We start from the raw sequence: 71,274 nt of genomic DNA on the forward strand, positions 1-71,274 counted from the left end.
AACAGACTTATTTCATGTGGGCTCAATGAGGGTTTCAGGGGAAGCAATAAGGATCACCAGGTAGATGCTCTAGGGGGACAAATTCTCAGTTCAAAGGAGGAAGAACTTTCTGGCCCTTTCAATGCACTTGAACCCCAGTTTACTGAGAGCTCCCGGCCTGCCCCCGGCACAGGGATGCCAGTCATGGATGTAGACAGTTCCTGCCCTCATGGAGCTCCTATGAAATGGGGGAAGAGACTCCTTGAACAGAAGGACCCCAGAAAGGACTGTTAGAGCCAGAGCCGGCTAGTGAGGGTATGCGCTGCTTGGAGAGGGGCAAGTTCTCCACCACTGGAGTTTTCAAGAGAAATTTGTCAGAAAAGGTGATCCTTGGGCTTGAAGAAAGCCTGGGTTGATGCCATTGCATAAGATTCTGTGTCTCTCCACAGGTTGCAAAACTCCAGCAGCTCTAAATCCCTTAATTGGAGGGAGGAAAAAGGCAAATGATTAATTAACATTGCCTTTTAAAATTTTTTTAAATTTTTTAATTTAAATTCAATTAGCCAAGGTATAGTACATCATTAGTTTTTGATATAATGTTCAATGATTCATTAGTTGAATATAACATCCAGTGCTCATAATACCATGTGCCCTCTTTAATTCCCGTCACCCAACGTTGTCTTTTTTTAAAAAGCCCATATTTGGAGGTGCCTGGGTGGCACAATCAGTTAAGCATCTGATTCTTGGTTTTGGCTCAGGTCATGATCTCAGGGTCGTGAGATGGAGCCCCATGCCCAGCTCCGTGCTTAGTGCAGAGTCTGCTTGAGATTCTCGCTCTCGCCCTCCCCCCTCCCCCCCAAATAAATAAATAAATCTTAAAAAAAAAAAGGCCCATATATGCATGTTCCATCTTAACTGGAGTTCAAGGTGCAGAGTGTGGCCAAGCAGGAATTTCATCCTGCATGTAGCTGGGTGACTCCACCTATGAATTGAAAGTCATTTAGCTAAAATTGTGACATAAGCATGCAAATTATTGGGGCTGTGGCTACAGCCATGGTGCAATCCTCCAGCAGCTAACATCAGGCCAACTCAGGGCAGACTCTGGGGTGGCACAGGCAGGGCCCTGCTGTGTATCGGTCAGCAGGTTGTAGGGGAGCTGGCCAGGGCAGCAGGGAGAGGTGGAAGAAGCCCAGCCCTGATGTCTGTGCAACACCACCTTATCTACAGAGGAGTGTCATACCCAGGATTTCGTAGCGTTGAGCCTTGCTACAGCCCTGGGAGGGAACTGAGGCTCAGAGAAGTAAAAGATTTCCATGCAGGTCCCACGGTGGGCATGCCACAGAGCTCAGCTTTTCATTGGGTCTTCTGAATCCAACCTGGACCTCTTTCTATCACACTGGGGTTAAGACTGATCAGCCACAGACCTTTCCAAGGGAAGACCAAGTGGGCAGGCACCACTGTCCATGCTTGTGGGTCCTGGGGCAAAATCCGCACCACTCAGGACTGGAAGGTTCTATAAGGGTAATAAGAAGACTAATGACGCCCACACTAACGGATTGCACTGGGCTCTGCCAGGCAGACAGTGTGCTAAGCACTTTCTATTCATTGTCTGTTTTGATTCTTGCTGCACCTCAACCTCAACTTTACAGATGAGGAAACAGAGGCTCTAAGAAGTGAGATGACTTGGCAGAACCAGAATTTGGACCCACGTCTGTGTGACCTCCACAGCACCACCTTCCCATCACCTATGCAAGAGGCCTCGCCAGGTCACTGAAACTGTTGGGGAAGAAAAAGTCCTCTGGCCCCCGAGGTTCCTCTAGCTGCTCTATGAATTAAATTGAGATGAGACCGATTAAGAGAAGAAAATCAAATTTGATTACATCCATGCAGAGAACCCACATAAATGTGAGTGATTCCAAAGACAGTCAGGCAAAATGAGGCATCAATGTCATTCTGGACTAAGGACTAAAGGGGCTGGGGCTTCAGAGGGAAGGAAGGCCAGGCATGGGAAGAATGGGAAGGGTAAAAGTTTGCTGAGCAGATCTTTGCTGGGCCATCCAGGAACAATGGAGCAAAAGAAGAACTCGGATCAGGCCAACTTGCTGGGCTCCTCCCTGTCCACCAAACCTAATTCATGTCATACTGCCATCATCTATGGTGATAGTTCCCTTCCTGGAGCAGGTCCTCTCTAAAAAAAGAAACATTTTAGGCAGTTGGGGAAGATGGGAGGTCCATGTGTCTTCCTGAGTCTTATGGGCATTGACTGTTTTCAGTTCGAAACGATCCACATGCTAAAGTAGCACATCTTAGGGCAATGCGTTCTGAACCTCCAGGGTTCCCTCCTCTGAAGCTTCCTGGAAATTTCACATCTTAAAAGCTGAGCCTGTGACTATGGAGAGAGAAACAAGTTAGTCACCAAGTGGCGAGGGAGCCATCGTCATGGAAGGGAAGGCACAGATTAGAATGAGGACAAACAGGGAAGAACAAGTGGAAACACATGTCCTCACGGCTCCTTAGAGCAGCTCCCAGTCCCAGGAGCGGGGCCATCCAGTAATGGGGCTGGGTGCGGCCACCTGGCGCAGGGGATATGCACTCTGCACGCGACCCATTGAAAAGGAGTGCTAATAAGGGTAAGACACAGATTGAAAAGGCGCCCAGAGTAGAAACTTAGAGATAGGAAGCAGAACAGATCAAGACCCGTGGTCTCCAGCCAAATTTGTGATTCATGAATATGGAAAAGTCTTAATAAGAAAAGGAGTGTTTGATTTTGTTGTTGTGGCTGGGTTGTAGTGTGGAGGTAGGGTGTTTCTGTTTGTTCACTTGCTCATTTGTTTTAAAGGAGAGACAGGTGAAAGGAAAGTTGCCTACTCCATGATCTTGGGAAAAGTTGTCTACTTTGTGATGCTGACCACTTCTGGTGCCTGGGAATTGGCCCCAGAAATCCTCATTTTAAGGTTACCTGTAAGGCTTGTCTCCAATGGTCTTGAGACCAGTGACCTGGGTCTGCTTTCGTGTGGTTTGCATGAACCCAGGAGGATTTTTCTTTTATTTTGATAACAGTGTGAGTGATTAGCAGTAACTCATAACGTCTGTCCCAGGGAGAAAACAGCACATGTTTGCTTCTAAAGACTTTGATGCATGCCCAGTCTCCTGGTTGGAAGAGGTGGCAAGGCTAGCCCGTCAGTGGGGGCCATGTCTCTTTTACCTGTTGGTGATACGCTTCAAGTATACTAGTTATGCTCACAGATAGCTAGTCATGGCATTAACTTGTTCACTTCAGTCCTGTAATGTTCACTTAACCCACAGGAGTTTGAGAGATGCCCATAGGCATTGGGTACTCACATGCTACTTCCAAGGGAGTTGATCCATGTCCCCTATTTGGAGCATTCTGGATCTTATTTAAGAGCCAAGGATAATGCTTCTGGACATTTAAGTCTGATTGCTTGATAGATGTTTCCTAAAGTCCTTTTTCTGTCCAGATTGTTATGTTCCACTTGCCCTGATGATCAAGGATGATACAGGGTATGAAATCTTAATGAGTACCCCAGAGTTTTTGCAAGGAAGTGGTTTATCTCTGCTGTAAAATGAGTTCCTTGATCTGATTCAGTCCCTAAATGGATGCCAAAATGAGAAACAATCTCAGTTATTAACTTCTTTACCACCCTTGCGGCATGAGCTGGTCTGGTCGGATGGCATCGGTCCACCACTGAATACGCAGACAATAACCAAACAGTGAGAACAGCCCAAAGCTGAGGGCAAACGTACAAAGTCCATCAGAAGTACAGCAAAGGGTAGCATGGGCCTAGGAGGACTTCCTGGGGCATATCTATTTCTTCCAGAAATTTGGTGAGATTCACAACTAGTTACACAGGAAAATAATTTGGTCAGGAATTTTGTGGATGCCAAGGCAAAACCAACTGACTTTTTGTTCTTTAACTATTCCCTGTCTGCCCATATGTCCCATTTGGTGGAAGAAAAGCACAAGCCAAAGGGTTAAAAAAAAAAAAAAAAGAGGAGAGGAATATATAATCCATTTGATAATTGTTTGGCATCCTTTTGTATGTTACTGTCTTTTTCAGATTATGGGGCATGTGCCTGCAAGTTGATAATATTTGTCAAGGACAAAGGCAGGTTTGCAAATTGGGTGGAGAGTGGATAAAGGGGTCCATTTAGGGCTGCATAGTTAGAAGCTCTGTTAGTCCTATCATTTCCTAAAGATATAGCATCGGTTTCCTTAATTTGGGAACAATGAACAAATGAACCATGGTGACTTTAGAAGAGAGGTGAATAGCTTGTAATAGGCCAGCAATTATATGCCCATTAGCAACTGGAGTACCAGCAGAGGGGAAGAATCCAGAGGATTTCCAAATTGTACCAACAGCATGACAGCCTCCAAAAGCGTATTTGTAGCTTGCCTCAATAGTGGCAGTTTTCCCTGCTGCCAACATGCAAGCTCTAGTAAGAGCCAGGAGTTCAGCAGTATGGGCTGACTTTAACGGGCGAAGAAGATGTCTCCATGTTCATGGCAGGGGAAACTGTGGCATAGCCACAGAAAGATCATTTCTAGGAGCCATCACAAAATAGAAGTCAGTCTGGGTGTTTTAACCCACTGAGCCACCCAGGCACCCCGTGAGTCTGGGTGTTTTAAAGGGATGTCTGAGAGATCCTCTTGGGAATTTGAGACCACGTCTATACCTGAAAGGCAATCATGGGAGTAGAGTGGGCTCTCCATCATCAGGGGTGGGGGGCCAGGAAGGTAGCTGGATTTCAAGTATGAAAACCATCTAAGATGATGGAAGGGTTAGTCAAGAGCTTGTTCGCAAGTGGTCGTCACAGTGTAGAGGGGCACTGGGTTTTATGAACATGAGAGAGCAGACACCGCATGGGGAATACAGAGATGAATGTGGAAACTTAATGTAAGTGCGTTGGCTTTGTCATTCAAGCTGGCAGAAGCCACTACTGCATGTGAGCATGAGATCATACCTGATACCGCAAGGTCGAACTGGCACGAGAAATATACCCATAAGACATATCCGAGAGACACAAGATTGCCCTAAGAAGCCAGTAGGAATCCCACGATTTTTATGGCAGTATACATGAAAAGATTTGTTAAAATTCAGCAAGCCAAGAGCTGGGGGTGCTGACGTGTTAGTTCCAAGGCTTCGAAGGAGGCTCCTGTCTGTGAGGGCTGGGATATATGGTATCTAGGAGAAGGGCATACAGACGTTTAGCAAGGGTTGCAAAATTAAGGATCCACAGGCAGCCATAGCCCGCGGCCCCTAAAGATTTATGTAACTGCTTTCTCGTTTGGGGGAAAGAAACAGACAAAATTGACTCAACGCATTTTAGGGTGAGCTTTCGAATGTCCTGACATGAACTCATATCCTAAGAAGGTAATAGTTGTTTGCGCCCATTGAAATTAGGTCTGGGAGCTCTCTGGCCTGGGTCAGCTAGTGCCTTGAGCAGGATGAGGGTCTGTAAGAGTTTAGTTTGATCACAAAGTAAAAGACCATCAACAGAGTGAACAAGTATGGAGCCCTGGGTAAAGGCTATGGAATCCAAGTCTGCTTTAAGTGCTTGGAAAATACTGAGGGAGGCTCAACATAATTCTGAAGTTTGCGAGTCTGTGTTAATTGTCCCCCTCTGAATGCAGATGCAGAAAGAAATTTGCAAGTCAGGGTGCAATGGGATAGAAAAGAAAGCTGAGCAGAGATCAATTACGATAAACCAGACTGTCTCAGCAGGAACGGAGCTAAGAATAATGGCCTGACCTGGGACGGCAGGATGCAGAGGAAGAGGGAAGGTTTATGGCCCTGAGGTCTGGTACGAATAGATAGATCTCATTCCAGTCTCAGTCAAATTTACCTTCTTTCTTTGCTGGCAAGATTAGAGTGTTCCAGGGTGAAGAAGTATGGAAAAGTACATCCTGCTAACCAGAGAAAGTCTATTACAGATTCAACTCCTCACTCGGCCAGGCTGGAGAGAGGATCCAGGGGTCTCCCGCTTTTCAAAAGTTTGCGTTATACCACTTGGCATTTACGAAAGATCTACATGAGTCCCTGCTTTCGCTAACTGAAATGCCAAGGGATTTTCATTTTTACGGGGAGAAAGGGCAAAAAGCAAAAACAGCACTCAGTGTTTGTTCTACAGTGAGCCCTTATGGAGGCCGCACGTGCCGCCGGCGCTGAGGGCTGCCCCGCCGAGCTCCTTCCCTGGGACCTACGCTCAGCATCTCAGCATCTCAGCATCAAGACACCATAGCTTCGAAGTGGGCCTGTCAGCATTTATGCTTTGTCTCAATTTATTCTGTGCATCTGTTAGCAAGATGTGTCGTAAGGTATCAGCAAAGCCGAAGAGAGGTTAATTTGGGGTCTGAGAACACCCCAAAAATTTTTTTTCCATATAAATTGATAGCAATTACTTTCCTCATTTTCTGCCACTTTGGCTTTCGAAAGATTTCATGGGCACACTCTGCTTATCTATAGTGGGGGAAACCTGTATGGAACTACTGATGGAATCCATTTTTTCCTTCTCCAGCTTAATGCAATGCACACAGGCTTGGCCCTCAATCCAGCTGTTTGTGTGTGTAGCCCAGGGACTAATCAGGACATCTTTTAAAGACATTCTCTTGAGGGGCTCCTGGTGGCTCAGTCAGTTAAGCATCTGACTTCAGCTCAGGTCATGATCTCAGGGTCCTGGGATGGAGCCCTGTTGACTCTGCACTCAGCGGGAAGTCTGCTTCTCCCTCTGGTCCCCTTCCCCCTGCTCATCTTTCTCTCTCTCAAATAAATAAATAAAATCTTTAAAAAAAAAAAAAAAAGACATCCCTTTCAGGGGAATTAAATTCTGAATGAGTTCTAGCAAAGGAAGTAGGAGATTTGGGACTTGGTCTGAAGGAAGGGAGATAAAAATGGCTTTTTCACTACATTTTATAGTGCCATTAAATTCATGTAACACATCTCTCTACTGAAAAGGCTTGCTGGTGAGCAGTTTGAAACTCAAAAGGCATGGGACGCCTGGGTGGCTCAGTCAGTTAAGCATCTACCTTCAGTTCAGGTCATGATCTCAGGGTCCTGGGATCCAACCTGAGTCCGGCTCCCTGCTCAGCAGGGAGTCTGCTTCTCCCTCTCCCTCTGTCCCTCCCCCTGCTTGTGCTTTCTCTCTTTCTACCTCTCTCTCTTTCTCTCTCTGTCAAATAAATAAAATCTTAAAATAAAAAGAAACTAGAAAGTCATGAATGGTGTTAAGAGAGCCAAAGATATCGGGGTGGGCTGGGACGTGGGCTGCCTGGAGACTCAGACAAGCTGGATGGAATCAGAGGGGACGGGGGAGGGAAATCCTCTGAGCAGATGGTGGAGAAAATCACAATGGTGTCAATTAAGAAATCCAGCTCCCCATCCTCTATTTTAGGTTTAATGGTGGGCTCTGGGGAGTGGCCAAAGTTCAGCTGACCCATCATTTGAAGGGAAGTTGTGCCTCAGGAGAAGAAAAACGAACTTTCTGAGTATGATGGGGTTTGGGGAAATGGCTTCTTAAGCTTTCCCTTTTTCTTAAGTCCAGCACAATTTTTCTTTTAATGTTTTAGGTTCTTGCAACCTCTGCCATTGTCTGGAGGCAGATAGGGAACGGGCTTTGCATTCTCTCAGTCATGCTTTTGCCCTTTCAAAGAGTCACGTGGCAAAAACCAAGAATTGTAGCTTTAAAGTCTCTGTCTCTCTTTTTTTAAGATTTTATTTTTAAATCATCTCTACACCCAACATGGGGCTTGAACTCATAACACCGAGATCAAGAGTCAGGCGCTCTACCAATGGAGCAAGCCAGGTGTCCCTAAAGGCTTTTTCCCCCCCCCACAAGAGCTGGCACAGCTGGGCAAAGAACTCTTGGAGTGCAAGCCTCTTGCACTTCCAGTAAGCGCTCCTCCCAGTGGTGGAGACCAGAGAGTATCCTCACGGGTCCTAAATGGAGGTCTCAGAACCCAAAACAAGACGAAAGGAAAAACCTCACCCAGTATTTTTTATATGCACATGGACAGCTTTAGCTGAGCCTTGGGTCCCTCAGAGCATGAGCTGTGGGGTGGGGGACTGTGTGTTGTCTTACAGAGCTCCTGGTCCCACAGAAGTGTCCTTGAGGTTGTCAGGTGACCTAGTATCCCCCTAACCCATTCTGTGGCCCACTTCTCCTAACAAGGGGGTCTCGGGGTTAGGTGGCCAGTGCTCTAAGTGCTCCTAAATGCTCCACCTGTGCCCACCCATTTGTGACTTTGGCTTCTAAGATGTTGCTTAGCAACAGCCTTTACTTCCCTTTCATGTGGACCCACAGCACATTTGTCTAAACAGGTGCTGATCTGGTGAGAACCATGAGCTCCCGGGTCTGTGAGGCTGCTCCAGGCACAGGCTTATAGGACCTATGCCTGTGTTTGTACCCTGTGGCTTTTCCTTCTCATGACAAATGACACGAGAGACACAGATGGAGAAAGGCAGTGACTCTCTCTGAGGGGAAATGGATCCGTAAAACCCATATTTACCAGAGTCACTAAACCCAAGGAACTACTTCCACAAACATTTTTCCTGCTAACCTCAATTCAGAGAGAGACAAAGGACTCTCCCCACTTTGGCTCCACCAGACCCCGCAGACAGAGAGTCCGGACTGCTGTCAGGGTAAGAATTCTTACCTCTGCTGGTGGTTCATCCTAGGATCTGTCCTCTGCAGCTTCTCTGGCCAGGGAAGTCTATTCTGCCAGTTAGGCCAACTACTGGGGAGGAAAAAATCTTCCTCTGCCCCTCAAGGTTCCTCTGGCTGCTCTATGAATTAAATTGAGATGAGACCGATTAAGAGAAGAAAATCAAATTTGATTACATCCATGCAGAGAACCCACATAAATGTGAGCGATTCCAAAGACAGTCAGGCAAAATGAGGCATCTATGTCATTCTGGACTAAGGACTAAAGGGGCTGGGGCTTCAGAGGGAAGGAAGGCCAGGCATGGGAAGAATGGGAAGGGTAAAGGTTTGCTGAGCAGATCTTTGCTGGGCCATCCAGGAACAATGGGACAAAAGAAGAACTTGGATCAGACCAACTTGCTGGGCTCCTCCCTGTCCACCAAACCTAATTCATGTCATACTGCCATCATCTATGGTGATAGCTCCCTTCCTGGAGCAGATCTTCTCTAAAAAACAAAAAACAAACAAACAAACAAGAAAAAACATTTTAGGCAGTTGGAGAAGGGGGAAGTCAACGTTTCTTCCTGCGTCTTGTGGGCCTTGATCATTTTCAGTTTGAAACCAACCACAGGACAAAGCAGCATATCTTAGGGCAATGCGTTCTGAAAGGAGTGCCCAGGATCCAATTATCAGCTCCCAGCCGACGACAATGGGAGTCGTAATAAACAAACCCCTCTTGATGCCACACTCAAGAGTGTATAATGGACTTTCAGACCCTCAGCTAAAACAATGCACACGGTTCTCAGGGTTTCCGCAGGACTGACTCAGCCAGCATAAGGAGGGCTTTGCTCAGGGTCACGGCCAGTGCCACAGCGGGGGCCAAGACTCAAACCTCCTAACTGGAGTCCAGCACTCCATGCCATACCCTCTGCCCTCCGCTCTCTTCTCCGTCATCTGCCGGAGCCAAGAGGGGCCTGTGTTCTGCCTGGTGTGGGTGCAATGTCACCCTACTTGGACCCACCAGAGAACTCAGTCTTTCCCACCTCACTTGGCCAGCCAATTTCAAATAGGCTCTGGAGCCGCTCACATATGGGTGTGAATCTCCAGCTTGCAAACACTCAAGTTCACCCATTTCTCCCGGCTGCAAGATAGCAATAATAGTACCATGGGATTGCTCTAAAGATGAGAAAATGTAATAGATGTGAAGTGTTTGACCTGCCCACAGTGAGCACCAAATTAATGGTAGTTCATATTTCCATGTATATGGTGACGGATTGATTCACTTACTCAAAAATACGTGTACTCCTGCCGTGCACCAAGCCCTCCACTCAGCTCAGAAAAGATGCAAATAGTACACAAACTATATTTTCAAGAGCTCAGTCCCAGGATGGGGGCAGACCTAAGCATAGGAACCAGCGCAGTGAGGAGCATATGATCATCAGGGTCCCAAGGTATGCCAGGTACGAGATGCTGCAGGAGCCAAGAGGACAGATGGAGGATGCCGATTCCTCTTTTCCATCCCGCTGGTCTGTCCAGTCTCACCTTCCTGGAGGCTCAGTCTTCCCACCTTCTCCCTAGAGACCTAATCTTGTCATTGTGGTGCTCGGTCTTCCTTCCCACTCCATCCCTGGGGGAGACCTTGACCAATCTCTGCTTTGTCCTGGCTCCTTTGAAGCATTAGGATGTTTTTTTAAACTCCTTTGTCCATCACAGGAAACCCCGGTACTTGTAAACATCCACACTAAGATTTCCTGAAAAATGTGTAAATGACAAACCAGCAAATGCAAAATGCAGATGGCAAGGGTCATCCCCCTACCCTGATCCTTTTCAAACCATTGTAGAATCTGGACCGAGAGAGAGACGGTAACCTACGCCCACCCCCCTGCAGAGACCGTGAGGCTGAACCGGGATGAAACCGTGTCACCATAACTAACTGTGGCTGTCCCTGCTGCCTCTTTAGAAAGAACAGACTCCCCTGGGTCTGGATTTACTCCACTGCAGTCCACATCCGTGCACTTCACACAGGTAGCACCTCATTTGATTGTTCTCAGCACTTAGGGAGCGGAGAAGGGTGGACACAATGCCCTGGTCTCAGACAGGGCTTCCAAGGCTTTGAGGTTCAGTGATGGTCCAGGGCCCTGCTTGCATCAGAACCCACTGCTTCAAGCTCCAACCAACTGCAGCCTCAACAAGCCAGCCATGATGTCTCCTACCTCTTGTACAAGCAGAAAACACCAACACTGTGCACATGGAGAAAGGACCATGCCATTTTCTGCTCCTGGGTTCTGTAGACACACCCTTTTGACCTCCCAGAGGACTCCTTAGCATCAGCTCTGGACAAGGTACTTTGAGAAAAAGCATGACATCATTTCCTAAACTCTACAATCCAAGAATTTCATCTTAAAAAAAAATCACAAAGGCGAACTGCTGGCATTTCTTATCTCCCTTCTTCTGCCCAGGCTGGTCTTGCACAAGCAGGATGACCTTCCATTGGGTGACAAGTATGTCGTAAGGGAAACGTTTACAGGCACTACAGGCCTGACCTGGTGCCTCGCCCACCTCATTAGAATTCTAATTAGATGTGTAGGAGAGGCTGCTATAAATGGGAAGGACATCCCCAGCCGTCTCCCCACACCTTCCATCCGTCTGTCCGTGCCATTTCCACAGAAGAGGCAGAGGAAGGCGAACATGACGGGTGAGTGCCTGGCATCTTCCCTCCAGGTCCTTGCTGGAAGCCCGAGCTTCCCCCGGGGCCAGCCTGGGAGGCCTCATGTCCGGCTCAGGACACCTGGCCTGTGGGCTCTGAAGGCAAAATCTTAGTACTGAAGGATGGCATTCATGGGTGCCTCTTTCTCAGGGACTGCCTCGTCCCTCCAGGTGATCGCAGGGGTAGAACATGTTTGGAATGTAGTCCTGAGTGATGGGCAGGGATTCCACCCAGCTGGATGTCACGTCCCTTAGACAGGTGGACACGTCTGGCCTTTTCAAGCCGGCTGAGCCCTGCTTCCCCTATTTCTCAGTGCAATTGTTCCAGTTGTCAGTAATGTAAGCAAAGAAAAGCACATCTCAGCGCTACAGGGAGAACAAGAGTGACAGCGTGTAAGTTGATTTAAAAAAAAAATCATTAGCACAGCTGGAATGCTCCTAGGTAAACCACACATCCGGAAGTACCGCAGGCTCTTTGAAAGTGACTCCATGAGCTGAAAGCTCCCGTGTGGCGTGGCGGAAGGAGCCGGTGTGCCTTGAGGCTGTCCCTTTGAGCCTCGCTGGGGTAGGGGGCCAGAAGGAGCTACGGGGGAGTGCAGGTTCTTTGGCCCTGTGGTCACTGCTAGGGATCCAGGCTCTCCTTAGTCCGTGCCCCTGCTGGGCAGCATGCTAATTATTGCCTGTCGGGGTGCTCAGGCTCGTGGGTTGACAGCGACGCCAAACCCAAACAGGGCATGAGTCAAACCTGTAAAATATCGTGAATGGTAGTTTGGAGCTCGGGAGGGTTTGCCAAAGAAACCCTTCAGCACGATGCAAACAGGGGAATGCTGGTAATCCCAAAGCCCAGGGCAGGGCGGATGCAAACACAAGCCCCTCCCCCATCCCGTTTCCTCCTATGAACATGCATTCGCTCCAGGTTGTTCGCAAGAGCTCCGGACCCTACAGACTTTAGCATGAGGGGATGTCAGTGTCACCCAGGCCATCTCCCTCCCTCCAGGTGGACAGGCTTGCCGGAGTCACACAGGAAGTTAGGAGCAGAGCCCAGACAAGGTCCCAGCAGTGCCCTTTCCGCTCTGTCCTGTTACCAGAACTCAGAGAAGAGCACGTGTGGCATCTGGGATGCCAGAAAACAGTACTGACCTTGGTTTCTCGGTTGAGCTCTCTGCCCACCTGCCTTTGTGTCCCTTGACATCACCATACCCCAGGTTCCTGTTTGCAAGAGGCAAGGCCTGGAGTAGACAGACTCCGTCTGGGCTCCTTCCAGTACTGACCGCTCTCACCATGGGAGGAAACCAGGGCCAAGGAGCCTGGGCCCTGGCATGTGCTCAGCCCAAGGGCGAGAGCACAACCATCATTCTGCAGGCCCTGTGGGGACCCCCTGAATAGCCTGGATGCAGTGAGACCACGGCACGGCCGCAGGCCAACGAGTCAGTGCCCGTGACTTGTGGAGCCGCTGAACTCTAAGAGCTCAACATCTAAATCAACTGGAGATGTCCTTAGGTCAGGACAGAATGTAGATGCGAGCCAGTTAGGAAAAAAATCAATTTTCAGAAAGGCAGGAGAGAGACAGGTGGATACGTTCTCTCCCCTGGATTTGTCACATTGTCACGCATGCAGTTCCTAGCTCAGCACGAAGTCACTCGGGCGGTGCTCGGAAGATGTTTCTTGAATGAATGAATTTTACGGGTAGGACACCTAGGGAAAGGAGCCACGGCAGGAGCAGTAGGGGACACAGACCCAGGAACTATAGTCTCTGCCCTTGGTGAGCTCACAGCCTGATCGTGCTAGGAAACAGCAGTTCATAGGCAAGTGACCCGCAAGGTGGACGGTCATTAGGGGTGCATTGCGAATCCAAACTCCACACTGTGGGGGCTAAGGGGAGGAGGACATGAAGCTCAGCCAGGGTCTGGGCTAGTGGAGGCCCCAGGAAGCAGATGGCATTTGGTCATAGGCAATGAGTTAGACGTGGTCAGGGGCCCAGGGTGGGGGGTGAGGAGTGTTTTGAGCACAGAGAACAGAAAAATAAGTGTGGGTGGGTTGGCAGGTGTGAGCCAGAGACCAGCAGCATCACATGAGTGCTGGTTTGAGAGCACTCCATGTCCCGGTCCTAACTTAAGGTTCTAGTTAGAATCAGCAGGGACTCAGGTACTCCACTCCTGGTGGAGAAAGCAGCCAGGCGGTGGCGGGGATGACGGTGGCAGTGTTCTGCACAACGGGACGCAGGGTCCTGGGGCCCACCTTCATGGGAGGGGGCCTCATTTCCCACCCCCAAAGCCACATGGGAGCCCTGGGTCAGAGGCAGAGTCCTCAGGGTCCAAACCTGCAAGAGGCCAGGACCTCTGTTCTGGGGACACCCTGAGGCGGTGAGCTTTTCTTGCCAACTGCTTTACTGGGCAGAGCCCATACCTTCCCGGGACTCATGCCCGATGTGCAGAGGACCTGTGCTGTTCTGGGCTGTGGGTCAGCCACAACACCTTTTTCGCTAGAGCTGGGACACCGGCGGCTCTTTATGCAGTGCAGCAACCAGGACTTCCTCCTGGGATCCTGCCCCGCGTCTGCAGACCCAGGAGTGTGCAGGGCTCTCTTCACGGGGGCACTGGCTTCCTGTCTCAGCCCCCTGGACAAGGGCAACCCCTAGACTCCCTCTGCAGGCCAATCACCCCTGTGGGCACAGGGGCTCAGGGCTATAGGTGCTCAGTGGGTGAATGAGGGTAGCTGTCCCTTCTCTGCCTCAGTCCCCCTCCCCAGTTTCCTGTCACCTGGGGCAGCCCCTGCTCCCCGTCCTCCCAGACCCAGACCTGCCAGCGGCTGCACCCCGCCGTGAGGGCTGCCCCAGGTTGCACCTTCACCACCCAGGATTCCATGCAGAGGTAGCACGGGGTTAGAAGTGCACGTCCACAGATGTGCCCTGGGGGGCTGAATCTCCGCTGGTCTTGACCAGCTGAGTGACCTTGGGTGGGCTGCTTAACCTCATGTCTCAGGTTCCTCATCTCTGAAATGGGGCTGTTTTAGGCCCACCTGGCTGGTTCCAGCGTTTAAGTGTCCGACTCTTCATTTCAGCTCAGGTTATGATCTCAGGGTCATGGGATCGGGGTCCACACTCAGTGAAATGGGGAGCCTACTTGAAGATTCTTGCTCTCCCTCTGCCTCTCCCCCCCATTCATGCTATTTCTCGCTCTCTCTAAAATAAATAAATAAATCTAAATAAAATAAAATGGGGCTCTTCTAGTATCCACTTCATAGGCACTCAGGCCCCAAAGCTTATTATGACTTGGAAACTTCTTTCCGGAGCCTTTCCGTGCCTTGGGGTCTGAAAAAAAAACAAAAAACAAAAAACACCCATGAGACGAAGTCCATTTTCTAATCAGGGAGGAGCTCCCAGGACCCTCTCCCCCTTCAGCCCCCTCTCAAGTCCTCTGTTCTTGTCTGTGTGTTGTTTTTCTTCACCTCCCACAATCGTCTGTCTCTGCCCTGCTGGGCTGCGCTCCACACATGGGACAATCGTGCTCCCCGGGCCGCATGCCAGCCTGGGGTGTGAGTCGAAGGAGGAAATTCTTTTCCCTATCGCTTAGGAGTGGAGGAAACAAGGCCCCAGGGTTTCTGGTAGGGGCTGAGGGATGGGTTCGGAAGGCGTCTGCCTTCGCTGCTCTTAGCTGAGTTTCCTCCTCTGTGAGCAGGAGCCAGTGACTTCCCCGACTTGCCTCCCAGAGCGGCCGTGTGGCTCAGGCCAGACCATTGGCGGGCGAGGGTGCTGATCGGTGTGAAATGAGGAAGGGATTCTCAGTCCTGCCTGACTATTAGAATCACTGGGGTGGGTTAAAACAACTGAAAAAACCAAACCAAAACAAAACAAAATGAAAAACCACCAGGGCTCACCCTATATGCCTGAGACTATTTAATAGAGTCGGTCTGGGAAGGGGCTCAAGCCAAGAGACTCTCCCGGCGATTGTTCTGTGCAGCCAGGGTGGAGAACCCCTGGTTCAGGAGCTTCTGACCTCTCTTTGGAAGTGAACAGGTCAAGGAGTCCTTCTTCCTTCCCCTCCCCCCAACCACATAATGTCAAGGCAGGGAGTCAGCTATGGATGGCCCTTTCTCTGTGACAGCTTCCTGGTGGCAGCTTAGAGTCACGTGAAGTCAGGCAAGGCCGGCCTCCAGTCTGGGCTTGGGTCCAGGCTCGGCCTGAGCACGTGCTATTTGGCAAGTGGCATCACCCGAATGAACTCTCAGATCTCTCCTCGAGACGTGGGGATAACGACATCATAGGGTTTTTGTCACTATTGAGGGACAAAATGCAGGGAAGTCACAGCATGCCTGGTGTGTCTGAGGTCCTCAAGGACAGCCCTTGGAGAAGCTCCAACCCCCTATCCTTTGTTGCTATTGGCATGATGTGCGGGATCCCAAGGGATTTGTTCCCATCACCCCCACCTCTGGGGGCCCAGGCATTAGTGATGGGATCCCAATAATAACCCTACCAGGGAGGCTGTTCTGGTCTCACTGTCTCCTTCTACAGATGGAGAAAGCAGCACCCAGAGAGGTGGCGACCTCACCCAAGACCACTCACCCCTTCAGACCTCCAGTCCAGGGCTCATTCCACATGACCCCAGGGGGCCTCACCAGCCCCTTGTTCAGCTGCTAATGGAACCCCATTCTCCCCACCATCTGAATGCCAAGAAACTCTTCGGGGATCGAACATGTCTGAACGTGGGGGAAGGACATAGGGAAATGGCCCAAGCTCAAGAGAGCTAAGAGCTGAGAGGAAAGCCCTGTGTGCCTGGGGCTGGTAGGGTTGCTGGCCAGCTCCATGTGCCTGGAGAGGAGTGGTGGGGAGAGAAGGGGGCATTGGGAGGCATTGGGAGGCTCACAGCCCCTCAGTGACCAGGATTCCAGACCTGGTTTCTGGGCCACACTCTGCTTCTCAGCTACTCCGTAAGCCTTCCGGAGGCTCAGTGCTCTTCCTGTAATATGGGAATATTGGATTACATCACTGTTTCTCCAGCTGCCAGTTGTCACACGTTAGAAGATTATAAAATCAGTTTAGTGGATTGTGACCAGCAATCAAAAAAGAAAAGAAAAAAAGTAGAAGTAGAAGAGAAAATATCAGTACATTGTACAAAGTGAGGGTTAGTATTGTTTTGTGAAACTCTGTATCTGTTATAGACCCATGTATTTAAACACTCTCTAATTTCTTCATGTGGTTTCTGACAAAACGCTTGAAGACACTTGGCTAGACGATTTTTAGTATAGCTATCAGCCCTAATTAGCTCTAGAAACCCATAAGATAAAAATCTGTCTTTGTCTAGAGAGGAGGCATGGGCAATAGGGTCTAGGCAGGCAGGGAAGACCCAGCCACTGGAGCATTCGTTGTCACGTTGGACCACCTGCCAGCACCTGGATGGTGCGGTCCTCCTGCTAACAGGACGTGCAAACCCCAGGCACACACCGGGCACCCCCTGTCTGCTGCTGTCCTGTCTGTGGCCAGTGATTCAGTTATAAAGCCAGGCTCATAAAGATTGAGACAGCTGACTCGTGACACAGTCTCGGATCTGTTCTGGGATTCTCATGTTATCTCTGCCAAACGGGGACCACAGAACAAGTGGGTGGGAGTTACATTTCAGGAATACGTGATTAGGTTTGGTTATGAATGACACTGAACTCCCAAATAGCAATGGCTTAGAGAAACAAGACAGAAGTCTGCTTCTTTCTTAGATGGTAAGTCTAGACATGGGCCCTTCTGGGCTGGTCAGGCAGGTGCACCGTGTCCAGGGGCCCGACTCTGCCATCCCCAAGGTAATGGCCCCGCATGGTCTCAGATGGCCTCTGTCCACATCACACCCACATTCCACGTAAGAGGATGGAAGAAGAGGGAGGTAAACAGATTAAGGGGATTTGCCAACCATTTTTAAAAAGAGGTTTCCTCAAAAGAATTGAGAACAGGTATTCAAAAAAATACTTGCATAAGCACATTCCTAACAACACTCTTCACCAGGGTGAAAAGGTAGAAATAACTCAAATGTCTCTCAGTGGATGAATGGATAAGCAAAATAGGCCACAGCCCTATCACAGAATATTATGCAGCCATAAGCAGGAATGAACTCCTGATAGATGCTATCACATGGATGAACCTTGAAAACATGATGCTAAGCGAAAGAAACCAACCCTGAAGGCACCAGAGCCGTGTGGTTCCTTCCATAAGAGATGTCCAGAATAGGCAGATCAATGGAAACGGAAAGCAGGTGCCGGGTTGCCAAGGGGGAATGGGGAATGACTGCTAATGGGGGTGATGAGCAGACCTGAAACCAGACCATGGCGATGGTTTTACATTGTGAACGTACCACACGCCACTGAATTGTGCACTTTAAAGTGGTTAAAATGGTAAATTGTATGTGCTGTGAATTTTAGCTCAATTAAGGGGGAAAAAAGAAGTTTCCAGGTACTCTATAGCTTCTGCCTATAGGTCATTGGCCAGAACTCATTCACATGACCACCCCTCCCCCCGGCTGCAGGGGAGCCTGGGAAATGTAGTGCCCAGTCATATGGGAGATTTTATTACCAAAAAAGGAGGGGGCGAGGGAATATCGGGGTAGATGCTTAGTAATCTCTGCCACGTTGGGACTGCTGGTGGGACAGATATGCTCAGGGAAAAGAATTGGAGAAATTGCCCCAGGCCTGACCCTGGAGCTAAGCAGTAACTTGAGGAGGTGGCATGGAAACGCGAGAACACTGGGATGAGGGTCCAAAGACGTCCCACTGAGGGTAAGCCACCCTCCAGGCCGCCATGCGCTCACATCCAAAATCAGGATGATGTGAGTATATGATCTGTCTCCAAGGTTCCTTTCCCTCTGATGTTTTTTAAGAGTTTATGTTCATAAGTCAATTGTAGGAGTCATGCAACTCTCTCCCTTCCTCCCTTCCTTCCATCCAGACTGGGGCAGAATATAGTCCTGAGGCTCCAAAACGTCTATGAGGTTGTAAACTCGAGAAGAACCTTACTTCTCCTGTCCTCCCCCACTCCCTGTCCATTCCTACTTATCCCCTCCCTTACACTCGGACAGATGGGGCTGTGGTTAGTGTTATGTCAAGAGGTAGAGGGTGAGGAGAGCAAAGGAAACTAGGAAATTCACAGACAGGAGCACCAGATCCTTGACTTGGGGGCTGGCAGAGCCAATTCGGGGGTTCAGAGATAGGACAGTGACTGAAGAGGACAGCCGTGGAAGGAGAAAGGTTTCTGAAACCACACCAGGGGCTTATGAGCATGCCCTCAACCTGCCCGTCCCACTTGGGGATGCAGGGACAGGCTGCTCCTCTTTGATCCACCTCTCATGTAAAATGAATGCCCTTTTGGAACACGTTTCTCTTCCAGGGGCTCCCTCTCTCCTCCTTGTCTGAATACAAATGGCAGCAGGGAAGATAATGCATAGTAAGGTCCGCTCACCACGTGGGTAACTTCTGGACTGAAGGTCCTCCATGGGTCCCCTTTCCAGGCAGAGAACTGGGGACTATAGCAATAGGCAAGTGACAGTAAGACCTGGGTTCAGAACTTGGCTTGGCCAGTTACGAGGTATACGACCTCAGCTAAGACATTGATTCCTCCTGAGCATCAGTTTCCAGTTTGTATAAGGATTCCAGCCACGATGTATGCAAAGCGCTCCATATATTGTTAATAGCAGTTGACATGCAGTAGACTGATGTCAAAGGCGAGACCTGGATTCTCCTCACCTCCCACCTCAGAGAAGCTTCGTGTATCCCACAAGCGCCCTCATGGGGAACTTGGCTCCTTCGGGCCAGGGCTGATGCTTGGGGTCAGAAAATGCAGAGATGACCATCACAGTCCCTCTGAGCGAGGCCTCACCTACTGGGGCATGTCCAGTCCTCCTCATCTCCTTCCAGGGTCTCAGCCTTTTGTCATGTTCCCTATGAACAAGCCATTGGTTTTTGGAAAGAAAGGGAGAAGCCCCTACTGGGGACTCAGCAAATAGTGCATAGCGCTTGGTGGACCAAAGAAGGAGGTGGGTCTGTTGGAGGGGAGGCAGACGCCAGCTACAGACATGGAACCTGGCTTTCCTTACCCCTGTGCTTGGCAGAGGGCTATCTGGGGACATACCTTCCATTCTCAAAAAAAGTTCATGGTCTAAAGCAGCGAGCTTCACACAGGGGAGAAAAGCATGCTTCCTTTTGGATTTGGGAAGAGGGTGAGGAATCTCTGGAGACTCAGACGATCTGAGGCTACATGTTCCTTAGAGCTCTTCTTTTTTCTAAAACAAGGCAGAGAGTTAAGCTCTACCAGATCGCAACTGGCAGGGATGTGCAGTAGTAGTGAGCAAGTTGGTAGGAAACAAGGGTTTTAAAGGATGGGACCTTTGCCCTAGAAAGACCAAGCAGCTAACAAGCTAGCTCTACACAAGTCATGTGGAGCTTGGTTTGTCTGTTTATATGGGCGTGTATAGAGTGTCTCAGATCTGGGCTGTTACCATTCAATATTTATGTAGAGGAAAGTTCATCTTTCTGCTCTCTCTCTGCCCTTCCCTTTATTCAATAGATACTTGTTGATTACATGAATGTTTTCATTACCCTGAGCTTGTGCAAAAGCTTATCACTTTACTTTATTCTTTCAATGCTTATCTGTTGAATGAATGAATGGCAGATGTGAATGAATGAATGAATGAATGAATCTTTTGTACCCTGAGCCAGTGGCAAGATCATTTCCTGAACCCCGTCTCCAGCACCAGTCTTTGGCTCACCACTCCAGACAGTCTACATTTCACTTAAGAGAGTATCTCTGAGGAGCCTCTGTCCATCTTCCCGGTTGTTTGGGTGGGAGCCCCCAGCCCCTGGCCTGCCCTGGAGCCCCACTCTCACCCACCTCACCTTTCTCTTGCGTGCAGAGCCTCTGCACTAGCCAAACAACACACCTGCTTGTCCTGCCTTGGGATTCGCTCCCTATCCTCTGGGATACAGCCTGCTGGTCTCTTCAAGACCCAGCATTTTCAATGAAACTTTTTCTGATCCCTACAACTGAAAGGGATTCTTTTCTGATTGTATTTCCTAGACACCTTTCACTGGGGGGACAGTGGACTTACCCACATTACATCATTCATTCCCACTTGTGCTTGCCTTACTCATGGCTGAAGCCCTTTGAGGGTTAAAACCACTTTCCATACATTTTTACACTTCCCACATTGCGTCTAATGTAGTGTCCTATAAATAAGAGATTAACTCTCTATGTATTTATTGAATGAATGCCCCATACTCACCTTTCCTTATGGACTAAATTTTGAGCTGTAGTCATGATGGTCATCACATGATGTGTCTCTATTTGTTTATTTAGTCTTTCATCCATTGGTCTATCTACTTGTCCTAACAAAATTGAGCAATGTGCTAGGCACCAGAATATGAGGATCAAGAAGGCACATTCGGATGGAGACAGACAGACATATTTAAAAAAAAAAAAAAGTTGTGCCCAGCACTGGGACGTGTCACCACATTCACATCACGAAGCTAGAAACCAGCTGGCTTTGCAGAGGAATGGGTGATAGACCACCTCAAATGCAACTTGAAGGAGTAACATTTCTCGGAAGGTTTAACTAAGCTACCCTCCTTATATATCATGGCCTCTGTCCTAGACCCTTCTCAGTTTAACTCCGCAATCACATAAGATGAATCTGGGACTGGGGAGGGGGGTTCAAGGTGTTTGGCCTCAGGGTCTTATCCAGAGATCTCACGAGGCTTTGGCTGGTTCCTGTATACCGACAGCTCTTGCCAGTGAGCATTTGAAAGTCCCCTCCAGGCCAGTGATCATCTGATCTCTAGGCCTAGAAAAGCTCCTCAGAATCATGCCATCCTCCCCAGCCAGCAGCTGAGGCCCACCCGACATCCAGGGGGTGCACATCTAGAGAAAGTAAAGAATACACGAGTAAAGGTTTCCTGGATGTTAGAGGGGTAAGAAACACTTGGTGTCCAGGAAGGTGCAAAGGGAAAAAGCAAGCAAGCTTTTCCCTTGGTGGGTGATGGATTTGGGAGACAAAGCCTCCTGCCGGTTCTGTCTGAGCACCCCCCACCCAGTAATGATGCTGGGGCAACAGAATGTGCTGACACAGAGCTGGTTGCATGGTTCTCCTGGTCGGTTGGGTGAAGCTATGCTGAGCACGTGGCCTTAGGGCCTTAAGGGCCAAGTAACAGGTGACCAAGAGGAGGGGAAGAGAGTCTCAGTGGTAGTGTGCACAGAGGATGGGCTGCCTGAAAGGGCAGCATGGGGGATAGGTTATGGAGTGCTTGCTATGCTCAGTAAAGATCTCTGAATGGTAACATGCTTCTTCCTAGAAGTCTGGCTCTTCCCCAACGCGCCCCACCCAAAAGCTGTCCTTTGGGTAAAGTCCACCTTTCCCTGCACCACCCTCCCTTGCCTTCCAGGACCTCAGGTCCCCCTTCTGTCTTACAGCTTTAGAACCACAGAGTGTCAACTGGCAGGGGACCTCCAACCGGCAGGCCCATCACACAGACAGGTTCTCCAGCCAGGAGCTCATCTTACGGAGAGGCCAACCCTTCAGTTTCTCATTGAACTTGAACCGAAGTCTTGGCGATGGAGAAAGCCTGGCTTTTGTCACCTCCACAGGTATCTTCTCACCACTCCCCCAAGACACACCTGAGCAGCCCTTGGGGCTGTGCCTCCACAGGGCAGTTGTGTGACATTGGGACCACTGGACTCTGGGCTCCAACCCAGCCCTGCCATGGACTTGGTGTGACCTTGGGTGAATTTCTGCCTGTCGATGAGCCTGAGAGTCCTACTCTTCGAGTCCAGAGAGATTTGGCCTACCTGGTCTCTCCAGTCGCTTCCAAGGTCATCATGTTGTGCTTCTGTGGATGATGTCCCCCCAGAGCGCCCCTGCAGTTTTACTGGGATCTGATCTCTCCCCACGGTCTGGCTGGCACTCCCTGGTTCCCATTGTCCTCTGTCTTCTTTTACAGGGCCTTACCCATCGGAGTCGGCCAGGACAAAGGCTGTATTTCCACTCTCCAATGGGACAAGTCGTGGGGGCTGGAGTGCCCAGCTCGTGTCCAAACAAGACAACATTCTGACCATCTCCATCTCCAGTCCTGTCAACGCGCCCGTAGGATGGTACACACTGAGCACTCAGATCTCCTCCCAGGGCAAAGACTTCGTTCTGAAACTCGGGACATTCATATTGCTCTTTAACCCCTGGTTGCCAGGTAGGGACCAAATCAACCACACTCATGGCCATCAGCTAAGCAGTACCGATGGAAAGGAGCTGGGAGAAAGACTTTTCCAGGCTCAAGTTTGATTAGGGGAAGTTCGTGGGCTATGGAAAGGGTATAGATGCCAGGAGTCAGAAGCCATAGATCTGAGTCCTAGCTCTGCGTCCTAACCAGCTCTGTAAGTCTGGGCAGTCAGTCTGTCCTTCTGAGCTTCATATTCCTTACCATTAAATGGAAACCCTGCTGTTTCCTCTGGGGCTATTGTGGCGATCTCATGAGCTTTTACAAAGTGCGTAATGGGGTATAACTATAAGGGACAATGACCACAGTACAATTCTACGGCATGGAGATAGCTTCCTGCCTCAAGGAGCAAGTATCTCCTTCCTAGGTTCTCATTTTCAGACCCTCAGGTCATCCCGGTTTCTCTTTCAAGTTCATAGTTGCCACAATATGAGTTGGAAGCATTAGAGTTCAAGGCTTCATTCCTTAATGGAGGTTGAGGGAAGGGCTGTAGGTTTGGTTTGCTCCAGCCGCTAAGCCGGTACTCCGGAATGAGAGGAGGACTGGTCCCTAGGGTCCTCTGTAAGATTCTAGTTCGTGACATCCAATTCTTGTATCAAACAGAGGATGGTGTCTTTATGAGTAACCACGCTGAGAGAGAGGAGTATGTTCAGGAAGATGCCGGCATCATCTATGTGGGGAGCACGAATCGAATTGGCATGGTTGGCTGGAACTTTGGACAGGTAAAGGCGTCATAAGGAGGCTGGGGCTGCTGTTCCTAAAACCCAGGACGCTCTGTGGCTCTCCCTGCAGGGAGGTGAAAGTTCCCAACTCTATTTGCCTGCCCTTCTACGCATTCACTTACTTATTCAGAAGACATTTGCTGAGCACCTACTATGCGCCCGGCCTCAGCTGCACACTTCTGCACACAGAAGACGGATAAGACACATTTTCTCTCTTTGAGGGGCTCACCCTCTAGTGGGCAAAACAAATAACAGCTAAATCAATACAAAGAGGTTTTACCGGTGCCGTGATTCACAGATGAAGATAAGGCCAAAAGAGGCACTTGGAATCATAGTATACTTTCTGTTATTCATTCCATGTAAGAGTGCCACAGAACTTCCTTGGTGGGAGGATTTGGCCTCTCAAAGCCAGAGCCTCTTTGTTGTTTGTTACTGCGATGCACTCCCCTCCCCCATCTGAGTCCACAGAGCTCCTAGAAAACATTCAGGGATTTCCTCCACCTCTCCTTCTTTCCAGCATATATATGAAGACATGAGAGTGGGTGGGGTGACTTGGCTCTCCAGGAAGGGGTGGGCAGGGCATGGGCCTCCAGTTCCCATTCTGTAGTCAACCACGGCAAGTCGGCTGTATATTGTATATATGGGAGTTTTGGGGCCAAGTTTCATTGGAAGGAAGAAAAAAGGGAAAAAATGCATAAGGGCATGCAATGTACCTCGGGGTGGAAGGGAGGCTGATTTTGATGGCATGGTCTGGAAAAGCCTCTCTGAGGAAGAAACATTTAATCAGAAACCTGAAGGAAGCAAGGAAGTTAGATAGATGTCTTGGGGAAGAGCACTGGAGGCTGAAGGAACAGCATGCGCAAAGACCCTGAGGCAAGAGAAAACGCGGCCTTCTTCATTTGAGAAGCAGACACTACAAATAAGTCTTATTTTGGGAAAACTCCTTCAAAATCTTTTTTTAGTGGGATATTTTATCTTTATGATTAGTTTCCCAGAAGCCAAAATAATAGGCTCAAGACCACAGAGCCAGATGGAAACTTTGAGATGAGCTTGGCCTGATCCTCTGTTTATACGTATAGCCAGGCCCAGGCAGGTTAAGTGATTTGCTCCCAGAGGTCCCTTACTTTAGGGACCTCAGCATGAGGCCTGGTGGATAGTCTGGGCTCTGGCTGGGTTTGTAGATTAGATGCTGGGCGAGGCAGCTACTCCTTGGGAACTCTCTGTCCCCGAGGCCACAGAGTAGAAGACCCCGGGGTCATTCCTGTGGTTCTCAGCCGCATAGCTCCCGTACCCTTAACTTACCCAACACTCCTTGTCATTTCTTCCTTTTTTTTCCCAAAGATTTTATTTATTTTATTTGACAGACAGAGATCACAAGTAGGCAGAGAGGCAGGCCGGGAGAGAGAGGAGGAAGCAGGCTCCCTGCTGAGCAGAGAGCCCGATACGGGGCTCGATCCCAGGACCCTGGGATCATGACCTGAGCCGAAGGCAGAGGCTTTAACCCACTGAGCCACCCAGGCGCCCCATTCCTTGTCATTTCTTTCATCATCGCATATGTCCCATTTTGAACAGTTTGAAGATGGCATTCTGAATATTTGCCTCTCGATCCTGGATCACAGCCTGAACTTTCGCCGCGACCCTGCTACCGACGTGGCCCGCAGAAATGACCCCAAGTACGTCGGACGAGTGTTCAGTGCAATGGTGAGTGATAGGAAAACCATAACAACCAGTTGTCGCCATAGATCGGATTCAGCTATGGGTTAGGTAGGTCATGTCCTTTCATGGAAGCCTCAGAAAATAGAGTTGGTGGCCATGACTGTCCCGCTTTGCACACACAGAGCACAAGGCTCCTCTAAATTAAAGGACTTGCCTCAGACACATGGGTCTGCCCAGCTCCAAGATCCTGCCCTCTCTATCTTGAGGCCTTTCTCAGACATAGAGGGAACTTGCCCTTCTGGGGTCCACCAGGCTAGGAGGCCACAAAGCTGAAACTCTGCTCCATCGCTGGACCTCCTGGGGAAGAGGGTAAGCTCCCAAGTGAACCCAAGGTATTAGCCTCCCTTGCTTTGATCCCTCCCCTCAACAGCAACTTGGCTCAGGTTTCAGCCGGGGCAGATGCACTCAACATCTGGATAGGGAAACCCGAGCAGATAAAGGAACTGGTCAGCTGTGACCACAGCCTCTGAGCCAAACCAGAACAAGTCCTCCAACTGCCTGCCCGGGGGCCTCCAACTGCCTGCCCGTGGCTCAGTCCTTCCACATGAGACCTGCCCCTTCCCCAAACACACACACACACATGCTGGGGCCTGGAAGAGTCTCTCTCACTACTCAGTGTGTGGACAAGGCCTCCCTCAGAAGGGTCCAAACGTGGTCTCCGCCTGTTCAAAAGTTATAAACGGAAATGCCAAAAGTAGAAGGGTTCTTGAAGATTAAGCCTCTGAAACTCATGGCCCGGAAGTGTCTTAACTTTTTTGTTGTTGTTAGTGGCCTAGGCCTTTCTCCGTCTCTTTCCCTTTCAAGTTGGAGCGTTATCTGAGCTCACGAACTAGTTAGGTTGCTAGACATCGGAGCAATCTTCCGACTGCTGAATAAGCAGGGGGCTTCCTGCGAGAGCGGAGGCTGACACCGGGCTGGCAGGAAAGGAGTAAGGGGAGCCCCAGGGCATGTGGAACGCGGAGGCAACGGGCAAGGGAACCAGGGACGTGGGGCCTGGGCTGACCCTTGGAAATGGAGTGACCTGGGAAGGGCGGGATGGAGCTGAAGTTGAGGTTAAGGGAGGCTGAGCCTCGTGGGCCTGGGAGAGGGTGGGGGAGGCCAGTCGGCTCCAGCAGCTGCTGACTCACCCTGACCCTGTGGACAAACCACGTTATCTCAGTGCCAAGTTCCTCAGCGACACCTCCCTGCCACTCTCTCTAGGCCTCCTGCTCGGGCTGGGCCTTGAGCTAATTATGGCCTGTACCGGGCTTTGAAAGGCTCAGCTTTCAGCCAGAGATGACCCTGCTGATTACCACTTTGGTGGCTGGAGCACCTGTGACTCAGGAGATGGGATGGGCTGCATAATCTTCCATCTCGGAGAAGGCCCGTCTTGCCTGATCCTGCGATTAGAGTCCAGGCCTTGCTGGAAGTGGGGGGAGGAGCGCACTCTTGTTGCAGAAGGGTTGGGGAAGGCTGGCCTGGCCTGTGCTGGCCAAGGATCCTTCTGTGTCCAGACTCTGTTCTCATTGGCCTTGCCACCTGTGGAGCCAAACAAAGGCAGGGAATGGGGCTCAAGGCCTCTCACTGGACGGTTGGGATCAATGCTGGTCCAAGTTTCCTAAACTCTGAACGCTGGGCTCCTGGAAGCTCATTTGTTTCTAACTTTCCCTGTATGGGAAGGAAGGTGAAGAGCAAAAGCCCAGAGAGGTGAACTGACCTGCCCACCGTCACCCAGCTGACGAGCCGCAGAGTTGAGCTTAGAACCTGGTTTCTCCTTTCTTTCCCTTTTCACTTTTTATTGTGGCAAAGCTCAGACTTCACACAAATAGAGAAAACACTAAAACAAACTCCCAGCTACCCACCACCAGCTTTTGTGGTCAAGGCCAGTGTGGCAGGTCTGACCCACTCCTTTACAGAGTAGTTGATAAATCCCAGGCACGATATCATTTCACTTGTACGTATTACAATATGTATCTCTAAAAGACAATGCCACTCAGGTATCCTGATTCCTAATCCGGGGCTCTGTTCACACTGCATCCTGCTCGTGCTGCTTATACAAGAATCAGGCCTTCCGTTGAATGAATGAGTGAGGGAGAGAGGGAGAGAATGAATGAATGAATGAATGAAAAGCAACATTCCATCTTTATGCGTTCCAAGAAGTTAGCCGCTGAAGTTCTAAAGCATCTTTTTAGAAGACCAGTACCCCCAAATTGAGTTTCAAAACATGGGCTTCCAGGTCAGACATTAGCGACGCCCCATGAGTCCTGGCAAGAAACCATTAGCAGGCTGGCGTCTGGACCCTTCCTAGCTGCTGAACAAGCCATGGAGCCTCAGGTTATCCCATGAGCCTGCTCACAGGATTGATAGATGGGTTAGGGGCAATCGGTCACCGCCCGTTAAACAAAACACTTTTAAACTAATAAACTGTTCCAGACCCTTAGAGGATCTTTGTTACAATGATCATCCCCAAATCACCCAGGAAGACACAGAAAATCCACTTGACATCTCCCTGGCTTCCTTCTTCATGTCCCTGCCTTGTCCCTTGAACTCACCGCTGATGCGTCTGGGGCTCCCCCTGCCCAGGTCAACGGCAATGATGACAACGGCGTGATCTCCGGGAATTGGAGTGGCAACTACACGGGGGGTCTGGACCCACGGAACTGGAATGGCAGCGTGGAAATCCTCAAGGAGTGGAAAAAATCGGGCTTCAGGCCCGTCCGATACGGCCAGTGCTGGGTCTTTGCTGGGACCCTCAACACAGGTACTCATGGTCGGTGGGCAACCATGGGGAGGCAGGGGGCCCGGGGCGGGGCGTGGCCAAGGTGCCATTTCCGCTGCAGCCCAGGTCCTCATACCGCTCCTTGACTTGCAGTGCTGAGGTGTTTTGGGATTCCCTCCCGAGTGGTCACCAACTTCAACTCGGCCCATGACACAGACCGAAACCTCAGTGTGGACGTGTACTATGACCCCTACGGGAGGCCCATAGAGAAAGGCAGTGATAGCGTGTGGTGAGTAGCTGACCTGTTCTGAACACCCAACCTGAGCGGCTTCTTACCCCCACTACTCCCCCAGGTCCTGCCACCCAGCTCCACACAGGAGCTGGGAGGCAAGTAACACGTGAGCACAAGCTTTCAAGTGGGAATGTTGGCAGTACTGATGAGCCCTCTCGTAAGATCCAAAACAACGCTCCTTAGGGCTCTGTGAAGTCTGAGGGTTCCCTGTCTTGCTTTCGGATGAAGGGTCCAATACCAGTGAAAAATAGTGGTTCACGGGCTCCGTGCAACTGGCCTGATTTTAGAGAGGCCACTAGACCCTAAGCTACTTTAGAAGCTTTTGAAACTCTTGATTTGCCAGTACCAAAAGTCAATTGATATTATTTCCGGCAACCCCTATGACTTCTAGACTTGCTTAAAGGAAAGCAGTGCGTTTTCTCTTATGCATGTGTACTTTCTATGCACCTTGACTGTTTATTCTGGATTTCAACTGAAAATAAGAAGCTCTGAACATAATTGAACATATTGAACATATATACATGTATACATATATGTGTATATGTAATTGAACATCTATATTTCTAACCGTAAATATGCCAAGTGCCCTTGTATCTTTTTTTTTAAGATTTTATTTATTTATTTGTGTGACAGAGAGATCACAAGTAGGCAGAGAGGCAGGAAGAGAGAGAGAGGAAGGGAAGTAGGCTCCCTGCTGAGCAGAGAGCCTGATGCGGGGCTCAATCCCAGGACCCTGGGATCATGACCTGAGCCGAAAGCAGAGGCTTCAACCCACTGAGCCACCCAGACGCCCCCCCCCTTGTATCTTTATACCCATATATATATATATGTAACGTCTAATGGGTGGCAACTGAAAGTTGGTTGTATAAAACTTAAGAGACATGTATCTATAACTTCATATAGTAGTATATACATGTAAAATAAATATCATTACATCTATTTGAGATCATACTATATGCCAAGTCATTACCAAGTGGTAACTGAAAATGATTATGTCTGTATCTGCATGTACACACAGATAACTATGTGCCTATATATGCAGAGAAATTCTTGCCTGTGTCGATGATCTATTGTTTTTAATCCATTTCCAAGGATATCCCCTCCCCCACCCCATACACACACAATCACTCACATGCATATAGGGCTAAATAACCTGATCGCAGATGCCATCTTATTTCCAGATGCTCAATTTCTGAGATGGTCTGTGTAAAATAGTTCCTAGTACTTAATATTCCCAGAATAAGGAGGTCCAACTTTTCTGTGATGTGCTTAGTGTAACCAATGGAATATAGTCGAGGGAAAAGAAAGATGAACAGGAAAAGTGTGAAAACAAGTCAACAACAACCCCACACCAGCACTGGGACTGAGTAAGATAAATGTCCCCTCACCTCCGAGGGAGAATAAGGCTTACATAATTCACCTAAGGTCACATGGCTTCTTGGGTGTGATGAGGAAGAGAAGGCTTGTTTCAGGATGTTCTTTCCTGATCTGCACACATACAACTTACTGTCTAAATGACATTGCTGCGTTAGCAAGATATTGTTTCCCAGCTACTCATGAATGAGTATTTTTTTTTCTCCTCCCTAGTTTTTTCATTTGTTGTTGTGTCCCATATCCCACTGCAACCTGTTTTCACCACTGGGGCAATGCCATTCCTGGCCTCGGTTTCCTTCGCAAGAGGAGATGATTGGTCCAACATCATTTGGGAAGGGAGGTCCCTTTGGGTGTAACCCTTCTGGGATTATCCTTTGTGCTACGATCCGCAGAGGGACCAGAAAGTTGGAGAGTCAGTCCTCTACCGACAGCATTCCAGTGCTGTTGGAAGACAGGGGATGGGGAAGCCATTAGAAGAGGCTGTTTAGCGAGCGACCAGGGAGATACGTCAGACAGTAAGTCCCATGGGAGCTCAGGGAAGGAGTCACAAAGGAACGCTTCCTGGGAGCAGAAATATGGGGCTTTTAAGCTGAATTTGGAATTAGGACCCAGAGGTCTTGGTTACTGGTTCATACTACCACCCCACATTAGCTTTATATTTCGTTCCAAATATAATTATCTTGGGACAAGTATGGGCCCATGGAGACATTCCACGGTGTCTCCACTGTCTTTTTTTTTTTTTTTTTAGATTTTATTTATTCATTTAAGAGAGAGAGCACAAGCAGGGAGAGAGGCATAGGGAGAGGGTGAAGCAGGCTCCCCAAGGAGCTGGGACCCTGACGGGGGGCTCAGTCCCAGGACTTGGAGATCATGACCAGAGCTGAAGGCAGATGCTTAACCATCTGAGCACCCAGGAGCCCCCAGAGCTCTGATTTTTGCTGGGGGTCTCCTCCTTCCTTACCCGCTCATCCTCCACCAGCCTTCCTGGTGAAAGCAATGGCTACCAGTGGTCCTTCCCCAACCTGCTACTTTCCAGCTGCAGCTGGAGAACCAGCACTGGACGGAATGAGGAGTCCTGAGTCCTGGTTCCGGCCCCACTACCATCTTGCTCTAGGGCTTGTGTAAGTCACCTCATCTTTCTGGTTCCAAGTTTCTCCATCAGTGAAATACAAGGGTTGGCCCAGCACTAAGTTCACTTAAGTCTCTTACTGGCTTTTTTTTTTTTTTTTTTTGATCCTCATCCTCCTCTTTGTATGGGAGCTACCCTCCCCAAGGGACCTATACAGTGCCTTCCACATAGATCCCACCCAGAGGGAGATAAAACACGAGTCATTCTCTGCCTGGAATGACTTTTCCAATCTATTATTGTAAGGACAGTTCAGGTTTGGACAGAAACACTTTGATCTGAATCTCTCTGTGTTGCACATGTTGGAAGCTTTTAGAACCTTGCCCAGAGATGTCTAAAGTCATAGAAAGTGGGGATCAAGTGAGGTTAAGCATCTGAAAGTTCTTGATAATAATAGCAGCAGCGAATAGTTTGCTGAGCAATTGCTATGTACCGGACACTTACTCTCCAGAAATGATGACATAGGCACTATTATCATCACCCCCATTTTACGGTTGAGGAAACTGAGGCACAGAGCCACTCACCCAAGGGCACACAGCCAGCAGATGGTAGAGCTGGGATTTGAACCCAGGCAGCTTTGTAAACTATAAAGCACCAGAGAGATGCCAGAGAACGTGGTTATTATTCCTGATTAATGTTACCTTGAGCAACCGAACATTGCTTACCTTGAGATTTTCCTGTTTGGCTGGACACCAACCAGAGCTGTGGTGAGGCTGGGTGCCGTCCAGCCCGTGCAGATGGAGAAGCTAGGCTCTTTGGTTCACACCTTGGCAGCAGATGGCACTTCCCTGTAAGACTAAACGCTACCTCACATGCTCGGTGAGGAGAAATGACTTACCCAAAGTCAAACTGTGAATTCATGTCCAAGCTAGGAGTAGAACACGGAGTTCTGCCAACAAGACTTTCCCAAGTCAGACAATCTTAGGACTTGGTGGTGGTGGTGAGGGGGGGTACCTGATGATTTCATGAACAAGAAAACGAAGCCCTGGTGAGAAATAAGAGAGATGTTTAGACTCTCTAATAAGTGTATGACTTTATGTAAATTCCTTAACTTTTTTGTGCCTCAGTTTCCCATCTGTAAAATGAAAGGCTAGAGCAGGGGACCTCAGCAATTTCTTCTAGATCTTCTTTCTTTCAGTCACATTCACTGAATTCACTGGGGTGCATTTTCTTAACCATTCTGCTCATGCCAGTGGTTTGGCTCAAGTGGTACAAGCCTCTGGAGTGTTCGCTTCTTGAGAAGCAGGCTGCTTTGGGGTGGGGGTGGGAACCTCAGTCTGGGATGCTTCTTCTCCACCGTTCCTTCTGAGCCACTGTAGAGGAGGACTCTAGGGCTCTGATCAGTCACTGAGCAGGAAGCAAATGATGTGAAACAGTAGGACCAAAGCTATCTCTACCTTGACATTTCTGGCTTATTTTCTTAATTTGTTTGACTCAATTCCCTGATTTCTAGAGTCACAGAGCTGACTCTACTTGTAGATGTTCTGTAGCTCTGAGATGGCAGGCACGTGGAGGTCACCTGCCCTGTCCCAGGGAGGTGGGGTTGGCTAGTTCTGGGGAAGAGCTGTTGGCAACCACGCCTCAGCCTGAGCTCCTGGCTCCTGATACAATCTCTCCATGGCAACCAGCCTCCATTACTACTTAGCCACCCCAGTGTACCTCGCTCAGACCTGCAGCAAGGAAACCAGCTCCAAGAGTGGCTCCGGCTGCAGAAAACATGATTAAGTATATACCGTGTGCCAGACCCCACCCCGGGCCCTGGGCCCCAAGACAGGGGAGATGCAGGAACTGGGCTAGAGGAGCTCACAGCTGCCTAAGACAGGCGATTATGGAGTAGAAAAAGTGAAATAACCAAGTGATGTGCAAGATTCAGAGATAGCACGGACAGATGGCTGGCATTCTCCCAGCACACCAGGAGAAGACTTTTTGGAGGAGGTAATATCTGGGCTGCATCTGGAAGGCTGCCAATGGAAGGGGTAGGAGTTTGGAGGTCCCTTTCTAGACAGGGTCTCCTGACCCCATGAATTCAAAGGTAAGCATAACTTAGATGCTGTCTCTAGGGCAGTGGCTTATAACCTTCCAAAATTACATCAGAATTGACTTAGGTGGAGGGAGATAGGGGAATCCACATCTTTTAGTACATGTCTCAGATAGTTCTGATACCTACAGTGTGTCCTTTTCTTGAGCTCCTCCTCCTGAAACCCCTCAAGACCGAAACAGAACCCAAGGTTGGGAGGTGAGAGAGAGCACAGCATACAATCAGAAATATACGATCAGAAACAGAATTTCCACGGTGGCGCCCTTGGACATTTGAAAGGTACACACACGCATGGGGTGCCTGGGTGGCTCAGTGGGTTAAAGTCTCTGCCTTCGGCTCAGGTCATGGGGATCGAGCCCTACATCAGGCTCTCTGCTCAGTGGGGAGCCTGCTTCCCTTCCTCTCTCTCTGCTTGCCTCTCTCTCTGCCTACTTATGATCTCTGTCCATCAAATAAATAAATGAATAAATAAATCTTAAAAAAAAAAAAGAAGGGTACACGCATCCCACATAACCATGAGTAAAGTGCTGGATTCCAAATGAGGGAGGGACCAGGATGTATCTGTTATCTGCGCCTTCTTAAATTCCTGCCTTGCAAATAAGTAGTAAAACACAACTACTCACCAGTTTTTGTTACCAACCCACCCTTATCCTAGGGTTCTCTGTCAGGAACCAGATGAACACGAAACTGCTTTCTCATCCCTGTCTTGTCTCCTGATCACTGTCTCACACTCCATGCTTTCTTCTGGGTGAATTCTTACTAATCATGAAAGCCCATTCAAAAAAAAAAAAAAAAAGACATTTTGAGGGTCTTCCTAGGGATAGTTTTTAAGAGAGAGAGCACACACAAGTGGGGGTTGGGGGGAGGGGCAGAGGTTGAGGGAGAAGAATCTTAAGCAGGGTCCATGCCCAGCACAGAGCCCAATGCCGGGCTCCATCTCAAGACCCCAAAATCTGAGCCAAAATCGAGAGTGCGATGCTTAACCAACTGAGCCACCTAGGCACCCCCGCTAGCAATAATTTTTATCATGACCTTCCCCCACCACACAATTATAGGAAATTTCAGGATAAAGCAGTAAAAGTCATCTGGAATCCTATTGTTTACATACTTTTAATATTTGATCATTTTCCAGCATCTCTTTCCTCCATCAGTTGCTGTCTTTTATGCAATCGGGATTATACGTTTTACAAGGCATGAGTACAAGACAGAACATATAAAAGGTGCATCCTGCTTTTCCCCACACCTGGAAACCAACATTGCAGTTTTAAATCACGTGTTTTTGATGAAACGCTGTATTTTTTGAGCATTTTCCCTATGTCCTTAAATAATCATCAAAAATAAGATTTTAAGTGCATTGTATTCTTTTGTATGGTTGAACCATTATTCATTTTCCTACTGTTCTTATTACCATTCCCCAGGTTACTTATGTCCCTTCTTTTTACCCTGTTATATTTAACACAGGAGCTGGCATTCTTCTATGTAAATCATGAACACATCTGTGATTAGTCCTGTAAGAAAGATTCCTAGAAATGGTTTGTCCCGCATTAAAGGGAATGGCCGCTTTAAAGGTTTATGACATCTCCTCCTGTTGCGTTCCAGAAAGATTGTGGTGACCTGTGTTTCCCTGCAGTAGTAAATAAGAGTATTCTTTTTCTCCATGCATATTGGTATTGTGCATGGTTGGTATTACGTTGGTTGGTATTATTCTTAATCATCTGTTCACCCCTTAGGGTCTTATCCCCTTCTGCCTTGTTTTGGAGCTGAGTTTTTCTATTTCCCCCTGTTCCCTGAAGAACTAGCAGGGTCCTGTTGCACCCTGCAAGTACTTCTGGGGCACTTCCAACTCCTCCAATAGGTGCAGAGCATACCACTCCCCCAGGTACATAGTCTGGCCCCACAGGAAGCCTCCTCCAAACCTGCAAAATGAAAACACATTTTTCCTGATTACAAAATAATAAAAAGTAGGGGCGCCTGGATGGCACAGTCAGTTAAGCACCCAACTCTTGGTTTCAGCTCAGGTCGTGATCAAGGGGTCATGGGATCAAGACCCACCACGGGCTCCATGTTCAGCACGGAGTCTGTTTGAAGAGTCTCTTCTTCTGCCTCTCTCCCCGCTCACTCACTTGTGTGCTCTCTCTCTCTCTCAAATAAATCTTTAAAAATAATAATAACAATAAATAAATTAGAAGTCTAGTTAATAACAAAAGTATCCAGAGAAAAATATGAATAACAGTTTGCAACAGATCCTCCTGGACATTTCGTTCCACTTAAAATCACACACATTAGATGTATGTGTGTTGAGTTGTAATTACCCAAATAGGATGAAGTTAACAGTCTATTTTATAATTTTTTTAAAAGATTTTGTTGGGGCACCTGGGTGGCTCAGTGGTTTAAGCCTCTGCCTTCGGCTCAGGTCATGATCTCGGGGTCCTGGGATCGAGCCCCGCATCGGGCTCTCTGCTCGGCGGGGAGCCTGCTTCCTCCTCTCTCCCTCTCTGCCTGCCTCTCTGCCTAGTTGTGATCTCTGTCTATCAAATAAATAAATAAAATCTTTAAAAAAAAAGATTTTGTTTATTTATTTAACAGAGAGGCAGAGAGCACAAGCAGGGGGAGAGGCAGAGGAAGAAGGAGAAGCAAGGTCCCTGCAGAGCAGGGGAAGCCTGATATGGGACTCCATCCCAGAACTCCGGGTCATGACCTGAGCCAAAGGCAGTGGCTTAACAAACTGAGCCACCCAAGCACCCTCCCCCCCCCCATTGTATGATTTCTTATATCTTTCTATGTCAATAGATAAAAATTTAGAGAGACGGTATCATTTGGTGGTTAAAATCATGGACCCTGCGCCATTTCTTACTTGATACAATGTAGCCATCTTTCATGAAAGTGCTAGATTGATTTTAGGCATTCTTTTGGACAGCTCCACGATACACTATTGCATGGCTGTGCCACAGTCTGCAGAGAATTTCCTTAATGATGGATTTTTCCTCCACTGTTTTTGGTCTTACAAACAATGCTACAGTGAACATCTTTCCCTGTATACCTGTGTATACTCATGGGGATTCTTTTATAGGAGAAATTCCTAGAAGTGGAATTACCAGCTAAGTGGGCACATAGATTTTTAAAGGTTTATCATACCTATTGCCAAACGGCCCTCCATAAATATCACACCAATTTCAAGTTCCACCAGTGGGCTCTGACTGTGCTTGTTCTCCCACAGCTGGAAATGAGTATTACAGAATCCTGTGTGTCATCCTGGGTTTTCATCACTGTCATCTCATGAGGGTCATGGTACTTCTTTGTCACTTTAATTTTCTTTTCATGGTAGTGAGATTAAAACTAGTTTCCTGTGTTCAGTGATCACTTGTATTTCTTATAAAAAGTGCCTGCCCATCGTCCTTTGTTGATGTATTTCACTTGCTCTTTTGTGTGTTTTTCTTGTTGATTTTAAGTACTTTATAATGTTAATTACAGTAAATCTCTGTCTATACATATGTTGTATATATCTCCCTTATTTTATTGATTTTTTTTCAATCTTTTTTCTCTTTCTTCTTCAGTTTGGGCAATTTCTACTGGTCTGTCTTCAAGCTGACAGATCTTTTCCTCTGTGTTCTTGATTCTAAGCCCAGCCACCGAATTATTTCATTTAAGGTAGGGGTCTTTTTCTCCAGTTGAAAGTTTGCATTTGGTTCTTTTTTCATCTTTTCTCTTGCTCTGCTAAGAGTCCCTCTCTTTTCACTTGTTGTTGCCCTATTTTCCTTTATTTCGTGAAGCTTCATTATAATAGCTGCTTTCAAGTCCGTGTCCAATCATTCCGGCATCTGTACTATTTTAAGGTTACTCTGTTGATTGTCTTTTCCCTTGAAGGATGGATGCTGTTTTTCTGGTTCTTCACCTGCTGAGTCATCTGGGTCTGTATCCTGGGCATTGGCTATGTCGGGATTCTGTCAGTTTATTTCAGCAGCCTGCCTGGGGGTGGACCCAGACAGCAAGCGCTGTAAAACTCGTGGCAGCAAAGACTCAAATCTCAGCTCAATTCTTCTATCGTCAGCCAGACTGCTTGTCTGCATACATGCATGGGTCAGAACTGCTCAGAGGCTTGGGCGGAGTTTATGAACTAACCCGGGATCTTTTTTCTCTGACTCCTTCCTTTCCAGAGCTTCCCCCTCACACTCTAGTGGCCCAGATTGACTAGGACTATTTATTGGCTCCTCAGGTCAGAAAAATGTGGGTTGTCTGTAACAATTTTTACTGCCCTGCCCTTCCCCCCAGCTGTGGCCTGTCCTTAAGGCCAAGTCACCCAAAGTTGCAATTTGCCCCATGCTAACTCCTTCCTTCAAGTTTTGACTCCTTTCCAAAATCCTTCTGTTTTGTTCACTCTCAAGTAGTTTGTCTTATTCTTTTGTGTTTTGTTTTCTTTTGGAGTTTACTGTTATCAGCAGAAGGGACCATCTGTTATGAGCCTACTCTTCCAAACAGGAAACAGAATTATAGTTTTTTTGGCTGGTTGGTATAGGCAAGCTTAATATTTTTACCTAGCCACATTTATCTGTCATTTTCTTCATGGTTTCTGAGTCGGTACTCTGCATTAAGCTATCTTCTCCACCTCCTGTGTATTAAAAAAAATCTGTTTTCAAGTTGGATGGAACTTGCACTCATGTCAGACTTACAGCTGCTGGTTGGATCAAAGCTCCCAGAACCAAGCGAATGCAGTTGCACTGGGTGTGGAGAGGAGGACCAGACCGGAGAGGGTGGAACCACGGGATGGAATGACTAAGACCAGCTAATTGGCTATCCCTAGAGTCGTGACCAAGACATACAGATTGGGAGACGAGGGGATGCCTTTGATGAAGAGCATTTTTAGGACTGGTGTATGTCATTCTTCGATCCAGACCTCAGCCCAAAAGCATGTGGCTCTTATCCAGAGCCGTCCCTCTCTCTGCAGCCCCATCTATTCTCAGCCAACAGGAGACACAGACATGTACTCCAGCAGGGCCCACACGAGAAAGCAACGTGGGGTTGTCCACTTGGTTATTGGCTCTCACCTAGAACCATTCCGCTCCTCAGAAGGGCAGTAGAAAATCGTGGTCAAGGACCCAGGTTTGGGGGTTAGGCATACCTGGGTCCAAACTTTGACTCTGCTGTCGTAAGCTGCTTAACTTCTCTGAGCCTTGTTTTCTCCTTTTATGAGATCAGCAGAAAAAAATGTTATCTGTTTCATAGTGCTGTGAGGGCTTGCGAGAGGCAGTGCTGGGCAAGGTTTAGTCCAATAGCTGGGGCAGAGAAGACTCACTCAATGAGGAGGAGGCACTGGGCTGTCCCGCCAGAGACATGGTATTTTGTCACCTCCAGCTGCGTGGCCCTGGGCAAAGCTGCAGTCTGTGTTTCTGTCTGCAGGAATTTCCACGTCTGGAACGAAGGCTGGTTTGTGCGAACTGACCTGGGCCCATCGTACAACGGATGGCAGGTTCTGGATGCCACCCCCCAGGAGAGGAGTCAAGGTAACCCTCTTCCGGCCCCACTGGTCACCCCCTTCTCTGGGTTTCGCTCTCTGTCCTGGCCTCTCGATTCTTTACAGTGGTAGACAGCAGCAGAAAGCCACTGAGGGCTCTCCATCCCTGGAAGGCAAGATGGAATTCAACCAAAAATATTTTCAGAGAAGACTTCCCATCCTAATTTTGCCTGGCTCAGGCTGCTATTTAAATGAGTGGCTTCCCCACACCCACACGACTGTTGTCTGCTGCGGAGGCCCCGGCACGTGCCAGGCAGCAAGGGAAAGAACCCATGTTCTGCCAACAGTGATTTCCCCACACAGCCTCCAGTAACCTATGTCTCCCAGCACAGAAACCATCTGGTCCCTGTAGCCCCAGGGATATTAGCCCAAATTCGCCAGCTCGGCTGGAGGTCTCCATGATCACGACCCCCAGCACCTCCATCTCATCCACAGCGCCCCTCTGCCAAACCAAACTCTCCTTCCTGCAGTCTGGTCCCATCCCTGTCCCCGGGCCCAGGGCTTCTGCTCCCACTTCTGGTCACTCGCTTCCCAGCTTGGGTCCCAGACTCTCCAGGAATCTTTCTTTACCCTCTTGTGGCCTCCAGGGCATCTCTTATTTGCTACCTTCATTTTGAATTGTTTTTCTCAAATTAAAAAAAAAAAAAAATCATGGGGCACCTGGGCGGCTCAGTTAGTGAAGCGTCCGACTTTTGATTTCAGCTCAGGTCTTGATCTCAGAGCCGTGAGTTCAAGCCCCACGTTGGGCTCCACCCTGGGTGTGGGGCCTACTTTTTAAAACAATTGATTATAAAAGTAACATGTGCACATGGTTAGAAAAATTTCAAACCATTCTAAAAGGATTCACAATAAAAACTAAGCCATCCCTCCCTCCCCTAACCCAGCCCCTCTACCAAAAGCAATCAGCATTACTGGATTTGGGGTGGGAGGTAACCTTCCAGATATTTTCCAGGCTTCTGGATTTCACACTTTTGACCGTGACCCATTAGTGGTTATAAAAGCAAGTTAGTGGGTTATGGCTATCATTTTCAGAAATGAAGTAAAATAGGGGCCCCTGGCTGGCTCAGTCGGTAGAGCATGCGACTCTTGGTCTCGGGTTGTGAGTTTGAGCCCCACACCAGTGTGGAAATTACTTAAAACTAAATCTTTTAGGGACACTTACTTGGGTGGCTCAGTGGGTTGAATGTCTGCCTTCAGCTCAGGTCCTGATCCCAGAGTCTTGGAATCGAGCCCTGCATCTGGCAGGCTGCTTCTCCTCCTCCCAGCTCCTGCTCTCTCTGGCTATTTCTGTCTCTCTCTTTCAAATAAATAAATAAAATCTTTAAAATAAATAAATCTTTTAGAAACAAAAGAAAGAAATGAAGCCGAATGGCATGGAAAGGTAGGGGGAGAGGAAAAGAAAAAAAAAACTATTAGGAAAAGAAAAAACTATCAGAGTGGGCATTGGACACAGTAAGAACAAGTATTGTCCTGTAAAACTTTTGTCTCAGGACCATCTATGTCCCGTGATCTAGAGATCACGGTTTAAAAAAAAAAAAAGTTGAAAGTCACTCTTCCAGACAGATAAACGTACCTGTATGTGGGTTTTTTTGGTTTTTGAGGGGGTTTTGTTTTGTTTTTAGAGAGAGGTAACAGGGGAGAGGAAGAATCTTAAGTAGGTTTCACGCTCAGCACGGAGCCTGACATGAGGCTCGATCTAACGACCCCGAGATCATGAACTGAGCCAAAATCAAGAGCTGAGCGTTTAACCAACTGAGCCACCCAGGCACCCCATTTGTGTCTTTTTTGTCTCTTTGTCTTGTAAACACAAATAGAATAAGTCCCTTTCTATTCTGCCACACCTTGCTTTATTTAGCTGGGCACTTGGTGAATGACACTCTCTATTCTCTATTTCTACATCTACATATCTATCTACATCTCTATCCATCTGTCTGACCTTGCCTGTGCCCAGTGCTGGAAGAGGAAGGTGATAGGCAGGGCTGGGAGCTCAGAGGAGCAAGACTGCTGTGGGTTGGGTGTAAGGAATTCTTCCAGGAGTTGGGAGTGAGGAATTGGAAAGGATGATTTGCAGGGGTAGAAAAGAGGCAGCCATGAGCACAAGAGGTAGGAAGGAGACAGCCCAAGGGCAACGGGTCAGCAGTCAGCATCCACCACACGCCGGCGGAGGGCAGGACAGGGCTGGGTGGTGTCACTTGGGGGGACAGGTCCTGGGGTGGGCTGCATGCATGCGGTCTCTGCACCTCACCACCAGGGGTGTTCCAGTGCGGCCCTGCTTCCGTTGTTGCTGTCCGAGAGGGCGATGTGAACCTGGACTTCGACATGCCCTTCGTCTTTGCGGAGGTGAATGCCGACCGCATCACATGGATCTACGATGCCTCCAACAACACCCAGAAGAAGAATGCCTCAGACTCCCACAGCATTGGCAGGTACATCAGCACCAAGGCGGTGGGCAGCAACTCTCGCATGGACATTACCGAGAAGTACAAGTATCCGGAAGGTAGGAAGGGCTCTGCTGGGGCTGTGCGGCTGGGGCTTGCACAGCTTTCAGGGCGGAGAAGGGAAAATCCCTCGTACCCCTCCTGTGTTCTGAGAGCATTCTGCCTGAATGGTAGGAGGGCTCCCTGGCACCTAACTCACAGCTCCATGGACTATTTCCGGTGGGGACACACTATTTCTGGTGGGGACAGACCTGTCACAGCAGATGCGGTGCCAGTAGAATTCTGCCATGGGGCCCAGCAGCTGTCAGCCCAGCTCTTCTTCAGCTGTGTCCCTTTCCCACAACTGGGGTGACAGCCCTGTGATTGGACATCACAGGGAGAACCCCCACCCTCACCCCCAGGCTGCCCAGGGCTCTAGGAGAAATTTCTTAGGCAGCCTGCTCTCCAAGCCTCCAAGAAACACAGGCAGGAAACACTATCTGAACAAAGAAGTGGACAAAGCCCCTGAAGATGTGGGTCCCTGATGTGTATGCATCAGAGGCTCCCCAAGAAGCCTGAAAAACCCACATGAGTCACCGGGAAGTCTCATTTCTACAAAGCTGCCTCTCTGCAAATCCCATTAGCTACCCTAGTATGGAAGCTGCCCTCAGAGTCAGCAGCCTGTCTCGCTGGGTACTTTCCAGGTGACGTTCATCTGTAGAAACAGCCAAGAGTAAATGGACACTGGCTCTAGCCAGCCAGTCACTAAGTAACAGGTCCCATCTGTCTGGTGTGTTTGGAAAGAGACTCTTTGGTTGATCTCATAGATTATAGGTTCTGAGAGGTCAAGCAAAGTGCTCTCCTAAAGGCACCCAGAGCACACCCTAAAGTGAACCCCCAAACTCTCACTGCCGCTGACTAGTGGTATCAGTCCCAGTTCACCAAAGAGAGAAGGTGGAGAGCTAGGAAATGGGGTCTGATGCCAGGTCCAGGTGGATGACCCCTCCGGGTAGTGGTACCTGTGGACACTTAGAGGCACGGGCCTAGGGTCATGACATTGATGGCCTTGGTGTGGTCCTCAGTCTGCCTCTGCAGGCCATTCCATGGCTAGGGTCAGACAGCCCTTCTCTCAGTCCATACACACGCACTGAGACCTACCCAAGTGCCCGCTACATGCCAGCTCCAGGGAGGCAATGAGGGACATGGCAGATGAGGCCTCTGCTCCCCCCCCCCCGCTCCCCACTCCAGCTCACATGTATAGAAGTATTTTCAACACTGTCACAATGGAGAAACAAGTGTAGGGGCCAGGGAACAAATAATCAGGGGCTGGAGGTCAACTCCAGTCCTACGTTGATCACCAGGAGACCCCAAGCAGGAGTCTTAGGATCTCAGATCCCTTGCTTCTTCACCCGTAAAATGAGAATAGCAGTGCCCGTCTTTAGTAGGATTTAAATGAGCTGGTGTACAGAGGTGATGCTTATCAACTTGGACATCTACAGCATCACTGGAATAATGACTCCCTGAGGTGCCTTTTGAAGTGCACTTCTTACTTGGATGTACATTCTCTAGGGTTCCTTCCCTTACTGTCATACCTTGCTTGTGCCTATTGAAGGGCTCTGTCTGTCCCAGCAAAACCTCCAAAACCACAGAGAGAGGCCAAGCCATGGTCAGGTTGGGGGTGAGTCCCAGCAGGACCCTTGGCAATGCCCCAGCCTCTCTCTGCGTGACAGCAGAGCTGATCACACTGCCAGTTGTTGCCCCGTTCTCCTTACCTAATGATGCTAGCTTGTCTGCAAGGGCCCCAGGGAGGAAAAGCTCATAAAACGGGTTGCTAAGCATTTGTGCAATGGCAACACCAAAGGAGAAAACAGTAGCAGGAAGCTTAGTCTTGAGTAAGCCCATCAGGTGACCTATATAGGTATCTGGGCTCTGAGCCTCGTTGTGCAAACACGCCTGCTTTGAGGTCTCCTGGGCACAGAAGGCTCAGCTCCCCGCACATACATCAGCCCTGGGTGTGGACTTACAACTCGGCTGCAGGATGGGAAGGCACCAAAAAGAACCTAACCCACCAGGAGCTATCAGCTCGGGTAATCTGGCTGCCTGCCTCCTTTTCAGCAGGATGTTGGGGGTGGGGGGGACTTGGACTATGGGTGTAGACACCTGGGGACTGCCCCCTCTCTGCCTCTCTAACCCCAAGATTAGACCAGTTGCTTGAACTAGTCGCTTCTCGTCCTTAGGACCTTACTTCTAATGTGATGGGCTTGGATGAGTTGCCCTCTGAGGTCTTGGCCACTTGTTACATGGAACTTAGGGGAAAGGCCACCACGGTTGACTTTGAGGGTACACCATGGCCACGCTCTGGGGGCCGTATATACCATCACATTACACAGCGCTCACAATATGAGTCAGAGTCAGAAAATCCGTCCTTTGTGTTTTTAAAACCTGAAGTCTCTCAACAACTTAAACCAGTCGTAACTTGGAACCAAACCAGCCATGGGGAGTTGGTTTTTGTTTGTTTTTTATTTGTTTTGTTTTGTTTTGTTTTGTTTTGACAAGGGCAGAAGAGCCCCTCTTTGATCTCGAAGCCTCTTTAGAAACAAAGCAGAATAACATGGGAACGTGGTTTGGAAACAAATTTTTTGGATGAAGCCAATAAATCATAACTTTATTTTTCTTTTTGGCTTAAGAACTCATTCTACCCTTTTTTAGACTCCATTTTTGTTACTTGTGTCTAAAGGAACTGTTTGTTTCTCACAAGGGACCTTTTCTCCAAATATAAAGAAATAGAGGAAACGAAGAAAAGGGAGGAGCAACCAGTCTAGTTAGCCTGAGCCAAATATCAGGCCGTACAGTAGTTTCGTGCAGGTTCTGATAAAGCGTTCCCTACAGCTGGTTTGGAAACGCAGAGCTGACTGGCAAAGCACACAGACTGCCTGGTCAGTGAGCCTCACGTTAAGGAGGATGAAATGGAGAGGCCCGGAGAGCGGGGACACTTGCTTGGATCAGAATCCTTGCAGAGCCAACAAGGCTGCCACTCCTTCCCTGAGATGCTTGCCTCTTTCCTCATCGTGCAGGTTCCAGCCAGGAGAGGCAAGTGTTTGAAAAGGCCTTGGGGAAACTCAAACCCCATGCATCCTTTGGTGCCACCTCTGCGAGACCCTTGGCACGAGAGGAAAGGGAGCCCAGCATCTCAGGGAAGTTCAAGGTAATTGGCATTTTGGAGGTGGGCAAAGAGGTCAACATGGCCCTGTTGCTCAAAAACCTGACAAGTGACATGAAGACGGTGACCGTGAACATGACGGCCTGGACCATTGTCTACAACGGCACGCTGGTGCACGAGGTGTGGAAGGACTCCGTCACAATATCCCTGGATCCCAAAGAAGGTAACTCGTCCTGTGGTTTGTGGGGGATGCCACGCATCCAGGGTGGCTGATGGCCTTCTGGGGTAGGAGAGTAAGGGGCAATATGGGGGTCTTGGTCCTGGGTTTCCTACTGCAAAATCCAGGCCCACCCCCCATCTTCTACAGTCTATTTCTGCCACCCCTGCCACCTGCCACCCCCACCCCACAATGCATTACTTTTCAGGTTTGACCCCGGGAGGGTTGCAACATACAGCAATGTCTTAAACCCTCGTCCAGTGTTCCTCCCCACATAGCTACCAGGTGGGGAGTCTCCTGATTCCCGGGGGCAGGGATGCCTGAGAATGTGGGAGGAATGGAGACTGGCAGCTGCTGGGAAGGGAGCGAGGCGGAGCAGCAAAGGGCTGGTGCTCTGGGAGAATTTGTGGGCAGGTGTGCTCACATTGGCAAAATCCTCCAAGCTGTTATGAAAAGTTGAGCCTTACAAAGCAGATTAATAAGGGTGGGGTGGCTATTTGCTTCACATAAATAAAAACTGATTAATCATACAGCCCATTTTGAAAGAGCTCTGTCTGTAGGGAAATGGAGATGCTTTACACCTGCCAGAAGGCAGCATCCCTAGCAAACCTGGCTGCTGGCGGAATTTTAGCAGAAATCTGCCCCCCACCAGAAGCAACCGCCAGGCTCCCAGCTACCGTCAGAGCCCAAGGGAAGAGCTATTTTTGCAGGCCAAAACTAGTTCACAAGAGGAAAATGGTGAAAAAGTTTTTAAAAAATTCGTTCTCTGCGTTCATCTGCCCATTCGGGGCAGGCCAGGCTAATTCCTCTGGTGCCAGCAGCAGAGATAGCTTCCTCCTCAGTATATGAACCTGTGGGTGCCAGGGCACCCCAGGCCACCCAGCGTGACCACTGAGAGAGAGGTGGGAGTGACCTGGACCACAGAGGAGGGAGAGGGGCCTTGAGGCTTAGGAGGAGCCAGGTAAAGGGACAGAAGCCAGGGGAAGGCATTTCCACTCGAGGGAACCATGCGTGTCCAAGCGCACAGGTGACCATAGACCTGTGTTGTCAGAGGACCGACGGGAAACACCGAGGACTCTTTCAAGGGAGAGGTGAATTAGGTTTCAGTGATGCAGGGCCAGACTGAGGACTCTGAACTTTATTTCTGAGGCAGCAAGGAGCCACGGAAAATTTCTGAAGTGATAGGGGAAAAGGGGAGCGTGGTGTTGGCGAGGGGGTGGGGGGCGCGATTCTGACGCCATGTCTGCCGGGTGCGTGGGGGTGACTGGGAAGCAAGAGGGACCAGCGGTGGGGAGGTGGCTCAGGATGCTGTCACAACAGAATCCCAGGAGATTAGTCGACCTGGGAGGATCCTGAGCGCATCCGGAGCCAATCCCTGTCTTCCCTTCCTAGTTATGATTTGTTGACATCATTAGGCAATCGGGCAGCATTTGTATTCTTTCCTGCCCTCTGACATTTTTCAGAATGGGAGGAAGCTTCAGTCCCTATCAGCCCATTCTCCTAGGAAGCTGCCCAGCCAGTCAGAGGCCCAGTGCCTCCCCAGCCTCTGCTCTGCCGGGTGCCCGGAACAGGGGCATGTTTCCCACAGAGCCGGGCAGGGAGGGCTCAGTCAAGCCCAGGGCTGCAGACCTTCCCGGCTGGCTCCCCACCACCTTGGCTTGGCATCAGCTCTGAAGTTTCCAGAAATCAACCCCCCCCCTCACTCTGCCCTCCTTGGCTTCTCCTTCCAGAAATACAGCACCCCGTGAAGATTACATATGCTCAGTATGAGAAGTACCTGAAGGCAGATAATATGATCCGGACCACAGCTGTGTGCCAGGTGCCTGACGAGGCTGAGGTGTTGGTAGAAAGGGACATCATCCTGGACAACCCCAGCCTGACCCTGGAGGTAAAAGTGGGTGAAGGAGTGCCCGCCCAACCAGCCCGGCCCTGCCGGCACCCCCGAGCCACAAGGAAGCTAGGGAACTTGGCCTAGCTCGGGTCCTGCCTCTGCCACACGGATGGGCCAGAGCTCCTGCTCAGACCGGCGTCCTTGTTCCTTGTGATAAATAAGCACAATTTGCCCATGGGCTTCTTTGGTTCTGGTCCCAGAGGCACTGGGGGCACCTGCTGAGAAGCAGCTGGAGGGACTCCTCAGCTCCCTCACCCACTCAGCTCTGAGCACCTGCCGTGTTCTGGGCTCTGCCAGGCTCAGGAATCACAAAGAGTCACAAGGGGAGGGTCCTGCCCAGGGGAAGCCCACAGCCCAGCCCCGGACCGTGCTGGTGGAGTGTATCAGAATGGGGCACCCCTCGCTTGCATCTCTCCACATTCAAGATGCCAGAGTTACAGAATCATGGACTCTTAGGAGCCTACTCTCATGCTCCCATACCCTGCCACTTCACACATGAATGAACTGAGGCCCAGAGAAGAGAGGGGAACTGCCATCGCTGCCAGAGCCAGGGCTGGACCTCAGGCCCTGGGACTCCCAGCCCAGGGCCCTTTCCAGGTGTCTGGATGTGTCCACAGCCAGCAAGAGCATCATCCCAGTGGTCGAGGATGAGGATGTCTCTGTCTCTGCTTTTAAGGCTTGTTTTTGGCTGTGACTTGGCTCCCAGGTCCTTCCTAGGAGCCCAGCTGCGGGTGGGGGAGGGGAGCTGCTGGAGGGGGCTTGCACATGCACCTGGGACCGCTCTGTCCCTTCTCAGCACTTGGCTGACTCCAAGCCCATCCCTTCCTGTCTAGCCTACCTAGGACTTACCCACCCTTTCCTTCTCCTCCAGCCCAGGGCGGAGGATACCAGAGGCAGACAGCACGGATCTGAGGGGTGAGGGGCTCGCGGGCAGGGGCAGGCAGACAGATGGGCAGAGGAGATGGGTCTTCCCATGAGGTCCCACAGAGAGGCTCACGGGTCAGGTCCACCCACATCTGTTGTGTCTCTACCATCTGCCCCAGCTGCCTAGACGATGCTTGCCTTTTCTGTCCCATTACAATGCCACCAGCATTGCAAGCCCAGATTTCTAGAGAAGCCAAGTAATTGTGGCCTCCTTGGTCCTTCCCCTCCCTAAGCTGCACCCTAGTTGTAGGGATTCCTGACCTCAGAGGGCAGAGACCAAGGGCACCTGCTCCCATGCAGCCAACCTGTGACCGAGCTCTTTTCCTTCTTCTGGTTGGTGCGGACCATCCTTCCAAATGTGGATCAGTCTCCCACCTAAGAGGGGGAGCTAGTGACTGGACAGGCAGTTTGGGGGAAAGCAGAGAGGGGCAGGGGCAGGAGTTCAGCTGTTGAATCACCACCATGAATCAACAGCCACACTGAGTAACCCTTGATCTCTGTGTCTCAGGCACCCCAGCGCTGTTATAGGGATAATAAAATACTTCCCTTGCAGGTGTCCTGCCCTCAGAGAAGCCTTTCCCTTATGTGCCCCCTCCCTGCCCCTCCAAATTAAGCATGGTCCCTAGTTACACACCCTTGAGAGTCTTCTGTCCTCTCACTTTGTTCTAGTTGAAGTCAGACATTTCTTTATTTGTGTACTTGTTTGGTCTTGGTTTCCTGCAGACTGTCAACTCCACCGGGGGAGGCGCTGTCCTGTTCTGGGCCCATCACTGCCATCCCTGGTACAATATGTTGGAAACTAATCAGAATTTGTAAAATAACCAGGACTGGAGCCGAGCACTCCAGGCTGGTGCTCTGCCCCACCCACAAGAATCTTCATTGTCAGTCCACACTTGTCCTCTGTGTGCTGAAGCCTCTCCTGCTTCCCAAGACATTTCCAAGGACTGTGCCTTGTCCCAGCAGACATGATGGACAGCTGAGGGCTGATGCCCCTGCTGAGGGTGGGAGGTGACATCAGGTAGCAGCCAGTTCAGTTAGGAAAATGTTCCATGTTAAAATATCTGTGTTTAAAGGAAGGTAGTTTCCCCCTGCTTATTCTCCTTTATCCTCAAACATTCTTATAGCTTTATCTTTTATTCAACACTTTGGCTCTGCATCTTTCTGATTTCCATATCAAGTCAGCTCTGTCTTTAAAGAGACTATAATATCTTTAGAAAGGAGATTAGAATATAAACAGGCTGAAAAGGTGCCACCGAGAACTTTCTTACTTTATCTTTTAAAAAGGCATCTGAGGGCGCCTGGGTGGTTTAGTCGGAAAAGTATATGACTCTTGATTTTGGCTCAGGTCACAATCTCAGGGGCTGTGAGACTGGGCTTCACGCTGGGTGTGGAACCTGCTTAAGATCCTCTCTCTCTCTCTCTCTCTCTCTCACCCTCTGCCCCTCTCTTGTCCTCTAAAAAAGGGGGGGGGGCATCTGATCATTCTTATTTTGGACATCTTTGTGTGAATTTCATCCTAAAACAACCTCATCTTTACCTCAGCCTTCAGAGCATCAACATATTCTTGTCTTGATGAAAAATCGATGCTTAGCTCACTTGGAGCAAGGCACAGATTTTTAAACTCATGAAGGTAATCTCTATGAAAAGATAACAGTTTTGGTGAAATCCCATAATCTTATCAGGCACTGATCAGCAACAGACATTAAGGACGTTCCATTGTGGAATCAGACCATGAAATCTGAACTTTGTTCCAAAGAATGATGTCCTTCACCTTGGCCCATGAACCACTGATGCTGAGACGCAGATTTCTGATGGCTCTTGTAGTCTCTTTTGGGAGTATAAACAGATTTGGGTCAACAGGCCAGGGTGGTAAGCAGCAATAATGAAAGAACAAATACATGAAAATCTCAAACTGAATATCAACATGAAAAGATGGCAGTGGCGATGTAGTCATGTTGTATCCCAACGGCCTAAAATTACGTGTCCCGTTGCACAGCACGTCACGGCCGTAAGTGAGTTCCATGGGAAGAATTACAGTAGAGATCATGGTATGCGCCAAGTATTGGCAGATAACCCAGGGCCTGGTAAGAAGAGAGAAGGCTCTGGAACCAGAGAGGCCTCAGTTGTTGAGTTTATCTGAACTGAAGCTTTATTGCTGTCACATGGTAAGAAGGAGAAAAGGAATCCCGCAGCCACACCATTTCATGTTCTATTTCCCAGACGTTCTCTTCTGCATCCATGATCTCATTTGGTTCTCTCTGTGCAAGGCGGGAAAGGATGATTAGCCCTCTTTATCAGATGAGGTAGTTGAGGCCTAGAGAGATGACGTGTCCACTCAGTCATGGCTGTTTCTTGGCAGAAACACAGCTTTCTCTTCGACAGCAAACCAATAGTCCAGTAGTTTTCCTATGGGAAACCAAGGCTTCTCTGGCCTCTGACCAAGGATAGTGGGATGCGGGAACCCTGCCGAGACCACACACGGCACACAGGGAAGCTCTGGGCTCCAGAAGTTTCAAAGGACATCCATAGACTGGTGTGTCCTCAGAGGAGAGGGGCCTGAGTTGAGGTGGGAGCCCAGTGCCATGTCCTGTGGAGAAGATCATGAGGCTTTGAGGACATGGTTGGGGGGGTATGTCTGAGCAGGCTCGGGCCTCCCAGGGAGGGCGCTTCTAGGCTAGAAGGGGAGACACAGGACCATGAGTAGGAGCCTCAAGGAAAGTACTAAGTTCAGAATGAAATAGTCCCCAGCCCACTGAGCAGCCCATATGGAGCTCGACTATCCTGGGAGGCGGGTTTGCCCTTCCCAGGATGACCACGAACCCAGCAGAGAAGCTGAAGTGCTCTCAGCTGCTACAATGTGTCGAATCTCCCTCTGAGCCCAGGCGTCCCATCCGAAGCATGAGGATGAGAATAGGTTCCCAGGAACCCCCTGCACGGATGTATTCCCATCCCCAACCCACCCGGCCAGCCAGGTGGACTCTCACCGGGCGGCAGGTGAGCTGAGCAGCCAGGCCCTGATGTGGTCACCACCCTCCCTGTAGGTGCTGGACCAGGCACGAGTGCGGAAGCCCGTGAATGTCCAGATGCTCTTCTCCAACCCGCTGGACGAGCCGGTGAAAGACTGCGTGCTCATGGTGGAGGGCAGCGGCCTGCTGCTGGGTAGCCTCCGGATTGAGTGAGTCCCGGGCCTCAGGGGCCAGCGTGGGATGGTGGGAGAGGGTCCGAGAGGGCCTCCTCACACCCCTGGGGGGACCCTGCCTGTGTATGTGCACATTTGCCTCTGGTCTGGGGGTTTGCTGGACTGGAGCTCCTGGGAAGTCGAGATCACCAGAGCTTGGAGCTGGTGCCCAGGGCTTAACATATGTGGGAGATCACAGGACTCCCTTCCTTCTCCTGCTGAGGGCCCCAGTGTTTGCAGGGTCTGTGACCCAGGAAGGCAGCCAGAGGGAGACCCCTCACCAGCCCAGGATGGGAGGGCCACACAGGGCCCGCCTCGCCCAAGGTCCGGGGCACATCCCCACCAACACTAACCCATGCCCTCTCCCACTCAGCGTGCCAACACTGCGCCCCAAGGAGCGGTCCCGGGTGCGTTTTGAGATCCTGCCCACCAGGAGTGGCACCAAGCAGCTGCTCGCTGACTTCTCCTGCAACAAGTTCCCTGCGATCAAGGCCATGCTGTCCATCGATGTGGCTGAATGAAGGCCCAAGAGGCCCCCACACAAACTTGGGTGACACGGAGCAGGCAGGGCTCACCCGTGGCTTGAGCCCCCTGCCCATGCTGTCCAGCCTGGGAAACACCCAAGGCGGCCTGGACTGAACCCCCAGCCTCGAGCCTACGTCCTCTCCCTTGCCCCCAGGCTGGGTGGGCCCCACCCCAGCCGGGGACTTCCTCACTTTTGCACATGCCGGGGGAGTCCCATGGCCCTGCTCAGCTCTCCAGCCCATCAGCCCTGCAGGACAGAGGGGCACCTGACCCAGCGACTCTCTGAATGGATACAAGGGAGAAGATAGTCCACACTGTTTGCTGGTCCCAAGCCTGCAGATGGGACATTCCTACCCGTCCCTTGGGCCACCGTGGGGGGATGGGGATGGTTGGCACTCACATCTTTGCACTCAAAATAAAGGTTAAAAAGAATGAAATCAGCACGGGCTCTGCAAGACTGCTGCTTTGCCTCAGGAGGTGGAGGAGAAAGAAGCCCGGGGGCCGTGTTCTTGGGGAGAAGGGAGGACCCAAAGGGGCCTTGTTCCCACATTCCAACATCCGAAGGGAGTGGGCTTGTTCTGTGTGACTCCGGCGCAGAACTAGAGAGGCAGTTCAAGTGAATTTAGGACAATTTTCTAATAGGATGTCTGAGCATAAATGAGGCTGGTGGAGAGGGAGCTCCTTGTCCCAGGAAGCTTCCTGCGCTCTCTGGGTGGCTGCTGGTGTCAGAGAGGGAAGGGATGTCAGAGTCTTTTCTGGAACCCTTTTGCAGAGCAGGCTCCCATGAGGCCCTGCCCCTGCTCCTACGGGGCTCTTTCCTCCTGGGGCCGCATTGCCCCTCCTGCAGCCAGGAGGCCATGGCCCTGCTAACTCAGCCAGAAACTTCTCTGCTTTCACGTGCGCTCTGATGGCTCCTCGGTTGTCACCCCTGAAATGACCCCAAGCAGAGCCCATAGCTTTCCTGTCACTTGTGCTGACAAATTCCATTTTGGCAATCCGTGCCTCGCTTTCTGGAAACTTCAGCCTCACGCCCAGCTCGAAGCGTCTGCCCTGGGCTCAGCTCAGGCCTAACGCACCCCTGCCTTCCATCCCCCCTCCCCTCCTACTGCTGCCTCCACCGGAACTGGAGGAACACAACAGGGGCCTATCTCACTGGTGCTGACCCAGCTTGGCCACTGAGGCCCTCTGTGTGGCTGGGGCGTAAAGAAAGGCAGGCTTTCTGCCCTGCGCGTTCCATGATGGGACAACACAGCCCTCAGTTCCAGCCTGCGGAGGCCCACTTCATGAGAGCTAACTGCACGGGAAGTGTTTTCACGATGGTTTAGGCCCACTTCCCTTCCGTGGGGTCCCCTAGCCCGTGGGATGCTCACACCTCCTTGAGCCACCAAATGGAGTGAGCGGCTGGTCCCACCTCCCCCTTTCTCCACCTACATCTCAAGCTGTTCCAGGCTCAGCTTCCCACCTCCACAATTCCCCGGGGGCAGTCAGCACCGGAAGCTGTGCCCACCTGTGCTCCCAAGGTGGAGGCACCACCCCCCAGGCCCCAGCTCTGGTGTCTGGACGCAGCAGGTTTCCCTCAAGGAGCAAGGGACTTGTCTCTCTTTTTGCAAACGCTGCCACTCTCTCTAAGTTCACTCTCTCCAACTTCACTCTCTCCAAGTTCACTCTCTCCAGGCCCTTGCCCCTGGATTCGGCCTGGAGATAGGGTAGTTCATTCCTCCTCAAGAGATTCTGCACTAGTCCCCAGTGAGGAGGGAGAGGGTGAAATGGACGAGGACCTACTCTAGTTTCTGACAGAAAGAAGGAAATCCAGAGGTTTCCCTATCTTCCCGTCCCCGTGAGGCCTGCCCTGGACCTTAATTCCCTCATCAGCAAGCATTTCCTCAATGCCCACCCTGTGTCAGGCTCTCTGCTGGGCATGGAATCAAGAGAGATTGAAAATCAACCACAGCATGATCCCTGCCCTTGGGTTTCCACCCTCAAGGGAGACTCCTAAGGTGTGACATTAAAAAATCCGTGTGGAGTTTCCAACCAACCCCAGGCACACGTGTCCTGTAAGAGTTGTATCTAATGGAAGCCCTCCACCCTATTTGGGTTCTGGAGAATTTTAGCAATGAAACAAAAGAAAGCAGGTGGAAGTCACAGCACTACGTTGATTTCTGGGAGAACTGAAGTTGGAGGTTGTACTTTGACGCTCTGTTCAGTCCATACACGTCAAGGACCGCCATGTCTTCTTGGAGAACTGACCTCCTTATCATTATGGAATGCTCTTCTTTATCTCCCAGAACATTCCTTGCTCTGAAATCTGTGCTGTCTGAAAATAAAATAGTTACCCCCACTTTCTTTTGATTAGCATGGTATATCTTGTTCCATTCATTCACTTTTAATCTACAGATGTCTTTATCCTTAAAGTGGGTTCCTTCTAAATAAAATATAGTTGAGTCTTCTTTGATCCATTCTGACCATCTCTGTCTTTTAATGGGGGTATTTAAACGATTAACATCTAAAGTAGTTAGACACAGCTGGATTCGTATCTACCATATTTGTTACTAGTTTCTGTTTCTTCCTCTTGTCCTTTGTTCTTTTTTTTGGTCTCACACTATCTTTCTGCCTTTTTGTGGTTTTCCTTGATCATTGCTGTTCCTCATTTCACTTATTTGTAAACATACACATATATACCATATATATATATAATATATATATATTATATATATATAAACTCAGATATATTGTTATTATTTTGAATAAACTATTATCTTTTAGATCAGTGAACAATAAGAAAATACAAGGTTTTACTTTACCTTCACTTGTGCCTCTTCGGATGCTTTTCCTTTCTCTAGGCAGAGCTGAGTTTCTGAACTATATCATTTTTCCTCTCTCAAATGAGCTTCTTATAACCTTTTTTGCAAGGCAGATTTACTGGCAACAAATTCCCTCAGTTTCAGTTTGCCTGAGAAAGCCGCTATTTCTCCTCATTTTTGAAGGATCATTTCACAGGATATAAGGTTGATGGGTTTTTTTGTCTCAACACTTTAAATATTTCACTCCACTGTCTTCTTGTTGGCATGCTTCCTGAGAAGTCCAATGCAATTTTTTTGTTTGCTCCTGGTTAGAGAAGGTGGGGTTTGTCTCCCCCTGACTACTTTCAGGACTTTTTTCTCTATCTTTGATTTCCCACAGTTTGAGAATGATATGTCTAGCTATAGGGGTTTTGTGGCATTTATCCTGTGTGGTGTTCTCTGCACTTCCTGGATTTGTGATTTGGGGTCTGACATAAATTTGGGGGAATTCTTAGTCATTATTGTTTCAGGCATTTCTTCTATTCCTTTCTTTCTTCTCTTTCTGGTGTTCCCATTACATCTATGTTGCATTGTATGGAGTTGTCCCCCAATTCTTGCATACTCTGTTCTGCATTCCCCCTCCCCCAGCCTTTTGTTTGTTTGTTTGTTTAATCTTTGCTTTTCAGTTTTGGAGGTTTCTGCTGGGATATCTCAAGCTCAGAGCTTGTCTCCTTAGCCGTGTCCAGTCTACTAATAAGCCCATCTTAGACGTTCTTAACTTCTGTTACAGTGTTTCTGATCTCTTGCATTTCTTTTTTTTTGTTTTTTCTTAGGTTTTCCATCTCTCTGCTTACAGTGTCCACCTGTTCTTGTATGCTTTCTACTTTATCCATTAGAGCTCTTAGCATATTAATCATCATCATTTTAAATTCTTGAATTGATAATGCCAACATCCCTGCTGTATCTGAGTCTGGTTTCAGTGTTTGCTCTGTCTCTTTAATCTGTGTTTTTGCCTTCTAGTATGCCTTGTAATTTTTTTCTTGAGAGCCAGACATGATGCACTAGGTAAAATGAACTGCTGTGAATAACCTTTAGTAAAGTGCTGATCAGGTGGAGGGGAAGCATCTTATAGTCCTATGATTGGGTCCATTTTTTAGTGAGTCTGTGCCCCTAAACTGTGAATTTTACACAGGTTTCTCAGTTCCTGCCCCTCCTCCATTGGGGAGACTGTCTGGCCAGAGTGGAGATGTGTATTTTCCTTCTTCCACGTGGAAGACTAGATGGGGTTGAGGTTGGGTATTTCCCTTCCTCTGGGTCAGTTAGGCACTGACAAAACCCCAACAGATCAAGCTCTGGTTAAATAGCTTCTCCTGAGGGCAGATCTTGTTAAGAAGATCAGAATGTTCTGGCATATTTCAAAATATTTCAAAACCCCTCTTTGGGGCGCCTAGGTGGCTCAGTGGGTTAAGCCTCTGCCTTCAGCTCAGGTCATGGTCTCAGGGTCCTGGGATCGAGCCCTGCATCAGGCTCTCTGCTCTGTGGGAAGCCTGCTTCCCCCTCTCTCTCTGCCTGCCTCTCTGCCTACTTATGATCTCTCTCTCTCTCTCTGTGTCAAATAAATAAATAAAATCTTTTAAAAACAAAACAAAACAAACAAATAAAAAAAACCCTCTTCATGTTCTCTGCCTCCTCCTGCATGAGGGGATTTTTCTCTGATCTTTACTTGGCGAATCTAGTAGCGATCCTGGGGATAAAAGTCAAAAAGATATGGGGTGCCCTTGGAGGGCCCTTTGGAGTTTCTAACTCTCAGATGTGTCTACACTGAGCCTCCAGGAACTCATCAATCACAGTTCAGGTTTCCCTCCCCAAGCACTGGCTCCCACAGAAGATGCTGCTCAAGGGTTTCTGCTCCTGTAAGTTACAATCTCTAATTCGGGGGTTTGCACTGTGACCTCACTTTTATTAGGGTTCTAAGAAGAGTGGTTTGTTCAGCTTTGTACCTGTTAGGATGGATTGATGACTTTCAAGCTTTGTACTTGCCAGACCAGAAGCCAGGAGCCTGTTCTAAGCATTTTATAGGCATTTGTGGATTAACTCCTTCCAACAGTCTTTTGAGGAAAAGACTAATTTTGCTCTCGTTTTACAGACGAGACAACCGAGACTCAGTTAATTAGGTCACAGGCGAGTTAGGTAGGCTAACCCCTGTGCCTAACCCCAGCGTTATGCAGAGCTACCTACGTGAACTCTCAGAAGGTACCCAGCGATAAATTCTATCACAGGTTTACAAAAACACAGAGGTAAATGGTGTAGAAACTCAAGGAAGTGCATCTCTGCCATGGATTTCAGCCCTGGAAGGGCATTCTTGGATGCCTCCTCCCAACCTGCTTTCCTGCAACTGCTTAGTTACTGGCTCTGGCATTCCCATAGTGAGGAGGAGCCATCCGCAGGGGAACTGAGAGTCCCTTTTCTTAGAAGCAGCCTCTTCATCTGCCCTGCTTCTGGCTCTCAGCCACTCCTCCCCCCGACCTTGATCATATGTGCCTCAGAAGTCAGCCTTAGACCAATAGATTCAACCAGCATCCCTTGGAGTGTGCCCCATAGGAGGGGTTCCCCCCATTATGTTGGTTCCCCACCCAGCAACCTTCAAAAAGGGGACACTATTTACCCACCCTTGTACCAGCAGAGGCCAGAGCAAGGTCTCTCCGTTCTTTGCTCTCATCCTAGCCTTCACATGCCTTTAGGATCACCTACAATATTTTATTGCAATCATTTGTCTGTCAGTGGTTGCCAATCTACAGGGTGGAAACATAGGCACATGTACATAAAGATGATTTATTGATATTGCAATAGAATATATGATACGTTCAATGACATTACCTGATAAATTCCATGTGTTTGAATTATTGCACAGCATAATTTGTTGTGCTGTGCAAAACTGCAACAAAATTGTAGTGTTAATGCAGTGATCCCATTAATCCTGCATGCTGACTTGGATGATCTATGTCTCTGATTTTCACCAAATAAACCCATACTTTTAGCATGCTTCAGAAGATGTAATCAAGGGGGTTCGATTTGGAACAAAATAACATAATATTACTTATGGTTTCTGAGTTTATGGCCACTGTGTAGTAAATTAGCTTTCTCTCTTGTAAAATGAAAAATTTCAAATGTATACAGACACATTTATTAAAATATTTTTATACAAATATAGTCACTTGCTTAAATGTAAAAGCACAGAACAATGAAAAAACAGTTTCCTTTTTCCACTCCTCGTCCACCTTTTCCTCCAGAAGAAACGTGAGTTTTGAGATGGGAGTGCACCCTCCCCAAGTTTTCTGAGCCCTTGAGGGATGAGAGTGAGGTGCCTCCTACTGTTGCACTGTGGAATTGCAGGCTTTTGTAAAAGCATCTGATGACCAGTGCTCCAGACTGAAGGCCTGGCCTTAAACTTAAACTTGAAATACCTTTGGGGCCTGGGGACATCACTCTACAGAGAGACTTTGATATTTTGGTGTATGACATTGGCAATCTGACTCACTTGATCCTGGAAGATATGCCTCTTAGGGTCACCAAGCCATTAAAAATTCCATGGCCAAGATCTCACTGAATCACAGATGATTAATGAGCCCCTACTGTGACCAGGTTCTAGGGATTCAGCACAGATGATCTGTGCTTTCTGGAAGTTTGCCATCATGGGGAGGCCAGAGGTACAGGGGTGGATGTGGGGAGATAGGTAATAGAAGGAGTAACCAGATAAACACCAAGTATAATGGATGAATAAAATCCAGGATGTGGGTATGTGTTGGGAAGGGGGTCGGTAAAGGAGGCCCTCTGACAGGTGATATTTGGGTAGAAACACGGCGTGGACTCTGAGGGAGAGTTGGGTGAAGATCTAAAGGAGTGAGTTCCAGAACAGTGGGGCAAAGCCCCGAGGAGGGAGTGTCCCTGGAGCACAGAGAAAACAATGTTCCTGCAGCAAGCAGTGGAGGCTGGGAGGAATCAGGGCAGAGACGGAGCAGTGGCAGAAGGGAGCAGAGATGCACCGTAAGGATTTTGGTTCCTACACTGAATGAGGAGCCCAGGACGGTTTTTAAAGACACCCTCTGGCTGTTGTAGGTTGTCCCGTGAAGAGGCTACTGTAACTGTCCAGGGCAGAGTGCCAGCAGCTTAGAGCAGGGAGGCAGCCATGATAGGTGAGAAGTAGTGCAGAAGGCAGAACCCACCAGACGTCCCCAGGAACTGGATGTGGGCTATGAAGAAAGGAGGCATGAACAACATTTTCTGGTAGCCCGAGCCATCCGATGACTCCAGCCCTTCTGGAGCACAGCTGTTTTGCTCTTCCCCCACCATGGGAACCCTGGGAAACTGTGAAGTGGGAGGCTCCTTACCTCCCCTTCCAGGATCACTCCTGCCCCCCCATTAACCCCTTTTCTCCATCCAACCCCCTAACCACTGTGCTGGGACCCCCACCTAAGCTCAAGAAGCATCTTTTTGAGTTGAGGTACCAGATGCTGAGAGCTCCATGCCAGTCCTGGAAGGAGGAGCAAGTTTGGGGGCAGGAGGGTGGTGGAAAGGGCTTGAGGTCCATTGGGAGGCTGGGGCAATCAGGGAGGACTTCTCAGAGGAGCTGACCTGGAAGGCTGTTAGGACTTCCTCACGTTCAGACAGGGGGCCTGGGATCCCAGCAGGGGAAGACAAGAGAAGGAAGCTGTATCGCTAAATGTGAGGATTGGGTAGAGCTGGACCCTGAACGGCCAGAGTCAATTTCAGTTTGGTGGGGACAGAGCAGGGGGAGGAGCCCTGTGGCAGATGAAATTTTCCATTTTCCAAAAAGGGCCACATACTAATTAGAATTCCATATGCTCTTCCAGACTCAATCAAAACGTGGAGTCTAATTTCCTCCCTTTCAAAGGGTTGTCCTTGGAGACAGTCTTGACGAACAGAATGCAGTAGAAGTGATGCTATTTGACTTCTAATAAATCATACAAGACACAACGGCTTTCACCTGGCGCTTCCTCTCAGGACACTCACCCCTGGAACCCAGTTTCTATGCTGAGAGGCAGCCCAGGCCACACAGAGGGGACACATGGACGTGGGCCTGCCGAAAGGCCAGCTAAGCTTCCTGCCACCAGCCGGCGTCAACCACCAATGAACCTTCAGGAGCCTTCATCCCTAGACACTGAGTTACCCGACTCTCTTGACTTCAGGCTGAGGCCCCAGACATCACGGAGCAGAGGCGAGCCATCCCCACCCTGCCCTGTCCAAAATCCTCGCTCATAAGAACAATTAGTGGATGTTTTACACCACTGAGTTTGGGGGTAGTCTGTGGCACATCGGTAGTGACCAGAACACGCGCCCACACATGTCAGCCCAGGGAATAATCTCCTAGGGTCATTTATGCCTCCCTATCATTTCCAGGGCCATCCATGTCTAGGTAGGCATTATAGGCAGGCATTAAGGCTAATTATAGCCTTTTATCTAAATATTATTTTATTTTCATTCCCCATGGTGCTTGACCGGTGCCTGTTGCTGGGGAGGCAAGCACCCTCTGCACCCGAGGCAGGGACAAGCCCTTGTGATTCTGTTGAAGAGCAGGGACTTCTCTTCATGACACTCTCTCATAGTCCATGAGGTGCTGGCTCCCCACGAAGGAGGAGATGTGGGGGGCTGAAGGAATGAGAACCAAACTGTACTGGGCTTGTCTGCCTATCAGGAGCCTCCCACGTCAGCCCCACCCCAAACACGCCATCCACCTGTCGTCTCTGCATCTGCTCAGCCCATCACAACCACCTCGAACACTCACTGTGTGTCTGGCACCACGTTGCACACATGGAACACAACAGTCTGTGGCTTTGTGGAGTTTACATCCTCGTACAGAGCCCGAAGGAACAAACGAACAAATAAAATGCAGTTTGTGATTAGTGTGACGAAGGAAAGACACAGTGTCATCCTGGGGAGTAACAGGCTACCTTCCCACCAGAGCCAGGGAAGCTCTCTCTGAAGATCGGTCTTGCAGCTAAGACTGGAAGGAGCCAAGCGTGGTAGCCCCTGTCTGCAAGCGATGAAAACCGGCTCTGGCTGGAACGAGGAGAGGAAGAAATCTCGGAAGGACGCCAGGGAACTCACAGACCCGGGTGGAGAAGAAGGAGGACCAGGCTTAGAAAGCAGAGGCAGCATCACAGACAATACCCAGTGAGCACACGATTGGTGACCTGAGAATAAGGTAGCACAAGAATCCATTTTGGCCACCAGAACCATCACCATTGTCCCCCAGAATGGAGTCCTCATTGTCCCCACTTCTCGTCACCAGCTCCCAATTAAAAATTCCAAGTGAGAACATGTGCTTGGCTGAGCCTAAGTCATGTGACTGTGCTCTTGCCGCATCAAAGTGTGGGGACTTTGGACGAGATCCCTGGATCTGTAGCAGCCATCTTGTCACCATGAAGCAACAAGCGTGAAGAAGAAGAAAAGCCAACAGCCAAAGATAATGTAGGTGAAAGCTTTGGCTGAACTGCTACACCAGACTTGAGACTGTCTAATCCTGCACATATGATTAAATAGACGATAAAGATCTTCTGAACTTAAGCCACTATTGTCGAAGATTCTATTACTTGCCACAAACGCATTTTTAACGTGTTTTAGAGGGAAAGAGACACATGCTCAATTCACTTGCATCCAAGATGAGCGGTCAGATGTGCTTTCACAGGTAGAAGGGGCAGGGCAGTAAGGTTTCTCACATTTCTTAATTAATCAGGATCAACTAGCAGTGCCCGTTAAATGAAGATTCTCACAGCTCAACCTCTAAACTCGCCGGCTCACGATCGTGAGGCATACACATTTTGTGCCATCCAGATGGACCTGATGTAGGCACTTCACTGAGTATCCTTGATGAATTCTGCCTACACAGACCCCTGGCTCAGAGGAGCTTCAGGACAAGCAATGCAAGCCCACTCCATCGTCTGGCTACCGCTATGAGTTCCAACTTCTTATCTGCAAAACTAAATGTGGTCATGAATATCAAGCAGCTCACAGTACCCAAACACAGAAACAACATAATAAATGATTAATAATAGATTCATCACTAAACCGATTATTTAAATTATTAAATTAGTTAGGTCAATATTAATTGTTAATATTAATTAATAATTAATTAATTAAATGAGTTATTTAAAATAATACATAATATTATTTATTGCACCAGACTGCCTGGGGAATCCCAGCTCTGCCTCTCAACTGACGATATGACTTTGGTAAATTACTTATACTCTCTGTGCCTCAGTTTCTTCATTTTTACAATGAAGATGATATTGGTGCCCACCTCAGAGGGCTGAGCTGACCATGCTGAGCCCTTAGAACGGTGCCTGGAAGAGTAAGTGTTCAGGAAAGGGTAGCTTTAATTATTACTGCCAGAGCCAAGCATTGGTCCAAGCATTGTCTTAGCCTAAGCTTCCCCACCCCTATGTGAGCACTGGGGTTTGAGAGTACTAGGGAGGACACAACTATTGTGCCTGGAGGTAACCAGGAAGGTCTAATTGGGGCTGAGCTGGTGGCATCAGGGAAAGACCCAGGCCGAGGCTCAGCTCAGAGCTTGAGGGTTTGCCTAGAATAGAGCAGAGACCCCCTTCTGTGGGGAATGAAGAGCAATGCCCTGGATATTAAGGAAAGACCCAAGGGTGATGAGAGCTGGGAACGGCCTGCTGCTATCTCAAGGATAACCAACAGAGGGAGCCCTAGACTGGAACTGGCCTCCAAAACAACAACTGGGAAAGGACGGACCCAAGAAACCAGGTGATTTCAGCGGGGAGCAAGACAGAATCAGCACCACAGAGAGTGAGGGCATCAAAAGCACCAAGGGAGCTTGTTATAGCTGCAGGCATTCATCCAGTATGGATTTTTTAAAAACACAACAGCATAAAACAAACCAGGCTGCCTTGAATAAAGGAGAAAATAGAACAAAGGACAGAATTTAAAAAGCAAACATAAATGAAACAGAAAACGCTCAGTAGAAAGGCTGAACAAAGCAAAATACTGGTTTATTGAGAAGAATTAATAAAATTGACAAACCTTCGGCAAACTGATGAAGAAAGAGAATTATAAAACTATGTTGATGTGTTTATAGTGTATAAAAGCGTCATTTTATGAAATAATGACACAAAGGATTGAGGAGGAAAGAGAGCCATCTATCCTAAAGTTTCTATACGCCACTCACAGTAAGTCAGTGTTAATCCAAACAGGATTGCTTTAAGATTCTAATTGTAACCCTGGGCAATCCTGAAGAAAATAAGTTAAAAATATAGTGAAAGAAACAACAAGGGGATGGAAATGCTAGACTATAAAACACCTGTTCAACACAGAAGAAATCAAGAATATAGGAAGGAAGACACAGGACAGAAGACAAAAAGCAGATGACAGCTGTGAATCCTATCTTAATGGTAATTGCTTTAAAGGCTCTCAGTGTCCATCCCTGTGATTTACCCCCACAGAAAGGCAGAGGTTGGCAGAATGGATAAAAAATAGATAAAAGAACATGACCAAACTCTACGCTGTCTACAAGAGACCACTTCAGCTTCAAAGACACAAACATGTTGAAGGTCAAAGAATACACAAATACATACCATGCAAACAACCACCAAAAAAGAGCAGGAGTGGCTATACTAATATTAGACAAAGTAGACTTTAAGACTAACATTCTTTGGTTTTTTTTTTTTAAGATTTTATTGATTTATTTGACAGAGACATAATGAGAGAGGGAACACAAGCAGGGGGAATGGGAGCAGGAAAAGCAGGCTTCCCACTGAGCAGAGAGCCTGATGTGGGCCTCCATCCCAGGACCCTGGGATCGTGACCTGAGCTGAAGGCAGACGTCTGACTACTGAGCCACCCAGGCGTCCCTAAGACAAAAATTCTTACTAGAGACACAGTGAGACACGGTCCTGTGCTCCTGGTGCAAGATCTGTGTAGACAAAGCCCAGAAATAGACATACTTACCTTCACTCTAGATGGTTCTCTTGAGTGTTAATGTTTAAGAACCTCGGGTGTCAGGCGCCTGGGTGGCTCAGTGGGTTAAAGCCTCTGCCTTCAGCTCGGGTCGTGATCTCGGGGTCCTGGGATCGAGTCCCGTATCGGGCTCTCTGCTCGGCGGGGAGCCTGCTTCCCCCTGTCTCTCTGCCTACTTGTGATCTTTCTCTGTCAAATAAATAAATAAAATCTTAAAAAAAAAGGAAAGAACCTCGGGTGTCTGTAGTAGGCCTACAAAGGGTTTAATTTGGCCCATACTTTGGGATCAGCCCTACCATCTTTTGGAGGGCCAGTCCTCAGGCGTATTCCATACAGTTCTTTGGAAAGTGCCCAGTAGAATTAAGCCCCAGTTGCCCCTAGTAATTGTCGTAGTCCATTCAGGTCACTCTAGCATAGTACCATAGACCAAGTGACTTCAAACAGCAGAAATTCCTTTCTCCCAGTTCTGGAGACTGAAGTCCAAGTTCAGGGTACCAGTATGCCCAGGTTCTGTAAGTGCCTTCTTTCGGGTTGCAGATTACCAACTTTCCATTTCATCCTCATGTGGCAGGAGGGACCAGGGAGCTCTCTGGGGTCTCTTTATTATAAGGGTGCTAATCCCTTCCATGAAGTCTCAGTCCCCGTGACCTAACCACCTCCCAGAAGCCCCGCCTCCCAATACCATCACATTGGTGGGTTAGGATTTCAACATGTGAGTTTTGGGTGGGACACTTATTAAGGCTAACACACACTTTATTGACATTCCTCCCTTCCATGTCACTTGAAATTCTCCTTCATGCCTGCTTCCTTGGATCACCTCCCAGATCAGCTACATGCACCCAAGTCCATCTTAAGTTCTGCTTTTAGAGGAGACCAAACTGAGACCCCGCTCATCACTGCCCCCAACATGCCTCCCCAGACATGTGCCAGGGCTCCTCCTGGGTGGGTGACCACCCTTGCCCTGAGCATCTCTAGACCCCGAGCTCCTTGACTACTGTGGCCTTGCCCTCTTCACCTCCTAGGAGCCATCTGGACTCAGGAAAATTAGCCAAAAGGAAATAATCGACACAGTTGACTTCATACAACACTGAAAGTACTTCACATAAAATAAGGGCATGGGAGATAGGCCAAGTTGCCTGGAAGAAGATGCTGAGGGTCAGGAGGAGCAGAGGACAGAGCCCGAGGTTCTGGCAGGTTTTGGAGGATGGGAAATGAAAATTTCAGAGCAGATTGAGGGGAGATAAAAAGATTAGTCTTGGACATGTGTTTTTGGTGCCTGATGGATACCCTGGTTGAGGTTCCAGTAGATACTGGTTTTCGGTTTCTAGAATTCAGAAGACAGAGATTCAAAAAACATCAAGCTATAAGTGATGCTCAAAGTCACGGGTATGGACGAGGCTATGAAAGTGAATGTTTAGAGCAGAAGAATCACTGTTTTGCAGTTAAGAGGGATTTCTGAGTGGTGGGATTTTAATGGTAATGAATGAACTGCTGTTGAATAGAACTTCAATTCTGTATGAAAGAACTTCTACTTTAATTTTAGGCACCTCTCTTTTGCAGCTTTATGGGGGTAAAATTGACAAATAAAACTGTAAGATATTTAAAATGTATACCCTGACGATTTGATCTATGTACACATTGTGAAATGATATCTAGCTAATTAACATCTAGTTAATTAACACATCCATCCCCTCTCAGATTTATTTTATTTTTGGTGAGAACATTTGCATTCCACTCTCTTAGCAAATTTCAATTCTACAACCCAGTATTATCATCTGTCATCACTATGTTGTACATACTCGTACCCTATTCACCTGATAGCTGAAAGTTTGTACACTTTTACCAACCTCTCCCAGTTTCCCCCACCCAGCCCCCAGCCCCTGGCAACCACCTCTCTACTCTCTCTCTCTATGAGTTCACTTAAAAAAAATACACTTTTGATATGTTATTTTAGAAACTTTTCTCTGTAGTAGTGGAAGATGAGAGAAGACACCCAAAGCCAAAGTCACGGAGGCCGCCATGTTGTTGTAGCCGCTGGAGGCTCCTCCTGACCTTGTCTTCCCACCTGACAGAGGGAGTCCAGCTCTCGACATGTGCCCCAGCTCAGTGGGCAGGCCTGTTTCATCTTCTGGATGTTATCTATGCCGGGCCTGCCCAGCGTCCCAAACACCGCATGCCATGGGGTTTGCTCAAGGGAGTCAAAGCGGGTTTATGTGCTGTGTCTAGTCACCTGATCTGACAGATGCCAAGTCCCCCTGGCTGTTTCAGAGGGCAGGTCCCTGAGATAGGCACTGGCCTGCTCTCCTGCCACCTATTAAACTCAGGATGAGACACCAACTCCGCCAAAGGCTCCGTCCCTCAGGGGAAGAGAGGCCTTCTCCTGGTCCTGGTGGGGAACAGAACAGAGAGATGGGGGAAAGCATGGGTGGAGTGGGAGAGGGGCAGACACAGAGCCTCTCTCGCCACAACCAAGAGCAGTGTGATCCTCAGCCAAAGTCACTTCTCTCTGAGCCCTGGTTTCCTCCCCTGCAAAATGGAAATAGTGACACATTTTCGGCCTCTTTGAGCAAAATTACATGAGGTGATAAATTTTTTTTTAATTTAAAAAAAAATTTTTTTTTGGTCAGCTGTTAGGTGCTGAACACGCAGACAAGGGACTATTGTTATTACTCTGACTGCTGTCACCAGGAATCTCCTGCCCCCAAGCACAGGGATTCGTGAGGTCTCAGAGAGGATGGCCCTGGGGGTCACCTAGCCCCAAATCCCAAACTTGGGTCAGCTGTGAACTATATTCACAACTTCCACGTTTTCCTGACAAGTACTGTTTCTGCCAACCAACAATCCAAAGAGAACCTTCCAGAAGAAAGGTGGTAAGATGAAGGTGAACTGGTGAGAGAACCCAGGACTAGGAGGCGCAACACAACGGCAGGGTATCGAACACCCACCACCCTACAGAAGAAGGCAACCTACAGCCAAGCCCAACACAATAACCAAAGGTGACCCAGGTAGGCTCACTCCTTCCCTGGATCAAACAGGAGTCACTCTGGCACCACCAAGCAGACCCCAGCACTGGCACGGGACACCCATCCAAACCCCACAGTCAGCCAGGGCTTCCCTCCCCACCCAGAGATGCCAGGTGCTGGGCGGCATTGACAAGGGAGGTCCCGCCATGACAAACACCAAGAAATCTCCAAGCCCAGAGGGTTTTGTTGGAGGATTCTACCAAACATGAGAGAAGAATTAACACAAAGTTTCTGCAGTCTCTTACAGAAAAGAGAAAAAAAAGAACACTTCTCATTTTTGGAGGCGGGGGTCCTGCCTATATCTGGTTTGGTATCAGGGTGACATTGACCTCCAAGTTGTATGTCTCAATATTTCATTCTTCTTTATTGGTGAGTAGAATTCCATGGTGTGGCTGTTTCACCGTTTGTAAAGAGTTCATCCATGGTTTGGGTGAAAGGGCTGGTTGTTTTCAGCTTTGGGATTTTACAAATAAAGCTGCTATGGATGTCGGTGTTCAAGTTTTTGTATGAATGTAAGTTTGTCCTTTCTCTGGATAAAGGCCAAAGAAGGTAGTTGCTGTGTTGTATGGGAATCATGTGTCTTATTTTATAAGAAGTTGCCAAACTCTTTCCAGAGGGGCTGTACCATTTTACATTCCCATCAGGAGCAGATGAGTCATGTCGGTTCTCCGCAAATCTTCACCATCATTTGAAACAAACCATTGATACACACAACTTAGACGAACTTCATGGGGATTATGCCCCCTGCAAGAAAGGAAAAGCCAATCCCAGGAGGTTACATACTAGGATCCTATTTACATAACATTCTTCAAGCCTCAAGATGATAGAAATGGAGAACAGATTACTGGTTTCCCGTGATTAGAGATGGGGAGGGGGTGTGCAGGAGGGAGAGAGATGTGATTATAAAAGTGGAACAGGAGAAGTCCTTATAGTTATGGAACTGCTCAAACTGCACAAACCGACATGTGTGATAAAAATCTGCATGAAACTAAACACACACACATCGATATGAGCAAAAAGGAGAGATCTAAATAAAGCCCATGGACTGTATTCATGTCAGCATCTTGACTGTAATTTGGTACAATGGTTTGGTATGATGTTACCGCTAGGAGAAACCAGATAAATGGTACCTAGGATCTCTCTGTGTTGTGTCTTACAACGCTATGTCGTTCTGCCATTATCTCAAAATTAAAAGTTTCACTGAGTAGAGACATCTGGGCCGACTTGTTCCAGGGTCACTGCACCGTCCGCCAATAGGCAGCGCTGATCCTCTTCTCAGATCTAGGGGTACGCACAGCTCTGTTCAATCCACTGACAAGAGGACGAACCTGGGGAAGAGGTCTCTTGGGGACCAATATGGGGAAGGAGTTAGATGCAGGCATGGAGCTGGTCGATCAGGACACTCAGCAGTCCCAGAGCATGGGCAAGATTAAAGATGGCGTCACAAACTCCCTGTGGCCATGACCTCTTGGCTTCCCAGAATTCTCTCCATAGGGGAGGTGGGGGAGGGAACATGGTGCATGACCCAGGTCTAGGAACAAATCAAATCCAATAACTCTACAAGGTTTGTATGAAAAGTATCAGCCACCCACTTCCTTTCCCCTAATCGCCCCCTCTCCAGTGGCAACTTCTTTCCCTTTTTATGATAAGTAGAATTCTAAAATGGCCACTGTGATTTTTTTTTCTTTTTATTAAAGTGTAATTTGCATACCACATTTTATTAGTTTCAGGTATACAGTGTAATAATTTTTATATTTGTATATATTGTGAAATGATCAGAACAAGTCATTAACATCTGTCACCATACATAGTTAGAAAATTTTGTTCTTGTGAGAACTTTGAAGTTACTCTCTTACCAAGTTTCCAACGCGTAAAACAATATTATGCTGTATATTATATTATATTATATAATGCTGTATATTATATTCCCAGGACTTATTTCTCTTATAACTGGAAATTTGTAACTTTTGACCCCCTTTATCCATTTCACCAACTTCCCCCCACACACACCTCTGGTGCCCACCAATCTGTTCTCTATCTCTATGAGTTCGGTTGATTTTGTGTGGTGTTTAATTTTATGTCAACTTGACTGGGCCACAGTGTGCTCAGATATTTGGTCAAGCATTATTCTGAGTGTTTCTGTGAGTCTTTTTGGATGAGATTAACATTTCAATTGATAGACTGAGTAAAGCAGATTCTTTTCCCTCAGGTGGATGGGCCTCATTCATTCAATCAGTGACTGCCTTCAAGCTGGGACACTGGGATTTTTTTCTGCTTTTAGACTCAGACTGAAACACTGGCTCTTCTCTGGTGTCTAGCCACTGACTTTCAGATTGGAACATCATTGGCTTTCCTGGTTCTTGAGGGTTTGAATTTGAACTAGAAATACACCATCAGCTCTCCTGGATCTCCGGCTTTCCAACTCACCCTGCTAATCTGTGGGATTCATCAGCCTTTATAACTGCATGAGCCAATTCCTTATAATAAATATTTTTATATGTATTTTATTGGCTCTTTGGAGAACCCTCACTATTGCAACCACCAATAACCCTTACTCTTATGAAAATCCCTCTTCTTTGAGTGTGGATAGAAACTATGAATCACTCTCCCATAATTGTGTTACATTACATAGCAAAAGGGGGATAATGCTGAGTGGGCCTGGTCTAATCAGGTGAGTCCTTCAAAAGCAAATTTTCTCTGTCTGCTTGCAGAAGAGGGAACCAGAAAGACCTGCTCTGGCTGTCCTGGAAGAAAGCAAGCATCCATGCTGCAAACTGTCTGTGGGGCCACTTGGCAAGTAGCTGGGAGCTGAGAGCTGTCCCCAGCTGACAGCAAGACAACAAAGACCATGCATGGTCCTACATCTGCAGGGTCTGTCGACAACCTGAATGAGTTTGGAAGGGGAGCCTGGTCCTCCAATGAGAGAGCAGCCCTGGCCAACAACTTCATTTCAGCCACATGCCGTCCTCAACAGAGAATCAAATTAAATTAAGCCTAGACCTACAGAAACTGGGAAATTAAGAGTTGTCTGGTTTTTGTTTTTGGTTTTTTTTTTTCATTTTGGTGAGTTTTTTTTCAAAAACAGTTTTAGGGGAGCCTGCGGGGCTCAGTCAGTTAAGCAGCCGATTCTTCTTGGTTTTGGCTCAAATCATGATCTCGGGGTCGTAGGTTTGAGCCCTGTGTTGGGCTCCGTGCCCAGCGGGGAGTCTGCCTTTAGATTCTCTCTCTCCCTCTGCCCCTCCCTCCACTCATGCTCTCCCTCTCTCAAATAAGTAAATAAATCTTCTATCTTACAGGTCATAATTTCTAGATGTTCCTCCCCCTGCTAGAGAATTGAGACTTATTCTATTTGGTTACTACTCAAGTTTAAGGATCTCAGAACATTTTCAAAAGACACTAACAAGCACACCCCTTGCTCCATTCTTTTTTTTTTTTTTTAAAGATTTTATTTATTTGCCAGAGAGAGAGAGAGAGAGAGAGTACACACAAGCAGGCAGAGAGGCAGGCAGAGGCAGCGAGAGAAGCAGGCTCCCTGCCGAGCAAGGAGCCTGATGCGGGACTCGATCCCAGGACCCTGGGATCACGACCTGAGCCGAAGGCAGCGGCTTAACCAACTGAGCCACCCAGGTGTCCCATCCCTCGCTCCATTCTTTAAAGGGAAGTGTGCTACTCCATTTTGGGGAATAGAATTAAATGGGAAAACAGAATGGAAGAGCCAAGGAAGGAAGAGGAGAAGGTTACAACTCTACCTCATGGTAGGTTCCCTTCATCGGGTTAGTAGTGGGTTGCTACACACACTAACCCAGAATGACACCATACAATTAGATCATATGGATTGTTTTTTTAATGTGGTGAAATTCATGTGACATAAAATTAACCACTTTAAAGCGAACAATTCAGTGGCATTTAGTACATTCACAATCTTATGTAACCACCACCTCTATGTATTTCTAAAACTGTCAAACAAGAACCCCATACCCATGAAGCAATCACTCCCCATTTCCGGGCCCCTCAGCCCTTGGCAACCGTCAATCAGTTGTGTCTCTCTCTGGTCTTACCTACTCTGGATATTCCAGAGATGAAGAATCATACAGTGTACAGCCCTTTGTGTCTGGCTCCTTTCACTTAACATTACGTTTTCAAGGTTCACTCATGTTATATTAGGCATTAGTACTTCATTCCCTTAATGGCTAAATAATATTCCATTGTATGCATGCCCCACAATGTGTTCATTCTTGCATCCATTGTTTCCCTCTGTTGGCTATTGTGAATCACGCTGCCATGAACATGGTATACAAGCATTTGTTGATGTTGTTATTTTAAGATTTTATTTATTTATTTATTTGAAAGAGAGAGTGAGAGAGAGAGAGTGCGCAAGATGGGGTAAGGTCAGAGGGAGAAGCAGACTCTCCACTAAGTAGGGAGCCTGAGGTAGGACTCCATTCTGGGACTCCAGGATCATGACCTGAGCCAAAGGCAGTTGCTTAACTGACTGAGCCATCCAGGTGCTCCATTTACATGCACTTGTTCGAGGACCTGTTTCCAATTATTTTGGATATACACCTCAGAGTAGAATTGCTGGCTTATAGGGTGATTTTATGTTTAACTTTTTGCAGAACTACCAAACACTTTTCCATACATATTGTTTTGGCTGCTATTTGTGGTCATTCATTACGTGGCACTAAAACACAAATGCACCTTTCTTTTACCTGATTTTTAAAAGTCTATATCCAGGGACACCTGGGTATCTCAGTCGGTTAAGTGTCTGCCTTCCGCTCAGGTCGTGATCTCAGGATCTTGGGATTGAGCCCCACAGTGGGCTCTCTGCTCAGCGGAGAGCCATCTTCTCTTTCTCCCTCTGCCTACCGCTCCCCCTGTTTTTGCTGCTCGCTCCCTCGCTCTCTCTCTCTCTGACAAGTAAATAAATAAAATCTTTTTAAAAAGTAAATACAAGTCTACATCCTCGTCTTCAGATAACATGTTCATTTAATTGTCGCTTCTTTGTTTTTCAGAAATACAGTGACAACTGTCCCTTGACTACCCACCATGGAAAATGAGGGTCAGGTCCTCTTCATTCCCACTCCCCCACCACAACCCCAGGATAGTCTTCCAGTCCCCCCTCTTCCCAAGGTGTTTATGTCGTAACTTTGGTAGGAGCTTACGTTACCATAACAACCATGCAGCTGTACTGTGCTTACTCTTCCTTTCCTGCACAAAATTGGTTTCCTCTGGAGTTAATGATTTAAAATCTAGGTTTTATATATGCTTCATTTTCTACGTACTCATTACTATTTCAGAAATCAAACACTCTGGCAATTGTTGAAATAGCATCTCAAGATTTGTGGACACCTCAGCTATCCCATCCATTTTAACGTGTTGGAGAACTTCTTAGAGCCTTCTGACTGGCTGGATCCTGGATGTGGATGGTCCTTAGGCCCAGTGACCAGCTGGAGTCCTAGGGTCTCCCTTCTGGATCATCCTGGAATTTGTCCCTCTTCTCCATTGGAACTCCCGTTTCTTGTATCCCCTATCTTTTCCTCCTACCTGATTTACTCCTCTTTTATGTTGCAAGATATGCTCCAGTAATTTCCCAAGAAAGGGTCCTTGGAGGTAAATCTTTTGAGAACTTGCATGTCTATAAATATCTTTATTTTACTCTCACACTTGGCTTCCAGCTTGGCTGGATCAAGAATTCTGAAGCAGAAATTATTTTCCCTCAGAATGTTCTTCATTCTAGTGTTATTGAGAAAAAGGAAGCCACTTCCACTCCCAATTCTTTGTATGTGATCTGTCGCTTTCCCCCGGGGACTTGTAGGATCCTCTCTTCATGCCTAGTATTTCTGTAATTTCACAAGACCTGGTGGCGTCCCTAGTCATCCATAGTCCATTTGATTTGTCATTCAGAAAGTCCTTTCACCCTGGAAAGGCATGTCCTTTGGTTCTGAGAAATTTTCTTTAAATATTTCATTGATAATTCCTGTCTGTCTCCAGCTATGTCTTTATGAAACTGCCATGTCTCAGGTATTGTACCTTATGGACCAGCCTTGAAATTTTCTTTTCTTTATCATGCATACTTCCTTGATTTTCTTTGGACACTACTTGTTGATCAGTA

General features: G+C 48.5%; 1 protein-coding gene across 1 annotated transcript; it reads left to right on the top strand.

The window, feature by feature from the left end:
- Window positions 1–21,784: 21,784 nt before the first annotated feature.
- On the top strand, window positions 21,785–50,805 carry TGM3 (transglutaminase 3). The gene is made up of 12 exons (XM_080814376.1): window positions 21,785–21,952; window positions 22,306–22,548; window positions 23,179–23,297; window positions 24,870–24,998; window positions 27,576–27,753; window positions 27,865–28,000; window positions 37,936–38,039; window positions 40,302–40,547; window positions 43,542–43,850; window positions 45,575–45,732; window positions 49,701–49,834; window positions 50,211–50,805. Exons 3-12 carry the CDS (start codon window positions 23,193–23,195, stop codon window positions 50,356–50,358), a joined length of 1,647 nt encoding a protein of 548 aa, XP_080670502.1. The 5' UTR covers window positions 21,785–21,952; window positions 22,306–22,548; window positions 23,179–23,192; the 3' UTR covers window positions 50,359–50,805.
- The last annotated feature ends 20,469 nt before the right edge of the window (window positions 50,806–71,274 follow it).

Source organism: Martes martes, assembly GCF_963455335.1.
Source record: "Martes martes genome assembly, chromosome: 9".
NCBI lineage: Eukaryota > Metazoa > Chordata > Mammalia > Carnivora > Mustelidae > Martes > Martes martes.

What these genes read in the sequence shown, in the direction of transcription:
- TGM3 (XM_080814376.1), top strand. Translation starts at nt 23,193, where the DNA reads ATGAGTAACCACGCTGAGAGAGAGGAGTATGTTCAGGAAGATGCCGGC. An exon ending in GACGAGTGTTCAGTGCAATG is followed by an intron (nt 24,999 to 27,575) that starts GTGAGTGATAGG and finishes CCCCCTGCCCAG; the next exon opens with GTCAACGGCAATGATGACAA. An exon ending in AAAGGCAGTGATAGCGTGTG is followed by an intron (nt 28,001 to 37,935) that starts GTGAGTAGCTGA and finishes TTCTGTCTGCAG; the next exon opens with GAATTTCCACGTCTGGAACG.